We start from the raw sequence: 72,089 nt of genomic DNA on the forward strand, positions 1-72,089 counted from the left end.
AACTATACCCTTCACTAAACGTTAACATGGCATGAGTAATGAACATGCAATGGAATGTAAGAGATAGTCAAAAAAGTTTTGAAGAATCTGAAAATAGTCTTGCCTATCAAAACTGGTCAATAAAAAATTGGTGTGAACATGACCTTGATTTGATTCTTGAGTTTCTCCCGGCATATTTGATAATCAAAATATCCACGGGTGTGCTGCCGGGCACAATATTTCGGCGATCATACACGTCGCCATCATCAGGTGAACTGACATACTGAGCTCCTGTGAACGTGCCGGCACGGAGATCTGTACGCTATGGCTGCACAGAGGGAAATGGGTTCGGTCGCGGACGATTTAAATACCCTCCGCCCATGGCGCGCTCCCTCCGCCGTCCGCGCCCCGCGCCACCGTCGCGCGGTGGAACAGATTGCGATGGCGTCTGAGATGACGTCGGTGTGATGGCTCTGTCCGCCGTGGTCGTCACAACTATACGTTTGCTCGATTTACGTTTGATTAACCCAATCGCTGGTTCCCAAGCCTTGCTAAGATTATAGCCACAGTCACGGTTTATGAGGTCGTCATTGGTGCGAATTTCGATGGCCTCTCTAACAACGCTGTCCCAGTATCTCGACGTCTGTACCAGAATCCTCGTGCGGTCATACTCCATGGCATGATTTTCCGACAAACAATGTTCAGCGACCGCCGACTTGCTCGGATACATCAGTCGAGTGTGCCTCTGGTGTTCACGGCATCGATCCTCGACGGTACACATCGCCTGACCAATATACGACTTGCCACATTGACACGGAATCTGGTACACGCCAGCCATCCTCAAACCGAGGTCATCTTTGGCGCTCCCCACCAGTGCACGAGTTTTATTTGGAGGACAAAACACAGTTCCGACCCGGTGTTTCTTCAGAATGCGGGCGATTTTCCCCGAGAGTGCGCCTGTGTATGGAATAAATGCAGTGCCTACCTCCTCATTCGTGACTTCATCCATCTCAACAGGTTGTGCTGCAGTGGTTGGGCGGAGAGCACATTGAATCTGCCACTCTGAGTACCCATTTTTTCGAAATACAGTTCTCAGATGTTCCAATTTTTGGGGTAGACTCTCTGCGTCCGAGATAGTGCGCGCCCTATGTACTAGAGTTTTAAGTACCCCATTCCTCTGTGAAGGCTGGTGGCAGCTTGATTAAAAAAAAACTCTTTTAAAGTTCATAAGGTAAAGACACCTGTTTTCAAATAGCAAATGGTACTTATGTTCAAATTTCTCAAAGCTGACAGCAAAGTGGACTATCTGTGGAAAGCAGTTTTCAATGTAAACGTGCAGGTAGCAATTTACAGTGTGTATGGTATGTTCAAAGGAATTATAGTTCTTGGAAGTGGTATGCTCAGAGACTTTGGTGGGTGGATTGCTGTGTTTATTATTGATTTGAATAACAAGAGCAGAAATCCACATAGTGCTGCAAAAGTAGATGAAGGAGCAGAGGCTCAAAATAATTGTGAAGTTATCTGTAGGTAGGTGTTCACCTAATTTTAGTATCACACTACACTTAGGATACTGCCTTATGCAGCCGGATGATCTCATTCTTCCTTTATTGAATCACTCTTTTCTCCTACTATCATATCCACAGATTGGAAGAAAGAAGAATATAATCATCTTCTACTATGTTCAGTTCTGGGATACATAAAATGTTTATTCAGTAAATGAGATATATTAATATCCATACCTATATACTGATCAACTAGAACATTATGACCATCTACCTAATAGATGGTACCTGTACCTTTGGCATGGATAACAGCAGCAGTGTATTGTGGCATGGAAGGAATGAGGCCTTGGTAGATCGCTGGGAGCAGCTGGCACCAGGACTGCACACACAAGTCACCCAATTTGTGTAAATTCTGGGGGGCGGGGGCAACGAGCTCTGATGCGATGTGCAATCACATGCCGGCTGTGTTCAGTCGGGTTCAATCTGGCAAGCTGGGGGCCAGCACATCAATTGCAACTAATCACTGTGCTGCTGAAACTACTCCAGGTTTTTTGTTATGGTGCATTATCTTGCTGAAAAATGTCACCTATGTTGGGAAACATGATCCTCATGAGGAGGTGTATGTGCTCTGCAACCAGTGTACGATACTCCGTGGCTGTCATGGCGCCTTGCATGAGCTCCACTGGACCCATGGATGCCTGTGTGAATGTTCAACAGAGTATAATGGAGTCGCCACCAACCTGTCTCTGTCCTGCTATACAGGTATCAAGAAGCTATTCCTCTGGAAGACGACCAATTTGTGTCCTCTCATCGACATGATGGAGAAGTTATCGACATTCAATAGACCATGGGATGCTCTGTCACCCCACCAAAGTCCAATGCCAAAGGTCACATGCCCCTTTCATTCATAGTTGCTGATATCGTGGTGTTAACACTGGCACATGCATGGGTCATCAGCTGTGGAGGCCCTCGGTTAGGACAGTTTGGGCCACTGTGTTTCGAGACACACTTGAACTTTGCCCAGCATTGAAGTCTGTTGTTTGTTCTGCAATAGTTTGCTGCCTGTCCTGTTTTACCAGTCTGCCCAGCCTACAAAGACGATCATTTGTGATGAGTGGTGGCAGCCAACCCTACAACATCTGGGAGTGGTTTCATCTTCGTTTTGCCACAAGTTGAAGACACTCACCACAGCACTCATCAAACACGCCACAAGGTGAACAGTTTCTGAAATGCTTGTGCTGAGTCTCTGGGCCATCACCATCTGCTCTCATGCAATCTCAGATAGATTGCATGCCTTCCCCATTCTACTCATGGACCGTATGCTCACTGATGCTACATGCACCATGCATCTGTATGAGTAGAGGTCAGCCCTTTCCAGGTGACAGTGCTATCACCTGGATGCGTTTGTGTCAGTAGTAGGTTGGTAATCATAGTGTTCTGGCTGATCAGTGTAAGAAGTTGGAATAAAAGACATTTCATGCTATGACAGTTAAAAGCATTATGAAGAAAATGTTGTATTATGTTAGGATTTAATAATGTTGAAAAAATTGTGTGAATAATGTGAAGAGTTTTCACTTTAATTATGTTTTAAATGAGAATGCAATAAGTAAATTATTTAGCAGCACTATAATTAATTTACGTCACTTTGTTCAATTTAAAGTAAAAGTAAAATCAGTTTGCTGTGGTAATTTGCCAGTGTTCGTAAAAATATGTCATCATATGAGTCCTCAGGCTATTGTAAGTAATTTAAGACCAAGTAAGTAATGTTGCCTAGGGTAAGGATTACAAAAAAAAATGTTGGTTTTCAGAAAGTCTTTCAGGCATGGTGAGAGCAATGTAAGTATTTTAGCCTGTAACTACAGACAAGAGTCAGACTGAACATTGTCAGATATTTCGCAGTTTCGTGTCATTGTACTTCTGCTAACTGTGCCATATTATCAGTCTTCAAATTTATCTTTCCTTAGTCTGCATGTGCAGTGTCAAGATCCAAGATCTGTTTCTTACTGTGTTATTTGTTGCTGAAATTATTGGTGCACTTTAAAGAGTCAGATTTACTCAATGTATGCAAGTATGTAGGAAAGAATTGGTAGGCCTCATGCCTTAATTTATGTATTTGGAAAATGCTTTGAATTATTTAAATGGAATAAAAGGTTTTAAAAATCTTTGAATTTTACTATTAACACCTGTTTTTTCAGTATATAATGGAGTCACTACTCCTGGCCAAGCAGGAAAAAAACTTTTGCAGGTGATACATACACTGAAGAGGTTTGATAAAAGTGAGACACCAAATGATGGTAACAGTGATATTATTGATGCAGAAACGATTATAAATTATCATGAGAGTAACAGTAACCAAGAAAGTGCAAGTTTAGAGGAAAAATCACGGAATTTCAGAGGATAGCTCAGGTACAAATTATAGAGATTTTCGATTTGGAAAAAATAGTTTCTAGCAGTTCAAGCTCTCGTTTTGCAATGCCACAACACAATTACAAAGCCATAATGCAATATAGTGATGCAATTACCTAGACTCAGAAAACAGTTTAGAGAGCTTTCAGTGACTGAAAAGAAAGCTTAGTCCAGCTAATTATGCAAAATGTTCAAATGTGTGTGAAATCTTATCGGACTTAACTGCTAAGGTCATCAGTCCCTAAGCTTACACACTACTTAACACTAATTTATCATAAGGACAAACACACGCACCCCTGCCCGAGGGAGGACTCGAACCTCCACCGGGACCAGCCGTACAGTCCATGACTGCAGCGCCTTAGACCGCTCGGCTAATCCCGCGCGGCTGCTAATTATGCATTGAGATTTTGGAATATGGATGTGAAATATACAAACCAGAAACTGGCCGGAATGAAAAGAAAGTACAAAGAGAATACAAAATTTTTTAGATGAGAATGGCAAAAAATTTTCTGAATGAGAATGGGAAAAAATACCAGATTCTAAAGAAATAATGAATTTTTGAATGCACATTTCATAAATAACATAAGCAACCTTTCTTCAGGAACGACCAAACCACAAAAAACTTTTGAAACAGTGTGAAAAAAATCAGACAGGTCACTCTTCTTAACATCAACACCAGCTGCAGAAGTTATAACAATTATCAGAGGAACAAAAAAGTTGTACTCTTGTGGTACTGATGGTTTCTCTGACCATTTAATAACAAATATTGCCATGAAAATTGCTGGGCCACCCTGTGATGTAATAAACAGTTCATTAAGCAGTGGCTGCTTTCTGGAACCCTTCAAAATATCAACAGTCATACGAGTTTCCAAAAAGAGTGAACCACATGATGTAAATAATTATCAGTCAAAATCCCTCCTACCAGCAGTATCAAAGGTCCCTGAAAATATCATCCGCAGTCATGTGTTAGAATTCCTGAATAAAGGAAACTTATTTTCTGAAGGTCAATATGGGTTTCAGAAGCACAGATCCGTTAATGATGCCGTTTTTCCTCTCTGTGACCAAATTTTCTCTTCTTTCAATCACAGAGAATTCTCTTCTGGATGGTTCATTGACCTAACCAAAGCATTTGATCTGGTTAATCGCCAGATATTACTTAGATACATATGATATCCGAGGCGTATGTAATCAGTGGTTTGAGTAGTACTTAATAAACAGGATGCAAGTAGTTTAAATCTCTAGCACTACCAAAGAAAGAACTTGCTCAAAAAAAAAAAAAACCTGATCACTTGTGGTGTCAGGCTCTGCCCTGGGTCCCGTTCTCTTTCTGCTTTTTATTAGTGATCTTTCCCTGAATCTTCCTACAAATTCTCCTGTTCTATTTGCTGATGACAGAAATCTGTTGTTCAGTAGCACATCAGTGCAACAAATGAGTGACCAGATATCAGATACAATGAGTAGACTGCCGTTCTGGCTTCACAGAAATATACTTTTGCTGAATGCAAATAATACAGCCCATATGTTCTTCTATCGATGAAAAAATCACCCTACTCAAATGACTCCAATAATTATAGAAGGCCATGAAATTGATCAAGTAGAAGTAATGAAATTTTTGGGAATATGTGTAGATAACACTTTGAAGCAGGATGTGCACAGGGATAAACTACTCAATAAGCTGAGCAGCTCATTTTATGCATTTAGAATCCTCAGTCAAACATGCAACATAGATACATTAAAAACAGTGTGCTTTGGCCTGGTTCATTTCATTGTAACTATATGGTTTCCCCTTCTGGGGGTGATCACACGAAAAATTCCTTATAAAGCAGAAAAGGCTATTAAAGACAATGAAGCAAGAACATGCTTGATCATCAGCAAAGCCGATTTTCAAAGGCTATGCACCTCTTCACAATGTATAGGGATATACATGATCACAATATGAGGTGTCAGGAATATAGGCACTCAGCTATACAATATTCTTCCTATGATCATAAGAAACAGTTAAGAGATGTGATTCAGGATAAAAGTAAGAGAACTACTTGTCACGTGCTCCTTTTACTTTAGTGATGAGTACTTAATGGCAAATTTACACTAGCTGTCCCAAATTCCTTCCAGAAAAATAAGTACACAAGCACACTAATCGTCAAATAACACATTAAATTAATTTTTACCTTACCTTTATCTTGTTATACTGAAATAAATTGCATCGTAAGTCAATAGTGTTTGGACTGTACAGAAATAAGCCTATACATTTGTAATTTGTAGTTTCTTAATTACCATCATGCATTTTAAGCCTATATACACTACTGGCCATTAAAATTGCTACACCAAGAAGAAATGCAGATGATAAATGGATATTCATTGGACAAATATATTGTACTAGAACTGACATGTGATTACATTTTCACACAATTTAGGTGCATAGATCCTAAGAAATCAGTACCCAGAACAGCCACCTCTGGCCGTAATAACAGCCTCGATATGCCTGGGCATTGAGTCAAAGACAGCTTAGATGGCGTGTACAGGTACATCTGCCCATGCAGCTTCAACATGATACCACAGTTCATCAAGAGTAGTGACTGGCATATTGTGATGAGCCAGTTGCTCGGCCACCATTGACCAGACATTTTCAGTTGGTGAGAGATCTGGAGAATGTGCTGGCCAGGGCAGCAGTCGAACATTTTCCGTATCCTTAAAGGCCCATACAGGACCTGCAACATGTCGTCGTGCATTATCCTGATGAAATGTAGGGTTTCGCAGGGATCAAATGAAGGGTAGAGCCACGGGTCATAACACATCTGAAATGTAATGTCCACTGTTCAAAGTGCCGTCAATACAAACAAGAGGTGACCGAGATGTGTAACCAATGGCACCCCATACCATCACGCCGGGTGATACGCCAGTATGGCAATGATGAATACACGCTTCCAATGTGTATTCACCGCGATGTTGCCAAACATGGACACAACCATCATGATGCTGTAAACAGAACCTGGATTCATTCGAAAAAATGACGGTCTGTGATGCAGCGTCAAGGGTAACCGCAGCCATGTCTCCGAGCTGATAGTCCATGCTGCTGCAAACGTCGTCGAACTGTTCGTACAGATGGTTGTTGTCTTGCAAATGTCCCCATCTGTTGACTCAGGGATCGAGACGTGGCTGCACGATCTGTTACAGCCATGCAGATAAAATGCCTGTCATCTCGACTGCTAGTGATACGAGGCCGTTGGGATACAGCACAGCATTCCGTATTACCCTCCTGAACCCACCGATTCCATATTCTGCTAACAGTCATTGGATCTCAAACAACGCGAACAGCAATGTCGCGATACGATAAACCGCAATCACGATAGGCTACAATCCGACCTTTATCAGAGTCGGAAATGTGATGGTATGCATTTCTCATATTTACATGAGGCATCACAACGTTTCACCAGGCAACGCCGGTTAACTGCTGTTTGTGTTTGAGAAATCAGTTGGAAACTTTCCTCATGTCAGCACGTTTTAGGTGTCGCCACCAGCGCCAACCTTGTGTCAATGCTCTGAAAAGCTATTCATTTGCATATCGCAGCATCTTCTTCCTGTCGGTTAAATTTCACGTGTGTAGCACATCATCTTCATGGTGTAGCAATTTTAATGGCCAGTAGTGTATATTACTGTTACTTGATGTTCTATGCATCCCCATGTAAAAGTAAACTGTCCCCTATGTGCATTTAGCTTTATGTCAGTTTTTAGTTCAGTCATATATGTAAATTAATCCCATATGTGTGCTTAGATTTTTGTAAGTTTTCAATGCCATCAATCATGTTTGCTTACACATTTGAAAATATTTAACTTCAATATTATATTATTAAAAATTTAATTGAATCATTCATGAAAACTGTCCCCTATGTGTGTTTAGCTTTTTGACAGTTTTTTATGCCATCATACATGTAAGCTTATGCATTTGAAAATATTTAATTTTAATACTGTTTGTATTACAATTTATAAAAAATGAAACAATCACTACACAGTTACTGTAAACCATACCCTATATCTTTGTACACTATGCACCACAAGATGCCAGGGACAATAAATAGATAAAATCAGATCTGCATTGTTTTGGATGTGAAAGAATTGCTTGGTTTCCTTGGATTATTGTTTCATACTGCTGTTTTTCAGTCAAACAATGAAAATATTCCTTATTATTAGTAGTAGATGGAGCTGGTAGTGTTGCATTCCAAGGCACTGTAAATGTGAATCGCTTTGCCATTCTACTTCAGAACTTAAATCTAAATACATAAGATAAAAGGAATGAAGATGAAGCTGCAACACCAATATCAGAAATTTTCAATAAATTTGTAGCTAAATGCCAGTCAACCAACAGTATTGGTTCTCTGGCTTGTGTAGATGAGATGCTTGTAGGTTTTAGGGGAGGGTGTAACTTTATGTTACATTTAGCCAATAAGCAATATAAGTATGGACTACAAGTTATGGTTTTAACTGATGCTAGAAATAATTATTCTTAAATGGATACATATAATGTGGAGGGGATTCCGAAGGCATAACACTTTCAAAAGAGGAAAGGAAGCTACAGAAACCAATTCAAGTGGAGGCAAGGTTGTCTTCTGCTATTCATTGGTCAAATAGAAATATCAATGGAGATAATTGGTTTTGTTCTGTTAAGCTGGTGAGCATCCTGATGCAAAAGGAAGTAACATATGCTAGGATACTAAAAAAGAATAAATGGGTAATACCATCAGAATTTTTACCCCTCAAGAGAACAGAACTTTATTAATGTTTCCTCAAAGGAAGTAATATTGACATTATTATGTGCAAAAGAGGGGCAAAGCTGCACTGCTTATGTCATATAACAATTTATCCCCTGCTGAAGATGAAGTTCACAAGCCAGAGATTTTTAGTTTCTACAACAATACAAAACGTGGAGTTGCTACTCTAGGTAAAAAAGGTAAGACTTACAGCAATGGTTGTAGGACCAGAAGAATGGTCAATGGCAATCATGTTTCACAATCTGAACATCAGTGCATCCAATGTGTTTATTCTTCACTTTAAATTTCTCTCTGAGAACTTTATAATTTTATAACTCAACCAACAGTTTCTATTTTGTATAAATACATTAGTGTTAAACATGATTTTGATTCTACTACAAGTTGTAATTTCCTTCCATAATTCTTATAAACTCCGCTAATTATATATAAAATTAAGAAAAGGTGATAATAAAGAGTAATAAGACAACAGGAATAGCTATACATAATAAATTTCACTCTTTGTGTGTGGCAACGGCCTTGCCGCAGTGGATACACCGGTTCCCGTGAGATCACCAAAGTTAAGCAGTGTCGGGCATGCTCGGCACTTGGATGGCTGACCATCCATGCCGCCATGCGCTGTTGCCATTTTTCGGGGTGCATTCAGCCTCGTGATGCCAATTGAGGGGCTATTCGACCGATTAGTAGCGGCTTCAGTCAAGAATACCATCATAATGACTGGGAGAGTGGTGTGCTGACCCCACGCCCCTCCTATCCGCATCCTCCACTGAGGATGACATGGCGGTCGGATGGTCCTGGTAGGCCACTAGTGGCCTGAAGATGGAGTGCTACTCTTTGTGTGTAATTCTAACATGGCCTAACATCTGTATTTAGGGGTTTTAAAACAGAATAATATCTGTATCTAGTGCACTGAAATACGGTAAATAAGCTTTTGCCTGTCATGTAACACAGAGTGAAGTTTTACTAAATAATGGCATAGGTTTGTTGCTATGGGATGTCATTTTTGCAGAGTAATTTTTTGTATGAGACACAAGGCAGGAATGGAACGCATAATAATGCTATAATGAAGAAAAGTGAGGTAAATTGTGCAATGTGATAATGAGATGACAAAATGAGATAAAACACTAATGATTAGGCAGAATGTGATGATGTGAAAGGCAGTGACAATATAAGTAAAAATGAGTAACAAAATAATAATGAGGTAATGAAGTGGTATTATATGTAGTAGTTTCTGTGTAGTATTTTACATTTGAGGAAATCGTTGGGGACCATGTCTTTGTAGCAGTTTAATTTGGCAAATGCACTTATATAGTCTCTAGGTTTATAAGGAGAGAATCTAATTAAAAAGAAGACATAAAGAGATAATGAAGGGTAACTGTGTGTAATCAAACATAGTTTGATTATGATAAAACATCTAAGTCAGCTAAGGCACATAGGAGAAGTATACAGAATTCATAGCATTATAAAGAAGAAACTGAATGAAGTATTTTGACAGGTTGTCAACTATATACTGATACATATTTTATTTTATTTGACTTTGAAATTTGCTGTTTATGTCTTTGCTACCAATGGTTTCAACTAACAACCTGCAAAAGAAAAATATATTGACAATAAACCAGCATCAGCGAGCAAGGTGGCGCAGTGGTTAGCACACTGGACTCGCATTCGGAAGGAAGATGGTTCAGTACCATGTCTGGCCATCCTGATTTACATTTTCCATGATTTTTAGGCAAATGCTGGGATGTTTCATTTGAAAGGGCATGGCTGACTTCTTTCCCCATCCTCCCCTAACCTGATGACACCGATGATCTCATTGTTTGGTCTCTTCCACCAAATCAACCCAAAACAGCATCAACAAATGAAATGAATGAGTGGTATTCTGACAGCAACAAAAAAATAATTTCACAGACTTTGCATATTGTTTGGTAAATCGAGTAACTTTGAGCTTTGTTTCAATAGAAATCTAAGACTGCAAATAACTTCCATCCTTTTTGAATGAATTTATGCATAATTATGAAGAAGTTGTTATACCATGTTTATATTTATGCACTGTATTTCATCCATAGCAGTATATGAATAACTCTTTTCAAGTTTAGGAGTAACATGTATTGCTTTGCTGACATTGGATATTGTCTGAACATTGACATGTATCTGAGTGTTGAAACCAAGTGGACCATGGACACTGACATGAGTGCCTGGGAAATGGACGCACAGCTTTGACCTTCGAAAAGAGAGGACATGACTCACAACAAATTCTATGTTAAGTGTTCTCATCCAGACTGTGAGTTATAAAAACAACAAAATTCCTGAAAATACAGTAAAAATCATTGCAGAAAGAGATGAATTTGCTAAAGAAATATTCAGTATGAGCTTCTGACGAATTGTCTATAAAACTGTCCCACAATTGTATATCACCTATATAATGACAGTACCTAGGGACAGCTCTGATAGCATACATATTTGTGATGTTCTTATTGTTAGATAAACCAAATTGTCCTTATTTATTATGATTTTATTTAAAAACTGACCACCTGCCATTGATTTGTCCAGTCAGGTTCTGTCAATATCTCTCTTTATAACTCAATACATGTGGATGGGGGAGGGGAGACTGATGAAACAGAGCATACTGGACTCTCCCATCTGCTGTTGTTATACCCTTATTAATAATAATTACCATTTGACTCTGTTTCTCTGTAACATGTATATTTTGTGTAAAAAACAATCTGTTAGTTTATTATGTGGTACAGATTCCTTTCAGATTCATTAATCCAGTTATAGTGTCAGTTCAGCTGATAGAAAATCACTAATTAGTTTTGTTTAAAACTATGTTTATTATTAGTGATGCCAACCTGAAAATTCCACTAGAGTATATTATGGGGAATATATTTAGAGCTAATAGACAAATTCAATAATGATGCACCGCACACTAGAAAGACTTATTTCCAGACTTTATAGTAGCATATTTTAATTTTGCTGAAACTAGTTATCGTAAATATGTAGTGTCTTTTCTTCCAGACATGTCCAGAGTAACTGACACCATTTTGACCCTGGGGCAACTATGAATCAAGACAAATTGCAATTAACACCATTATCTGCCAGTGGGTGGTGGTGTAAATCCATGGGGAAAGTTAAAAATTTGTGCCAGACCGGAATTCAAATCCTGGTCTTCTGCTAACTAGACAGATGTGTCAACCACTGAACCATCTTGACAAAGTGGCCTCTGCAAACTGCATGAACTACTCTAGCATGTCTCCTGTCACACCAAAATTCTCATATTAACCACACACTTACGATGTAGGGCTCCTTTCCCATTATATTCATTATTTGCAGCATTTTGTCAGTTCCCGTAAGAGTTCAAGCATTCTATGCATCTGCACTGAAGTTATCAATTGGTCGTCCACACCTTAATTATAAATATGGTGTCTGCTCTTTCAGACACATCTAAAAGAACAGAAAGGCATTACCTATAACTAAGTTGAGGAGTGCCAAAGGAACAAACACCATTGTTCTTTTGGACATGTCCAAAAGAACAGACACCACACATCTAATTAAGGTGAGCATGACCAGCATTCAGTTCAGTGCAGATGCGCACCATGCTTGAGCTCTTAGAGAATCAACAAAAAGCTGTTCGTAGTGAGGATAATGGGTAAGGGGCACTACATCAGTAGTGTGTGGGTGAACTGAGAATTAGGGTCTGATGGAAGGCATGCTGTGACCTGATGGTGCACTTGTCAGTGCATTTGCCTAGTAAGCTGAAGACTCAATTTCAAATCCAAGTCTGGCACAAATTTCCAACTTCTTCCATTGATTTACATAAGTGCCCACTGGCAGCTAATGTCTTTAATTCATTTTAGTCTTGATTCATAGTGGCTGCACATTGAAAGCGGTGTCTGTTCTTTCAGACATTTATTAAATAACAGACACTATGTACATAATGAAGGTGAGGATGGCCAATGATAACTTCACTGTGGAAGCACATCATGTTCAATTGCTTACAGGAACTGGGAAAACTCTGTGAGTAGTGTGGACAATGGGCAATGGTCTGATGGGAGACATGCTAGAGTAGTCCACACAGTTACATTGATGAGTATGTCTTAATGGCACAACAGTCAGCACATCTGTCTAATAAGTAGAAGACCCGCATTCAGATCCAGCTCCAGCACAAATTATCAACTTTTGTCATTGATTTACGCCAATGCTGACTGGCAGATAATGTCATTAATCCCCTTGGGTGTCGATTCATAGTGGCTGCAGGGTCAAAATGGTGTCTGTTCATTTGGACATGTCACTGAGTAGTGTGTGGTATGTTGAGAATTCAGTTCTGATGGGAGATGTGTTATGGTGCCCATGCAATTGTGATAACCACTCTGCGCAGATGGTGCAGTGGTCAACACTTCTGCCTAGTCAGCAGGAGACTGAGGTTCAAATCCTTCTTCAGCACAAATTTTCGACTTTCTCCATTGGTTTACATGAAGGCCCACTAGCAGCTAATGTCATTAATTCCTTTGCACTTCAGTTAACTTAACACATTCTTAAAGTTAAAATTCAAATGTACCTATATTTTCCATGGTAAATTTAGTATTCTTAGAGTCCAACTTTTACCATCATGCTTATGTCACCCTGCATTTCCTGGACAAAATGACACTCATTGCTAGATAATTAATACATTATTTGAGATTTAGTAGGTTTTGGCAGAAATGATTATAAACTTAAATGTGTCACCTGTACTTCTAAGTGGGTTATTCTCAAAACAGTAACATTTTTCCATGATCTTTTGCATTTTCCTAAACCAACTCATACTTTGTAAACAGGACTACTATCATAACATATAGTCCATCTGAATTAACTAAGTCTAACCAACCCTTTTCTCAAACCAAAATGTAGTATCTGGCATCACAATATATTCATACACCAGTGTTTATATCCATGAAACACCATGACTGGCAAGCAAACGAGTAACACCTATGTAAAATATTCTTGAGTGTCCCAGTTTGTAACAGTATTCACTTAAAACATAAATGTGACTCAATATATTAACCCTGATAAAGCATATGATTCTGTACAAATTTCTTTCCAAAATATGCATTGTTTCATTATTACACAGCCACTGTGGCCTATTGTGAATGTGTTAAAAAAGGGCTGTGACTTCAATAGCTGTGCTTACTTCATTAATACCACTTTTCTGTCCAGTAAAGTGATGGTACAAACCTGCATACTACATCTGATGTGAAACAGGATCTGTTTATTATAATGTTTGTGGTGAGAAGGAGTGTGGAAAAGACAGATTACTTGAATATTTGTGTAATGTACATGGTTAGTGTAATTCCTGGAAATCAGTTACAGCTGTTCTGCAACACTTTAATTATCAAGACTCAGAAGGCTGAATGGTCAGTGGAGGGAGGCATGGTTGTGATGTGTCTGTCAGCCTCTCATTTCAGATGTATCCAGTATGGCAGGTATTACTGGAAGCTGTACATTGCTACTACTTGCATGGAGCACATGAACTATGTAATATGCCACCAAATCTGGCTTTGATAAGGTGTTGTCCCTTGTATGACTACAACAATGATAAAAGAACATTTAGATTAATATTTCAGAACATTAGTTCTCTTACTTGTATATCTTACACAACTGTTTTCTTTTGTCTAATTTTATTGCTACAGGAAACTACTTCATTTTCCAGCAGCAATAATAATTAAATGGATGAACTTCCTCATCATTTGTTAAGGTTTTCATATTATGCATGTATATTCTGGGAAAAGAGGAATTAGAAAAATCAATCAAGATTAAGAGACATAGTCAGACTGAACCATTCACTGAGGCAAACCCGCAGTTGAAGAAAGCAACTCATAAATTACAACCCATAAAAGACAACAGCCCAGATTAGAATTCCAGTCCTGCTTATTGGCTTTTTCCCAGAAATGTAAGTTGCTTACATATTTGCCGCATTAATTTACAGTGATAATTCTTTAAAAGTAAATAAAGTCAAGTATGGCACTGAAAAAAAGCTGTTTCCATCTTTAAAAATAATTGGATTTAAGTAGTGTACCAAAATCAAGCTTCCAATTTACCTGCTGCTACATTGTGAGCTACATGAAGGTCTGTGCATCAACAATAGCTGTAATGCTAGATGCCATTTTAAAGCTATATATTTATCAACACGCCACATGTTTAACATTTTTATTATCATCAAAGTGTCAATAACAAGTTTCCATTTATTCATTCATAAACATTGAATCACATATTCACGAAAATTTATCAACAGTTTCACACATCTTAAGAATCTTTAAAGATTACTTTAAAAAAACACATAGGAAACATACAATTCATCTGTTGGAAGCTACTAAAGGAACAGATAAATGTTTTCATACATTACTCTAGAGACACAGAGCTGAAAAATAGATGAATTTTCAAATAACATTCATAGACAGATGCACATTTAATAATGATCTGTAACTTATGTGAACACAAAAAATGAAAGATACCACCATTATTTGTTGTTTGAGAAACTGTATAGTATAATTTATCATATACTGATATGTCTACATCCTACAGTGATAAATAATTTAGATGTGTGATATGGTGGGAAAGCAACATCACCTGCACACAAATTGCTTTTTTTTAAAATCCTACAAATGGACATTCCTTAAAATGATGAAGCAGATCACACAAACTTTCTAAAAGAAACTCTTGCTTGTCTTCAGTCTCTGCCATAAATCTCCATCCATATGGTTTATTATCTTCCAAAACTTCCACAACAAAAGCTTCTCCATATTCTGTAGGTACACAATTAACCTAGAGAAGTAAATATGTATTTGTTACTTCAAATTCTGAAAAGTGGCTATGAAACATCTGACAGTTACATCACAGATTTTCACAAATAGATTTAGGAAATCAAATGATGTATGAAGCAGACATACAATGAATGCATTACAATATTGCCATTCAGGTAACTAGATTTACATCTTAAAATATGTCACATAAATGCCAGGAACTTCATGCTGTCAGTAAGATAAAAAAAAAAAAAAAATACACTGTTACTACAACTGTCTCTTAGTGAGTGATAGTGGATTACTTAACTCCTCCATCAGAGGCTATTTACATCTACATAGATCCTCTGCAAGCCAACATAAGGTGTGTGACAGAGGGTATCTTGTAAGAATTCTTGTCATTTCACTTCCTGTTATATTCGCAAACAGAGGGAGAGAGAAATGACTGTCTGTGCACCTCCGTATGAGCTCTAATTTCTTGTATCTCATCTTCGTGGTCCTTAAGTGTGATGTATGTTGGCAGCAGCAGAATCCTTTTGCAGTCAGCTTCAAATACTGTTTCTCCTAACTTTCTCAATAGTGCTTTCCACAGAGAATGTCATCTTCCATCCAGAGATTCCCATTTCAGTTCCCAAAGCATCTCCATAACACTTATGTTTTTATTTATTTATTTTTTTGTTTAACGTACTGGTAATGAATCTAGCAGCTCTCCTCTGAATTGATTCAATGTCTTCCTTAAATCCAATTTGGTATGGATCCCAAAAGACTTGAGCAGTACTCAAGAAGAGATGGCACCAGTGTCCTATATGTGGTCTCCTTTACAGGTGAACCACTCTTTCCTAAAATTCTCCCAATACACTGAAGTCAACCATTTGCCTTCCCTACCACAGTTTTACATGCTTGTTGCACATTATATCACTTTTCAATGTTATGCCTTGATATTTAAATGACTTGACTGTGTCAGGCAGGAAACTATTAATACTGTATCTGATCATTACAGGTTTTTTCTTCCAACTCATCTGCATTAACTTACATTGTACCACATTTAGGGCTAGCTGCCATTCATCACACCAACTGAAAATTTTGTCTAAGTCATCGTTGTATCTTCCTACAGTCGCTCAACTTCGACACCTTACTGTACACCACGGCATCATCAGCAAAGAACCACAGACTGCTGTCCACCCAGTCCACCAAATCATTTGTGTTCATAGAGAACAACAGTGGCCCTATAACACTACCCTGGGGCACTCCTGACGATACCCTTGTCTCTTATGAATACATGCTGTCAAGGACATCATTCTGGGTTCCATTATTTAAGGGGTCTAGGAGCCACTCACCTATCTGTGAACTTATTCCATATGTTCGTATCTTTGTTAACAGCCTGCAATGGGGCACGATGTCAAATGCTTTCCAGAAATCTAGATATGTGGAATCTGCCTGTTGCCCTTCATCCATAATTATCAGTATAACATGTGAGAAAAGGGCAAGTTGAGTTTTGCACAAAAGATGATGCTGATTCATGGACATAAGCGTCTTACCCTCAAGAATGTTTATTGTATTCAAACTGAGAATGTGTTTGAGGATTCTGCAGGAAATAGAAGTTAGGGATACTGGTCTGTAGTTTTGTGAGTCCATTTTCTTACCTTTCTTGTATACTGGAGTCAGCTGCACTTCTTTCCAGTCACTTGGGACTGTGTGCTGTGTGAGAGGTTCACAATAAATGCAGATAGGTAAGGGGCCAATTCCATAGAATACTCTTTGTAAAATTGAACTGGGATATTTGTTTTCCAATCTTTAAGTTTCTTCTCTATGCCAGATATGCTTATTTCTATGTCATCCTTTTAGAAATCTGTCTGATGGTCAAATGACAGTATGTTTGTATGGTTCTCTTGAGCGAACAATTTCTTAATACATGTTCAATCCATCAAACTATAATATTTTTGACTGTCAACTTAATTTTCTTAATGGGCATTATTCTCTTTAAGTGATAATATTCTCACTGTTATTCAGATCATATTATAGTCATTAAAACACACACATACACACACACACACACACACACACACACACACACACACACACACACACACACACAAATCCTGTCAAATTCAGTTTGTATCTACACCATTGACATTAGTTTGGAAGGATAATGTATATTCTTCAACTGCCGCAAACCTCATTATTTCATTCAGATTCACCTTTCTGTAAAAAAATGCCAGTTCTGGAAAACAGTTTGAGAATGACATTAAATTATAAATTAAGATACCCTGTATATTCAGAGAGATACTGGCACTAGATGCATTGGTTTACTATGGCATATAAGTTTCAGTAACAGAATAAAATGAAAGGCTCTATTTAATTTATTGAGAAAACCCTTGAACAAAATTAGAGAAAGGTATCATCATAAAGGTTTTAGTCATAAATTTGAAGCCTGAGATTTATCTAACACAGATCCTTCTTTTCTGTAGCAACTACACTCTAAATCAAATGTGAATTATAGTGCCCACTTTTCTGTACAAGCATTAATGACCAATTCTTCAAGAGAAAATCAGTTATTAAATCAGTTTCTACTGACTGATTGCTGGAGTTCTTATGACTCAAATCTACATGATGAACCAAGAATCTCATGATGGAATTTACATACAGGGAAGCAAGAGATACAGTGCTATTGCAGTTTAAGAATATTTTAAATATACATCACAAAATGACATCATATACTGTTCTAATCCCTTACTACTGTGTGAATGATATTCTCTCTGAATATGAGGATTAACCATGAAGTACAGTTGCACATTATTCAGCAGAAGGAAAACAAGCAATAAATGGTATTTTATGTTTCTGTGTGGATGATGGCTGAAGACAATTCTATGGAAAATCTCAGATTTAGCAGAACTCTTTAAAGCCAAACTTCCAAAAAAACCAGATCATCAGTTTTCAATAATAAAAAATTGAAACATAAGGCCCTTCTGATTATTTGGTCTCTAGTCAGATGGTTGGCGCCACTGTCTTTGGTGCAGTAGGACAGAAGTTTGATTGCTGGTCCTCCCTCAGATTTTTTCCTAATGTAGAGGGGTCTGTAACAGGTTCCACTCAGTCTTGTGGTGCCAGATGAGGAGCTGTTTGAATAAAGATGGATACAATAGCATCACCAGGATTCATCCACAGGCAAAAATGGCTGGAGGAGTTGATGAGTTGCTGATCACATGTCACGTGCTCATAGATTGTTCCTAGTACTTCCTTTTAGGCAGCAGTGAGCCCAAGACCTAATCAATCAGGTGTTTAAGTATTTTGTTTTGTTAAGATGTTCTCACTGTAAGATTTATTTGACTCAAAGAGTAAGAGTTTTGCTGTAAATGAAAAGTGAAATTAATGAGGAAGTCTGTGTAGACAGCATGGTGTTATCAATGGCATTGCCAACTCAAAATGTTAACACTGACAAAAACATATAAACCATATCTTACAATAACTAGATTGATGTGAAGCTATTAATGTACTATCATACATAGTGTCATTGTTAAAGACAATACTTGAAGGAGGCTGTAAAGGACAGGAAGCACTGCTGCAATCTTACAAAATTTTCTGTGTTCAATTAAAGTGTAGAATTATATAAATGAAAATTGGGTGAAATTAGAGTTTTCATAAATGTTTTTACTTAGTTGGTACTCTGCAACTTGCATTAAACTCAGGAACTTAATTTTTGATGACCAGTATGCTGACATCAGATGCATAGGCTTTATTTTGCTTTTATTATGTTGGGTCAGTATTAGCCCACATATTCATCATCAGCAGTACACTTTCAATATTGATGTATCTCATTAACATTCTTTAAGACTTGTACTAGAAATGATCGTACGTACATGTCTGGCAATGCATGGTTTACACTGATAGAAGCAAAGTGTGCCCAATTACACACAGCTCCACAGAATAACTTATTATGTGTTACCAGAACAAGATTTTCACTCTGCAGTGGAGTGTGCGCTGATATGACACTTCCTGGCAGATTAAAACTGTGTGCCAGACTGAGACTCGAACTCGGGATATTTGCCTTTCACGGGCAAGTGCTCTACCATCCGAGCCACCCAAGCATGACTCACACAGTCCTCACAGCTTTATTTCCGCCAGTACCTTGTCTCCAACTTTCCAAACTTCACAGAAGCTCTCCTGTGAACCTTGCAGAACTAGCACTCCTGGAAGAAAGGATATTGCAGAGACATGGCTTAGCCACAGCCTGGGGGATGTTTCCAGAATGAGAAATGCAGAATATCTTTGTCTTTCTACTAATGAGTTCTTTGGAGTATTCTGTTTCTTTCTTTTCCTGCTATTGCCCTCTCACTTTATTCTGTAATGTGTATCTACCATTGCTTGTTGCATGTATTCTTTTAGCAAATTAGTGAAGTGTGTGTCGCTCATATTCTTCACACTTAATCGTCGATCATCATTTCGTCAAGTAGTGAACGCCATGGCAGATGACAAACACATCAAAAGTGAGGATACTCTGCCAGTTACTGGAGACACTGCTTCATCAGGTCAGTTGTTGGGTGCCTCAAAGGAAGCAACTACTATTTAACCAGTGACGATAAGTTTTGGACAAGTGGCAGGCAATTTGCATGACTTGAAGCTCATGGTCACTATGCCAATAAACTGCATCACATATTTCATGCTGTTAGGAAAATTCATCACCCTGGCATACATGCTGCAACAACCAGATGGTCCCAGCTTCTAGAACTTTCGTTTGCTGCCTATGGCGTCACTGATGACAACCATCAACTCCTTCTGTTAGTTGGAGCATTACACTCTCAATCCTTGTTATTGTCTGTTACTATACATGGCACACGGCAGCTGGGCAGATAGGCACACCTTAAGGAAAATGTGCTTTGGTGAGCGTGTAAACCAACAAACCTTTGAATACAACAAGTCTTGACAAGTGAAGTTATATTCTGGCATCATCACCAGTCACCAGTGCCCAGCAACACTACGGCAAGTTTAATTTAATCAGTGACTTCCTGTGGTAACCATTTCAAATTTGGACTCACAGTTACCCACATCTAACAAAATATATAATGCATTGTTATGTGATAATGCAAGTGGGTCGCAAGTAAATGAAAATGGTGTTTCTAGTGCAGATACAATGGACACTGGTAGAAAGGAGCAACTTCCACTTTCAGAAGTAGTTAGCTCATTACAGCACTCTTGAAAAGCAATTCTGGCTAGTGTCAGTGATCCCAGCAGCTCTCAGTCTGCCAGACTATGCAGCACTTGCCATGATATCAGCCCTTTAAGCAGTGTTGGTATCATTCCTGCTTTGGATGGCTAGCTGGATGATACACTCCTCTGTGAAACTAGCCAAATGAGGACAACGATCAAGTATAGGCATGAATGACCACTCTGATGTAAAGTGTCGACACCACACCATTACAAGAATTTCCATTTAATATGGGCTGACATCAACTGTGAACACTCAGTCACAAGAAGGTGGATTTCTTAATAGCATCAGAAATGTGATTCTACCAGGCATAGCTAGCTGACAGTCTGCTGTTAACAGTTTTATTGCACCAAATTACTAGTAAATTCAGGACAACTGCAGTGCACAAAAAAAGTAATCAGCTCTGGATTGGATTTCAGTGCACTGCTAGCAAAACTTGAAGATGATTTTCCATTGCCTCCTGGCTTGCTGCTGCAAATAACTCAAAGATACCTACTTTCAGAAAATGTAGTGAGGCTGTGACCTCAGTTTTCACAAAGAGCTTGCACTGGACTTTGCCAATTGCTGATGTTACTGAATCTATTCTTCATATGGATTTTCCACACCATTTTCTCATTGAGATGTCCTTAAAGAAGGCTCAACTCTGTATGAATGGTGAGACAGTTTATGGACACACTAGTAGTTAACACTTTGTTCACAAACTGAAAAGCACAGCTGTTTTGCATACACCACTGACTGAGAAAATGTCTGCATGTTTACCTGTCAGCATAGATGTGTCATTGGTAATGTTTTTACCATTGTGAATGCTGTTAGTGAATTACTTGGGAGAGTAGCAACCTTGAAGGAAGAAAACACACGTTATTGTGGACAATGATGTGTTACATAGCCAAGTTAACATATGTGCCACAACCCTCCGGGTGGCTTAACCTTAATTTCAGATGTTGCAATGTGACGTCAGTAACTGGGTAACCATGGAAATAATGAAACAGCTGCCTCTGCCCCTCCCTGGGACAATGCATAACACCAGCAACCACATTTGTACTATTGCCAATTTCCTCGTGTAGTGTGATAATTCTCAAAAGCGTTCACACCCTTCAGTTCTGATGTATTTTAGGAAATGAGTCTCAATGCCATCCACAGACTTGCTCATCCTGGAGCCAAAGGCACTAAATACATGAGTACTGACAGATTTGAGTGGCCAGATGTGAGGTGTGACTAGGTTGTTGCTAAAGACTTGTTTGGCTTGCCTATCTACTAAAGTGGGACGCGGTATACATCAAACAATTGTTTCCTTTGGCAAGCCTATACAATGTTTTCCTCATGTTCAGATCAATCTCATCAGATCTCTCACCCCTGTACAAGACTAAAGCATATTTTTTTCATTAAGTGATAGGTCAACCTGCTGAGTGGAAGCAGTATCCATCATGGACATTTCAACAGAAATAGCCTTGGAAACCTTTCTCACCATGTGGATCTCACAGTTTGGCTGCCTGAGAAATATTACAATGGCCCAGAGGCCCCCCAGTCTGAATGCACCTTGTTTTGTAAGCTGGTGGATTTATCTGGTTTCCTATATCATCGTACTATGAGTTGCCACATGCAGAGTAATAGTATAGTGGGCTACATCATGGTTCTTCTTGGTTGTTGGCCTTACCCTTCATATTGCTTGGCTTACATGCAGTGTTCAAACATGGTATTGGTACATAGGCAGCAATGCCAAACCTACCTGCCAAAGCCCCCTCTCTCCCCCCACCCCCTGAGTCCAGCATGTGTCCCTTGAGAAAACTATCTTTCTGCAGTTTTTTCTATGAGAAGTCAGTGAATTTGTTAATCTTTATACAGGTTTAATAAAAAAGCATTATTATAAAACATGACTTAAACAAACTGTCATTGTATCACTATTTTAATAGGTACAGGTACATTTAAAAAAAATGAAAGTAAGACAAAGTCTATATCAGATTGTTTATGGCACTGATTTTTGTATGGTGTATAATAACGAAGAGTTATTGTTTGCACATCATAAATTATTTATAATACATAAATTATTAATTCCAAACAAAAAAGGCTAATAAATAATACTCTATAGAAACTATTTTATTATTATTTTACTTTGCATTTCCTTTGTTTGAGCAAAGCAACGTTATTGATTACGACACAGAAGTCAAATTTAGCAAATGTGTAATAAATTTGACAGTCTCATTTCAGCCATATTCAACCTTAAGTTGTTTGTTATCTTTTATTTGTTGAAACTGTGTTCACAAGATGTTGCAGTCACTGATACTGTCATAATTATCCTCATAGCAATTTCCATGTTTGTCTAAGTGTATCATAACAATTCCTCCAAATGCAAACCTTCAAATATCCAAATCCTCTTCATCAACTCATTCACCTGGATCTTGAAAGCAGCTATTTCGATTAACTTATTTCACAACATTAATATCTACATCGTAATATGATGATGAGGTCCCATAATCCGAGGAGCATAGGGGACGATGCGGGAGACATGCACCGCTATACTAGGAAAGATCCTAGTGGAGGTGGTTTGCCATTTCCTTCCTCTGACCATAATGGGGATGAATGATGATGATGAAGATGACACAACATCACCCAGTCATCTCGAGGCAGGAAAAATGCCTGACACCGCTGGGAATTGAACCCAGGACCCCGTGTGCGGGAAGCAAGAACGTTACCGCAAGACCATGAGCTGCGGATGTATATAGTGTTTTTATTTAATGCAATAACTGATGGAAAATTACAGTCAGATGAAATGGTGTGATGTTTATGGGATCTATTTTCAATTTCAGTTGTTCCATCAAATACTTTACATCACTCAAGCTTGAACAGTCTTACTGCAATGGCAACAGAAAGCAGCAAAAATCAGAAGGCTCAGGTAAATAGCATACTTGCCTGAGCACCAATAACCAACCTTTATGATCTTACAATACCACAGTGAAGTAGCAGTAAGAACTCCATTGTTGAACATGCAGGGCCTCTATAACAAAAATATGCAAACCTCATCGTAAACTGTATACCACTGAGATTACAGGCTGAAATACTCTGTAGTCAATATATATACATCTATATATGTACATCTATGCCACAATTGTACTATTCTTGCTTGGATGGGTACACCATTGACTCAACAAACTACTGTTCCCATACTTCCACATAAGATTACAGGCTGAAATACTCTGTAGTCAATATATACACATCTATATATGTACATCTATACCACAATTGTCCTACTCTTGCTTGGATGGGTACACCACTGACTCAACAAACTACTGTTCCCATACTTCCACATAGGATTTCTTCTAAAATTCCCACATGGACACTCCCAGCAGTTTGAATAGTCCATTTTGTAGCAATAACATCTTCTTAATCACTTTAATTGAATCAGCTGTTGGCTCTTTATGATACAATGTAATTTAAAAGACAGATTTGTACATCCACATACCTATTATTAAACAAGAAAACCCAATTTAATTATTCACCACTTTTAGGTGAGACAATAACTCCAGGAGAGAAGAAAACCTTCGGGCCTCAGTCCTTCAGTAGATAAAAAGTTCTTGTGTGATGCATAACTTTAGTCCCATCTCATTAGTGTAATTGCTGAATTGTGTAATTCCATATTTAATGTGTTACAAATGGTCATTGAAGTAATTTAACATTAAGCTATGGATCGATAACTTAAGAAGTTGACACAACTATGTTTGCCTTGTCATCATGTTTATCTGTGCATTATCACCTTTGGGAATCAGTAATGTACTTGAAAATGGGTTTATAGACCAAAATCTAGGTGGTTCAGTGACATTAATAATACAATTTGTGAAACAATGCAGAAAACAGTGTTTGTTTAATTAATAACATCTTTCCTACAAAATGATCACAGTACAGTGCTTCAGAGCTACTCTGCAAAAGGGGTACAGATAGAAACAAAAAGAGCCAGTACACCCAATGCGCTAAACTTTGGGAAATTCCTCAATAATAGGAGACTGTAAAAACACATTGCTTCATAATGGAAATAATCTGTGTTGATATAAAGGAACTTACAAAAGTTTCACAGGAAGACAGGAACACTGAAAAGAACATTGTAATGCAGAGTGTAAATGGCTTATTGGAGGCAAGATCATGTAGAAAGTAATGGAAATCTACCACATTACATTCCCAAGCAGTACATGGTATGTCTTTCCATGTGAAAGATTCCGGAGTTAAAACTTCTCCTCATTCGGATCTCTGGGAGGGCAACACATTGAGAGTAAAGGAAGAAAAGGACAGTGAAGGAAGGAAAGATAAGGACTGGTCCATGGAATGTGAGGACACTACTGCAAGCAGGAAAGCTAGAGAACGCAAAGCAGGAGATGAGAAGGAACAAATTAGATGCCCTTGGTTTCTGTGAAATGAGATGGGGAGAGAATGGGGAGATAGAAAGTAGAGATTATAGGCTCTTTTACTCAGGGGAAATCAAGAGTGGTGAAAACAGGGTAGGAATATTGATAGGGCAAAAGTTGAAAAATAAGGGAAAGAAGGTACAATATATTGATGGAAGACTGATGCTGATACGACTGAAGGGTAGATAAAAAGATTTTATTAATACAGTTACATATGCCAACAAGCCAGCATAGAGATAAGGAAGTTGAAGAATATTACGAGAAAATACAAGAACTCATCAAAAAAGAAAATAGAAATTAGGTTAGATCAGATTAGATTAATACTTGTTCCCTAGATCATGAATACGACACTTCGTAACAATGTGGAACGTGTCAGGTTAATAAAAGATGTCTGTACAAGATAGTACATAACACAAAATATTGCATGACACTAATGTTTAAGTTTTTTTTTCTCTTAATTTATATCTAAAAATTCAGCCAATGAGTAGCAGTTGTCATCTAGAAATTCTTTTAATTTATTTTTAAATGTTAGTTGGCTATCTGTCAGGCTTTTGATGCTGTTTGGTAGGTGACCAAAGACTTTTGTGGCAGCATAATTTACCCCTTTCTGTGCCAAAGACAGATTTAACCCTGCATAGTGAAGATCATCCTTTCTCCTGGTGTTATAGCTATGCACACTGCTATTACTTTTGAACTGGGTTGGATTATTAACAATAAATTTCATAAGTGAATATATATACTGTGATGTTACTGTGAGGATCCCTAGATCCTTAAACAGATGTCTACAGGATGACCGTGGGTGGGCTCCAGCAACTATTATGATTACACGTTTTTGAGCAATGAATACTTTTCTACTCAACGATGAATTACCCCAGAATATGATGCCATACGAAAGCAGTGAATGAAAGAAGGCATAGTAAGCTAATTTACTGAGATTCTTATCACCAAAATTTGCAATAACCCTAATAGCATACGTAGCTGAATTCAGATGTTTCAGCAGACCATCAATGTGTTGCTTCCAGTTTAACCTCTCATCAATGGACACACCTAAAAATTTTGAAAATTCTACCGTATGCCGGCATTTTCATCATGGGGGACTGGAATACAGTGGTAGGTGAAGGAAGAGATGAAGATACAGTAGGAAAATTAGGATTAGGAATAAGAAATGAGAGAGGTGAACGACTATTTAGTTTCTGTAAAGAAAATTCATTAGCAGTGGGTAACACATTACTTGAAGAACATAAAAGGAGACATTTCACATGTATATCAAATTTCAATAGGGAAAGATATCAGTTGGACTACATCCTGATACAAAAAAGTTTAGGAACTGTTTGAAGAACGCCAAAGCTTATTCAGGAATGGATATAAATTCAGACCAGAACCTAGTAGTGAGAGAAATACAAGTGAAGTTGAAAAAAGTCTGGAGAGGTAAAGCAAAAGAAAGACTAAACATAGAAAGACTCAAAGAGGTAGATAGGGCATCAGATTTGGAAAACAGATTTATGGAAAAATGGGACAGAGGTAGTGTTAATGAAAGTGTTAATGACAAATGGATAAAAATCAGGGAAGGAGTCATGGACTCTGCCAAAGAAGCACTAGGAATTAGAGCATCCCAAAGTACCAGGAAAGCATGGATATCAGAAAACATGTTGGAAAAGATGGAAGAGCGAAGAAAGTGGAAAAATGTAGAAACTGAAGAAGCAAGGGAAACATGAATGAAACAGAAATGCGATGAAATAAGAGTAAAGGGAGAAAGAGGGAAAGTATGAAATGATGTATAGACTGGATAGTGAGATAGTTTTTGAATGTAAAATAAAGAGGAAAAACATGGAAATAGAAAGATCTGATGGTACTCAAGCAGAAGAACTACAGGAGGTTTTGAACAGATGGCTAGAATATATTGAATGTCTGTATAAGGGGGACGAAGTACAAAGCAAAATTAAGGTTGAAGAGGAGCAATATGTGCCGGAAGATGGAAAGGGATTTACCATCTTTGAAACAGAAGTAGAAAAGGTGCTGTAGGAGATCAAGAACAGGAAGTCATGTGGAATTGATGATTTTCCAGCAGAACTGTTGAAGAGTCTGGGAAACAAGGTAAGAAAAGAAATAGTCTTCCTCTGTAATGAGATATATGACAAAGGGGAATGGCCTGAGGACTTCCTTGCAACAGTTAAGATACCAATAGAGAAGAAGAGAAACAATAAAAAATGTGAAGAGCATAGGACCATCAGTGTTATGTTTCATGCAGCTAAAGTCTTTCTGAGAGTGTTGGTTAGAAGGCTATATGGCAAGCTGCATAGAGGGATTGCAGAGGAGTAGTTTGGATTTACAAGAGGAAAAGGAACAAGAGATGCTATTGGCCTGGGGGAAATTGGCAGAGTTCAGTGGAACAAGCTGATGGATATTTTGAAGAGGAGAGGAGTAGATTGGAAAGAGAGACAACTGATACAGAATCTATATTTACACCAGAAAGTAATGATAAGAGTTGGAAAAGAAATGTCAGAAGGGAGCAGCATTGGAAGGGGTGTTAGACAAGGTTTTTGACTAGGCGTAGATGGGAAAAGAGGAATATGTATTGCTGGAAAGAGAATAGAATATATAAGATTTGCTGATGACATGTTATTAGTGGCAGAAAGTGAGCGGACAGTGAATAACATACTGAAAGATCTGAATGAAGCTTGTGTTGAATATGGGATGCAAATAAACACATCAAAAACAAAGAGTATGGTCGTCAGTACAAGACGCAGACTGTCCAATATTAAAATAGGACAATCTGCCATTAGCCAAGTAAGTGCGTTTAAATATCTTGGAAGCACAATAACTGAAGATTTGAGATGTCACCAGGAGGTGAAAACTCAAATTGCCATAGCGAAGTAGGAATTCAACAGAAAGAGGAGACTCTTATGTGGCAAATTAGATAAAGGTCTAAGGAAAAGGCTTGGCAAATGTTTTGTCGGGAGTGTGGCACTAAATGGGGCAGAAACATGGACACTGAGAAAAGAGGATGAAAAAAGATTAGAAGCATTTGAGATGTGGAGGAGAATGGAGAGAATAAGCTGGATGGAAAGAGTGATTAATGAAGTAGTATTGGAAAGGGTTCGTGAGAAAAGATGTCTGCTGAAGGTTGTAAGAGAAAGGAAAAAGAACTGGTTGGGACATTCATTGAGAAGGGAGTGCTTGCTAGCAGATGCTTTGGAAGGATTGGTTTGTGGGAGATGACTGAGAGGAAGGAAGAGATACAAGATGATAGATGACATAAAGGGAAGAGGAAATTATGCAGACCTGAAGATGATGACAGAAGACATGACAGCCTGGAGAACTACCATGTGAAAACCAGCCTTTTGGCAGAACACTGATGATGATGATGGGGACAAGAGCTTCAGCTATAGTAAGCTATGATATAACAGTGTTGACAGAACATGTAACTTATGGTTCATTCTGCTTAAACTCAATTCCTATGTTTAAAGGCTGGTGAGCTAGTTCAGGTGACACTACTAGCGCATAGTACCACAAGACACAAAAGTCAGGTAAAATCTAAAATAAAAATCAAGTATGGAGGAGGAGTATTTGTGTTTCTCACTAATATCAAATACTAGCTACATCTTTTTTTTTCTTTTTCTACACATCAGTTACACACTTTGAATGTTCGATAGTTTCCCGTTAGCAAGAAGGCTTTTCCTTCTAAAATCTCTTAACAGCATGCACTTCAACACTTTAATGGGGTCATTTTTTAGCAATGAACTTTGAATTGGTTAAGGCCATGATCCATCAGTTAAGCCGTGATCTATTGTTATGATTTGGGACATGTCAGTTAGTTTACACATATGATACACTTTCTCAGTGAAAAGCATAAAAGGCCTCAAAAAACATGTGGAGCGCCCAAAATGGAAAGAGGAAACAAAATGTGACTTCATGGGTTGAGAGATTATGTGATGTTATTACACTGATCAAAGAACTGAGTCAAATTCATAAAGAACTTGGCATTATGAACACACTTATCAGTATAAAATTGCACCTACTCTGGCCTGGATGTATACCTCGATTCTGTTGGGAAGGGTGCAATAACGCTGTTGTATCCTCTCCCCAAGCATGATGGCCCACAGCTTTTGTAACTGATCATTGGTATCCTGGATACTGGAACTGGGACAAAGCTGAACACATATTTGACTGGGGAAAGATCTTCAATTATCACTGGCCATGCAGTACCTCAACATCGTGCAGATAGTTTATGAAGATGCATACAATGTGTGGATGAGCACTGCCCTCTTGAAAAATAGCACCACAATTCTGTCACATCAAAAGTAACATATGATGCAGGATGTCCATGATGCACTGTTGTGGCACTAAGATTTCCCTCAATCTCTGTCATCTATGACCTGAAGCCATACCACATAGCTCCCCACGCTATGAGATGAAGAGTAACGCTCCTCTACCCCTCCAAGAAATTGGAAAAATGGAGCTTCTCACATTGTAACTGTAATACTCACATCATTCACAGTAGTGCATAAATGCAATTAATCATTGAACATAATGTGACACCATTAATTAACAGTCCATGCTTTCCAGTCACCAGAGCACTTGTAATGCACATTTTTTTGTGGTATGAACAGCTATCTACGCTAGGAATGGTAATTCCCTTGTACATGTACAGACAGACTCCAGTCATAGGTACAGGATGTCACAGAATGTTGTCCTTGTATGGCAGGGCAGATAATGTCCTCAAGTGAGTAGGACTTCAGTTTGTGTTTGAAACACTTTTATTGTTTGTTATCTTCATGATATTATTGGGTCAGTGAACAGAGATATTTATGGCTGAAATTTCACTCTTTTCTGTGCCATAGTAAGGCTCAATGAAGGACAGTGTGAGTAATCTGTTCTTGTAGTACTGTATTATAATTGTTAGAGTTATTTTCAAATAGTTAGTCTTGTACGTAATAAACGTCTTCATAGGTGAATAAATATATTGGAAAGCTGTTGTCAGTATGACAAAGTGGTTGCCTAACATCATCCTCATTCTAGGTAGTACTGAAAATTCTGTCTTTTTTCCACCATCAACAACTTATCCCTCTCCTTCATAAGGAAGGAACTAACAGTGGATAGTGTTGTGTACTTCTACTTTTATAAAAGAGTGAATATTAATAAAATTGACAAACTGCAGGGATGGATTCCTGACTGGAAATGGAGGAAGAAAAGTTCTATGAAAATATGTCTGGAATTTTTTTCCTGCATTTCCAGTTAGGAGTCGATCTCTGCAGTATATTACTAGTTTATAAACAATCATCCTGTTTGTGTCCTTCTGCAGTACTCAATATGTGACCTGTACAAAATATATACTTGCCAGCAATTCTACCTAGAAAAATTTCATAGTTTTCTTTAGAGAATTTACCTCTTGATACATTCAAACCTGAAGAGCCATCTGTAAGACGTTCTAGAGCTGACTCCTACCTTAAGATGTGTGTCTTTGCAGTGAATACCTACTTCTTTAGTGAAGAGTGATCCCAAACTAACTGCTTACTTAATTTCCATGGGAATTAAACAAACCATGTGTGAGCACTGTGGAAATGGACACTATGAGATATGGAAGTTTGGATGGGTCCAGGAGGTATGCACAGATAGTGACAGGAAAATAGGAATTACAAAACAACACTATAACATTTTCACTCCTAGTTCTGGTATCATCCAAAATGAAAAGTATTAGGTCTTGAAATTTATACTTGTGATAGATTTGTAGAGTTTACTCCTCATGCACAAAAAGCAGTTTCATTGTGAACAATTGCTGTGGTTATCAATTAGACACCCTACCTTCTTCAGGTATGGTGAAAACCAATCTCAAACAATGTGCCTCATCCCCTCATCCCATATTATTTCCATTTCTCTATTAGGAGCGTATGAAACAAATGCCATTGTCATGTCACATAAATGAACAGTATAATATAATTCACAAATTGTAAAATTCTGTGGAAGCCTCTATCAAAATCCTAATTGAGGCTTAGTATCTTATTTTGTGAAAGGTGCATTATAGTTCTTGTATACATAATTTTCTAGTACCTTTAATAAAATGTAACAAGTGACAATGGCTGTTGTTTGTTGGTATCTGACTTACTAACTTTTTCTATCAACTGCCCCGCAAATAGTATGTTATGGCTTGTATCCTTGTATGTCTTGAGGATATTTCTATCTCCCCCCAGCTTCACCAAGATGTCTTCATGTGACATTAATGTTGACTTACTCCACAAGCAACTACTCTCCAGTGTACATGATCCAGATAGTTACTGTAATCACTCTCTAAAAGGATGTCACCAAGATTTATGTTGATAAGAGCAATCTTAATGTCTAGTTACTGACTCAACGGGATCTTATGGGGGAGGGAGGGGGGAGGGGGGGAGGGGGTGGAGGGGGGGGAAATTATGTTTGCTACACCACATGGTAATTACTATGAGATTCATTTCCCCGTAAATGATTGATTTAGCTTCATGTCTGGTATGTATGGACTCAAAGAATGTAGACAGAAGCTACTATATAATTTTTCTTCCTCTCAAAAATAAATACGTGCAGTCACAGAAATAAAAAGGTATATGCTGATCACTACAGTAGTATTGTGTGGCATGACCTTTTAATTTTCTTCTATATTTAAGGGATTTCAAATGTTTATTTATATATGTGAGCAAGTCATTAAAGGCTGTTTTGAGTGAGTGCAGGACTCGGCACTGAAACTTGGGTAAGACTAAGGTGATTATGTGGAAAATATTTGTATAACTTACAAAGTGAATGAATATATTAGAATTAATTTAGCACTTTCTCTTCCTCTTAGTCCAAAAATTTATTATATATTAACTACAGTACACTGTCCAAATGTATAATAACAAACTATGTTTACTTATTGACAGAACTAAGAATCCTTACTGGTCACTTAATTTCCATGGGAATTTAACAAACTGTGTGTGAGCACTGCGGAATTAGACACTATGAGATATGGAAGTTTGGATGAGTCCAGGAGGCATGTGCAGATAGCCAAAATGGTTAAGGTGACCATTCATGATAAGCAGGATATGCATGTTGAAGTACCTGTCTGGCACAAATTTCATGTGTCTGTAGTAAACCATATAGCTGATGTAATATAATATTCAAAATCTTTGCATCAAACTATACAGACATGATCGAAAACAGACACTGCACTAACTGCAAGAGATAAGTGTTTCTCATTAGCTCATTTATAAATACCAAATGATACCATGCAGTGGTAAGATACTGCACTTGTATTTGGGGGGTGGCGTGTGTGTGTGTGTGTGTGGGCAGGGGGGGGGGAAGGGGGGGGGGTGGAGCATCAGTTTAATTCAACATCTCACCATTCAGTTGTGGGTTTCCCTTGGTTCCCCAAACTGCTTAAGGCAAATGACAAGCTGATGCCTTTGAAAAAGACACATCTGTATTCATGGAATACATCAAATGTATCGGCACTTCATAACTTGGAATAACACAGGCACTTCAATACAATACATATGTATTCTTCCCCAATGATTTCCCAGTTTGAACTAGTACTTCATCCCTAACAGAACTCCAGAACTGTCAGCAACAGAAAATTCAAATTTAATCTTACTTCCTCTAATTTATATATCATTTTCACCATCATCTTGGCTATATCTGGAATTATGACTTATAGCTCTTCATCTAAAACCTCATATTAGGAGCAAACAGTACAGTTTACATCAAGTCTTTTAATGTCATTGATGAGTCATTTGTGTAGTCCAACATCATTAGTGACCTAAGTACTAAACCCTAAGGGAAGCATCACAATATCCTCCTTGATACTGTATCTTCTTCCTTCTGAGCAACATTTATTATTATGAAAATTTAAATGTCTAAATTAGTATTTGCTGTAAGGTTTATACAACCACAAAATGAGTATACATATGTACAGTACCCTTGAGCCAATAACAACTGCCTGATTATTAACAAATCATTTACTGGAAAGACTTACAGTTAAAAGTAACTTTTTTATTATGCTGTTATAAAAACTGTACATGACATACTTACCTTCTCAACGCATAGAAATGGCACAGATAAATTGTTTGTTTCATTTTCATAAGCAAACCAAACAGCTCGAATATTTGTCAGCATAAATGTACCAAGTGGTCTCTGAAAAAGGGATTATAGCTGATTAAATTATTGTTATAATGTTCCTGAAATGGATAGTAGTCATCAGATTCTATACATGTAGTACCTCAACATAATTCAAGTTCCACACCCCATCAACACAAGCTAAAATTTCCTCAGATGGCAAAACTTTTAGTTGTCTGTCTTCAATGAGGTCACAGTTATTCTGAACTTCATGGTAGGACCTTGTAGAAGTGTATGCCCTGCAATTTTGAGTTATTCTGGAGCATGGGTACAAAAATTTATCATACATTTACTAGTATAACTGTAGAATATTATGTTAATAATTACAATAACTAGACCTTTACAGTACTACATAATCATAAATGCACACACTTGATAAAGGTAGGCTACTTTCCCCACAGTGTCCACATAAATAATAGGAAACACAGGTACATACAGTGTCTGTATAAATATGAGGAAATCAAGTGAATATTTTTCTACCACTATAGATACACACTTAGCAAACATAATTTATTTTGCTTAAGAAATATTTACTAATATAGCATACCAATATAGCACAGAAAGATGGCTGATTGCTCAACTAAACACATGATGACCCAGTAACTCAGCAAACACACTACAAACTTATCATAAAAGGTCAGACAGGAATCCACACAAAACACAAGGTCACACAATGCTTTCCCCATTATCAGCTAAAATAAATTGTTTCAGGGGAGTTCTGCTCTCATATCAAAACAAAGAAAAATGTTAAAAATTGGGATACAGTACTTCATAAAGAATGCAAACTTTATGATGGGGCTCCTCTTGGCAGTGTATGAAACCAGGCATTGACACATAGTCTCATATACTGAGATGCATCAGGGTTACATGACCTAGTTACGTGAGGTGTACTAGATACTGAGAGCCATTCATAATCTAAGAGGTAACAACTCAGTGACCATAACTGGTACTTTCATTCATGAGACGAGTGCATGCAGAATTTTAGTGTACTGTTTGTGAGCTTGGTGATGAAGAGAGGAAAGTAAGAGAGGATAACAGCTACCAACGATACTGTCTAGTAGCACCAGATCAGTTTCCCCATGCAACAGAATCTTCACCATCAACAATGTCATATACCCTCACCCATCAGACACAATTGACTCTTTCCCTAAACACCATGGTGAGAGGCTCAAAGGAAACTAAAAGTTGCATTACTTTCTGATTCCTTGTCTGCTTTGTTTATTTCCCCAAATTTCTATGAACATATTTCTTAACAAACATATTTCTACTTCCATTATTGACAGATGATGAATTTCACTTACATCTTATTTGCTATGGAGCCATCAAGCTCAGCAGTCAAAGCAGTAAATGTGTTGAAAAGTGGAAACCTGAAGATGGAGTCAGAGGAATAATGTGGAACAGACACTGGTATTCCAGACATGTTCATCTATATAAAACTATAACATTGATTGCTTGATAATGCTTACAGTTTGAAAAAAAAGTTAAAATGTCTCAAAACTGCTACAACGGTAATATCACAAGCATTAGTCTTTCTTTTTGTTAGTAACATCTTACTGAATCCTGTATTTACATTGTGTACATTTATAAAGCACAATAAGGAATATTACACCTAATATGTGTTATGGATCTCAATGTTCCACCATTCTTAATTGGGGAAGGGGGGCAGTGGTGAGGTGGGGAAAAGTCAACCATTTGGATAGACAAATGGGAAAGCAGGAAGGGCATAATGAAAGGCCGCAGTATCTTAGTGGTCTTGATATAAACAGAAATGAAATATTATATGTGCATTGATTGTTACTGATACATGACTGTATAATGTAACATTACTTTTTGTCTGAGCAGTTAAATTTGCTGGAAATATTAAAACAGCACTCTACAGCAAATCCTTGTCAACATGTGCCTCTAATTATTCCTGAAGTCTTTTAAAGCAGCAATGTACTCTTTGCTTTTGTCCTGGGTCTAAAATTTTCCCCACTTGCCTGTATAGTGCTCACTCCTGCTCTTACTTGAAATTATTATGTGATGATACATTTTCAGCCTCATCTTTTACAAATGAAGCCCAAAAAGTTGTTATGTGGTACAAAATTCTTACCTTTTCCAAGAATAGGTGCTAGCCCTTATATAGCCATTGTAACCCCACTGCTAAATTATCTGGCTCAATTGTTGCATGTCACATGTGGTTAGCACAGCTGTGCATATTGTTAAAGCAGAGAATAGTAGTGCGTAGGAAAATATACATTTTTATTAAAATTAATTCACATTACCACAGGAAGTATCCATTTAAGCCAGAGACAGAGACTGAAGCAGTAGCGTGTTGGTATGTCACAAGTGGATCAGGCCTTTGATACATTACAACACCATCTGCCAAGTAAGAATACACATTCAGCAGAAAGAAGACTGTGACAGAAAACCAAGGGAAGTGAGACAAGCAAATTTCTTAGCTCATTAGACATGGTGCAAGGACATGCAGTGAGGACCTGATACAGCAGTTAACAATCTGTTATGTGAATGTGGCAGAATAAGAATTGCATATGTACTCATGTCACAGCCTCAAGTTAGCTCCCTTTAAATACTCCAGTTTTCCAGTTCTCATCAGCTGATCATTTGGATCAATGGCATCCACAGTAATAGTAGTTAAATCTATGATTACACTGCTGTATTGAATGAATGTCCTAGATGCCCAGGCAGTCTATGATCTAGCCCACAATGTACTCAAAGTGATGGTTTTCACATGATGAATTTCACACAGCTCTCTGTGTACCATCTACTGACGGACAAAACTGATTGTCTTTCAACAAAACCTCAAGACAGAGTGCTGCAGCACTGAACTTTAGTGTAGATGCCAACAGCATGGACCCCTGCGGTCCACGCTCCTGCTCAACACTCAACCATCTTCAGGTGCTGAAATCTACCAGACCAAAAGGAAGAAGATTGACTGACTACAGGATTACCAACACCAGGATCCTCTCTAATGATTCATGAAGGGTCATCATAGAATCTGAGTGTCACCAAGGATGCTCCTGCAGCCAGTGCAAGACCACTTTGTGCAGGGTAATGTTTGCGCCTGCTCACCGACCACCCACTGCAGTGCCAAGTACACTGACATCTTCTTCTCAACATACAGAGAAGAGTTGAATGTATAGATGTCAGCTAGAATCTACCACACAGCTGAATGAGCAACAGCTGAGGCTAGTGTGGGAGAGCAACACAGTAAAAAAATGAGTGAACTCAAATAACGTTTTATTGGCATTGAAGATGCTTCACAGGTTCCCAGTCGCTATCCTGACTTCATGCAGAGGTGTCTCCACTCTGCCCCTCTGTAAACTGCTGCAGGAGTGTGCACAGCATGAAGCTGTCATCAGAAGTTTGGCACTGGAAGTGTTCGACTCCAATACCTGGAATTTTGAGGCAGAGGTCTGCACCTCACAACAGTAACCGCAATACAGTAAGCACAAACAACATTTTTTTTTTACTTTGGTGGTGATATGGCTGAGTTTAGTCATGGTGACTAGCATGCTTGTCTGAAGTATCTTTTATGAAACCTATGGAACCTGCTGATTTATCAGAATTCAAAGGAAAACATAAACAAACATATTTGGAACCAGTGGGATGTACTATTTATAATTTTAAAGGCCATGGTGAACCATGCACTAAGTTTATAACTATACCTTGTTTTGCTTGTAGACAGTATGGTCACACAGCACACAAGTGTACTGAGAGTTGCTGGGTGATGATCAGGCAAAAGCAGTAGCTACATCTAATTTCATATACTGTAAGCTATTTTTTCTTGTTTGGAATATGTTGCTATGTTTTATTTTAATATTTTCAGTATAAAATGCACAAAAATGACAGGCACAAGGTCACCTACTGTTAGTGATAGTATAACCACTCTCATGGAGCAAGTGCCACAGTTATCTAACATACTGTTGTTCCTGAACTAATGTGTTAAATAAGACAGAGTAGACAGGAGAGGGTGATTATGAGAAGTCATCTTAGATATATGTGCTATTGTGTTTAGAATAGTTTTCTTCAGGACAGCATGATGAAAACTATTTACAGGCAAAACCCAAATCAATCTGTACCTTCAGACAAACAGTTCTGATCATCCTGTTTGCCAGAGAACTATCTGAAACAACTGTCTCACAGAGATGTTGAAAGCTTGGGAAATGATAATGTAACAGAAATGGCTAGAAAACCAGAAGGATTTTCATAGACCTTTAATCAGTTATAGGCCTTTCCATATGGAATAATTTACAATTATTCATGAATTATCTAAGCATTAACCTGACTCACACACAACATCAAAGTAGAAATGATGTGATTTTAAGGAACCTATGTCTCCTATATTCTTTATTAAAAGATATTTTAAATTATCTACCATCACAAGAAAATGGAAGACTATAAAGCTTTGCTCATAAGTCAAGTGATTTAAACTGTAGTTCAAGTTTATTATATTTCACTAGTGTTATATCATCTTAATGATATTCAACCCACAATACTACTCTCTGGCATGATGGTATGCAGCAGTGGCTAGGGGTCAGAAAAAAATTTGTTGTACATAGTATCGCTCATACCATACCATGGTAAGTTTAGATGCAAAAAATATATTTTCAATTTCCAACAACAACTAAAACTGTAGTTGCAGATGTGAATGTGTGAAATCTATAAGAAACTTGTGCATAACTGAGTAGAAATGAATGCCTCAGTGTGTGTCATGACACATTATTAATTTTTATATGTATGATGGTTGACCTGCAGTGAATACATCTTGTGTTTTCCATCACTTGTTGTAATGCTTAAATCTGGAATAGTTACATTATTTTTAACTTTATGTTCTACTGTAAACAGTAAGCGTTTTTTTCATTCTACAGGGCACTTGCTCCAACTCAGATTTTCCCATTTGTGGGTTAAATACACTCTGTTCGATACTGTATAACTAAATATTCTCTGATTTTGTTAGAATTAAAAAGGAATTGTTAAAATAAGTGCTCACCCTAAAATCCATAGTTTAGTCTGAGAAACTACTGTAACAGACTATCTAATTTATCTTGCAATTCTTGGGTAAGCAGGATTAATAAAACTGACATATAAATAAGGTGTCTATATTTCATGTATGAAAGTATTATATTTATGATCTCTGGTTTACCATTAAATAACAAAAATAACTTCTGAAACCAATAGCAAAATGCAAACTAACAGTTACAGATATATCACAATCTTATTTGGAAAACCCATCCTCAAAATAATGAGACATATTATTCAAGAAAAACCTGTAGCAGGTATTTAAAAAGGGGAAACTAGATTGTTTCACATATTTCCATTATCTTGAAAAATGTTGCATGCTTTTATAGAGCCCTTGCAAAACTGTCATAGTTCTTTACTCACTCAAATTTGTAGGAGCTTTATGTTCAGTCTTTAAATTACATGAAGAGATATGCAGTAATAAGAAGATGTATGTTCTAAAAATATGAAGTTATTGTAATGGAACATATCTGAGTGTACATTAAAAGCAGTAGACTGTTTTATAACCATTAACCACTCTGCGTGAACCCCCCCCCCCTCCCGCCCCCCCCCCCTAAATACTGCAGTAACTTCAATTAACTGAAATAATACACTCAATGTGTGATCGTGACATTTCCCCCCCTCCCACCAAAACAAGATTTTACTAAAAGCATTTATATTCCTACCTACATATATCTATTTCTAACTTTTGAAGAATAAAGTAGCAACAAAATTTCATATCTCTAAAATGGCAAAGATTCTAGAAAATTACAAAAAAGCAATCTTGAACACTGGTTACTTTTCAGTTCTTACTTCATGTGGATGATCTTATGGCCTGTTCAGTTACACAAAACATTTCAGAACATAAGGGTGCACATTCTGAAGTTGATCACATCTGCTGTCAACAAGAAGCCCTACACAGCTACATCTATCGTAGATACACACAGTAGATCCAGCAAGCTGTAGTAAGCTGACTGAGGCAAGAAAAAAAAGGAAAGAGAATGAAAGAAAAGAGAAAGAAAAAACCGACAAACTGTGTTCACAACCATTGTAGAAAGTGAACAGTGATTAGTGATAAATGAGCACTCTGATTTTTGTTTTGTGTTAGTTATGACACTGCAAAAGGTGTGAGCAATTTTATCTATTGTAATTTTTGAATGAACTGCATGACACTCATATATCTCAAATTTTCAGATGAATGCAGTTCATATTACGTATTTTCTGAATTGTAATTTCTAGGAGATTTTATTACATTAATGTGCTGAGAGGTGAGATGAGCTAATTATTTGATTGTTATTGTTACTAAAATTCTAGGTGTCTGTGGTGTGTTAGAAGTAATGATGGGAACAAGTTGTACTTATGGGAGAAAGTGGGATGGGAGTCAGTAAAAAAACAATGACACCTCCATCCTCACCACAACCAAACTGTAAATCTGTGTGATGCTACCTACCAGTTCTGTAGTTGTGATACATACTGTGTGAGTACAATAGAAGGGCCAAAGAAGACAGCTACAAAAACTTAAAGTGATTAACACAGGAACAGATACTGTAACATTTTTGCCATGTTTCAGATACTTAAATACAGAATCAGGTTGTGTATCGACTACAACTAAACTTTTAGCTGTGTATTGAGTCTTCACTAGAAATTAGCATGCTCTGTCACTGGCCTATAACACCTTTAGATGAAGAAATAAATATCAATAAATTATCTTTGACGTTTATTCTCATATAACTTTATAATGTTTAGTTTATTTTCTCGTGAGTTAATAATGGAAATAAAGTTTTCTGATGAAATGTTGTTACAACTATGTTTGTGACATGCAAATATCTGACAATAACATTTTGAGAAGCAATTTAACAGTGGATAACACCTGGTTTACTTTTATAATGACTGAATCTTGTGTCAGAAACTGGAAAGCTATGAAAATTATTACAAAACACAAAATGAAACATAATTTGACAAAATATCTAACATCAAAAATTACATAATTGTGAAAAGTCATTACCTTTTGAAAAGCTACTAGCTAATGAGTCTTGCCAGTCCACATGTGCCAACTAACACCCTTAGAAAAAAGAATATCACAAAGAAGATCTTAGAAGGGGACATCATGGCAATTGGATTTTTGTAATTTTTTGTATTTATCATACATAAAGTTCAGAACTCAAAAATACCTTTCTCAAAGTGGTTCAACACAACACTCAAAACTGCTTAAGAAAATGACTTTATAGTTCTCTGACCTTTTTTAATATGCTAAACTAAAGTGCTGTTCTTTTGACAAATGGTGTGGCTATATGGTAGAGTGCTGATGTGGTACAGGAGGCTGTATTTGAATCCCCCCAGAATCACTGTTTTAAACAAAGGTGTGTGTTGTATGCAAATTTGCATGAAGTATAAAATACAAAAAGCTAAAAAGCAATTTTTTTATTATTTCATAAATTTTAAGATATTGATTAATATTATCTTATAAGAGATTGGTAATTAAAAAATTTTGTTTGCAATGAAAACTGGATTTTTGGGTGCACTGTATAATTAAAAATAAGAAGATGTCTAATTGTCATAAAATGACAATTAGGTGTGGAATGAGCATACATTTGATACACTTCACATTTAAATGACATAGTTATTCAAACTGATTGGAGTAAAATGAAAAAAAGGGCAAAATGAGAGTCAATCTAATGGTTGCAGTTGTTTCACTTTTTGTATTCTATTCTTAAAGGAACTCTCACAGAACTTGTACATTTGTTTAAAAATTTGATTCCATCTGGAATCAAACCCATGCTCCCCACATAGTTAGCAAGCACTCGACCACAAAGCTACACAGCTCATCAAGAACATATGACTAATTTTAGCATATTAAACATGGTTGGAAAACTTCAAAGTCAGTTTGCTTAAGACTTTTTGAGAGTACAAACTAACTGCTTTGGGGGAGCTATATTAGAGTTCTGAACTTCATGTACCACATATATAAAAAATTACAAAAATTCAGTCACCATGTGGTCCCCTTGTTAGACAAAATGAATGGGCAGTTTACAGAATAAATCTTTCCTTCTATAATAGAATGCTATTATTTTCCCATTAAATACTTAAATACGCACATGCCACTCATCTGTAAAACTGCAGGCAACCAAATAATATCTAATTGTAGATCTATCTAACTTCTTTCAGTAGTCAGTGGGAGCTGTGAAGACTGGCCCAATTTCTCAATGACTGTCTGTCAATACGGTTCCTGTTTCACATTTATTGTAGAAGAAGATGAACATGGTCTCACAAATTAAGCCTTGCCAATTTTAAATGAGGGTAATTATTCTGATGTCATTTTCTGTAATCTTGCCAGTGAAATAGGAATTCTTCACATAAATCTGATTAATAAACTGAAACTTTATGCTATTAATGGAATAACATCTCCTCAATTTCAGTAAGGATGTAGTTTCACCTCAATAAGAGTATCTCTCAGAAAGTAACATTACAAGACTGTACCACAATAATAGAAGAAAACTCACAATATAGCAATATACAATTTATGTATCAGATGATATTCTATTGTATGAAACTGTTACTGAGGGAAAATTTCACACACTCTAAGTGAAATCCTAAGAATAAAATTTCTTATTCTGTAGATGCCTTATAAGCTAAAATGGCATCAGTAGATTAATTATCTAAGAACATAACTTTTTACTATTCGAAAGTAGACTGCAAAGTGAAAATGCATTTTTTTTTGGGAACATAGCTATGTAGCCTAGTATTCATTGTGGTGTTCTGTGTATTGATTAGAAACATACGTGGACAAATCTGCTGTATTATGATTGGTATGCCTACTGACATGATTAGGCTGTTAACCTGTTGGTTGAGTACAGTAGTGACAGGGTTTTCCATTAGCACATTTGAGTGCAGCGTAACTGAAGGTTGCTGAGAAGTGGGATATTCCACTTCTATGGTCATGCAGGTTCTGTCCTTTTCATACAAGACTATGCCAAAGGTGTTTGCTGTGTTCATAAATGTAAATGTCGTGTGACTAGGATCTCCCTTTGGGTAGACCATTCTCTGGGTGCAAGTCTTTCGACTTGATGCCAGTTCGGCAACTTGCGTGTCGATGGGGATGAAATGATGATGATTAGGACAACACAACACCCAGTCCCTGAGCAGAGAAAAATCTCCAATTCAGCCGCGAATTGAACCCGGGCCCTTAGGATTGACATTCTGTCGCACTGACCACTCAGCTACTGGGGGTCGGATGCTGTGTTCATCAATTTAGAGAGTACTGCAAGTGACAAAGTCACGTTTGATGATCAATATTTTTGCTGCAGAGGTGTCCATCAGCAAATGATGAATATAATGAAGTATTATCAAACCACTGTGCAAAAGAAAAGAATTCTCACTGGGCTGGTGCATGCAAGTGGCAGTATATGATTACACTGGAAACCACATTAGGTGATATATATTTTCAGCAATTGGTTCACCACTGAAGAAGGTGGTTGGGATAATATGATTTGGAAGCTATTTTACATCAAATGGTTCCCTTCATATGTATACCATTATCACCTACTGGTGAACATTATACTATTACAAAATCATATTATGTGCAAACCTGTGTTTACCTGCACAACTCAGAATGTGACCTTTACATTTCAGAAGATAATGCAGCACCTGACTGCTCCAAAATAATGTCAGAATGGATTGACAAATACTTCATAACTGTGAAAGAAGTAGTGAAGCCACAACACTCAACTCATACCAGTTGTATTGAACCATCTGAGTTTACGTCAGGTTAACTGTGTGTGTGTGTGTGTGTGTGCGCGTGCGTTTGTGTGTGTGTGTGTTTGTGTTTGTGTTTTTGTGTTTGTTTGGCTCCTTAATCACATGGTGAAGGAGTACTCCTCTCCCTTCCATTGTTGACACTCGAAATAATGTATATAAAATAACATATAAAAATAAATCAAGAATTTTAGATCAGTGTGTTTTGTATTTGGAAGTATCACTCATGATATGGTGAGTAATTGTGTGTGTCAGAGTTTTGTAAAACAATGGAGTTAAAGTAGATTTCTATCCACGTGGAGCATTTTTTGTAGTCAGAAATTTAAAACATCAATTTCAATCAATCAGCTGGAGACCTTTAATGCTAGTATTTCATGCATTTCATATGATGCCAAGTTCTGTTCCAATAACTATATTATCAGTTTCAACAGCAAAGCACATACATTACCAACAGTTAAGTCATGAAAGTATTACTGCCACTGTTATTTTCAACTGAAGAGCACCCAGTGTTATATGCCATCCCTCAAAAGAGAATACAGAAATTCACTTTTCCTTCTCATTAGATTAGATTAGATTAGATTTACGTTCATTCCAATTGATCCGTAGTGAGGAGGTCCTCCAGGATGTGGAACATGTCAGAAAAACAACAATACATGACAAATATTTACAACTAAAACAAATAAGCTAATGTACCATTCCACAGGTCATTTTACAAATACTAATGCACTGAATTTAAAATAAAAAAGTTTTTTATTTATTTATAAGGTAATAAACATGTAATACAACTACTGTAATACTTATTTACAATGAACACATTACTGCACTGAAATGGTGCAGAAGTTAGATTATACTTACACACACACACACACACACACACACACACACACACACACACACACATTTTCAATGAACACATTACTGCACTGAAATTGTGCAGAAGTTATGTTGTACTTATATACAAATCAGTTGGTTTTACTAAGAAATTCATCAATGGAGTAGAAGGAGTTGGCCACCAATAAATCCTTTAGGCTTCTCTTAAACTGAATTTCATTGGTTGTTAAGCTTTTTATGGCTGCTGGCAAGTTATTGAAAATGTGTGTTCCTGAAAAATGCACACCTTTTTGTACAAGACTAAGTGACTTTAAATCCTTGTGAAGACTATTATTACTTCTAGTATTGATTCCATGAATTGAGCTGTTGGTTTGAAAAAGTGATATATTTTTAATGACAAATTTCATTAAGGAATAAATATATTGGGAAGCAGTAGTTAGTATCCCTAGTTCCCTAAACAGGCTTCTGCAGGATGTTCTTGAGTTCACACCACATATAACTCTTACTGCACGTTTTTGTGCCCGGAAAATTTTAGCTTGGCTTGATGAATTACCCCAAAAAATAATCCCATATGACATTATGGAATGAAAGTAAGCATAGTATGCCAGCTTTTTCATTTTTATATCCCCTATGTCTGACAAAATTCGCATTGTAAACAGAAATTTGTTAAGACGATTCAGCAGTTCTGTGGTGTGCTCCTCCCAGTTGAATTTATTATCAAGCTGTAATCCCAAGAATTTAACACTGTCCACTTATTCTATCTTCTTGTCATCGTATGTTAGACATATACTCTTGGGACACCCCTTACAAGTTCTGAACTGCATGTAATGTGTTTTTTCAAAGTTTAGTGACACAGAATTGGCTGGGAACCAGTGATTAATGTCCACAAATATTTTATTGGCTGATCTTTCTAAGACTACACTTGATTTGCTATTTATTGCAATGTTCGTATCATCGGCAAAAAAAAACAAACTTGGCATCTGGTAATGTTACTGATGAAAGGTCATTGACATACACAAGAAAAAAACAGTATGGAAAATTCGTGAGGAACTAAATTGTGCAGCTTTTTTATATTTTTTAATTGTGATACTATTTGGCAAATTTTGTAACATGTATATCGCAATCATCATTCAGTCCCACACATTTCCACAAGCTTCAATTTTTGAAAACCAAGAGTGTAGACAACATGGTGCACTTATAGCAGTCATTGTTGTATACATGAAACATGGTGTCTTGATTCATGATATTTTTAAGACAAAGTACAGATTATCTTTTAGATTTTCAGTGTTCCTCTACAGACAATTAAACGGTTAATAAATAAATTTGTACATTATACCCTAATTAAATGTTTCTGTAGGAACATAGGCAATAGTGTGGGGTAACAGAATAATAAAAAAATGTTTTACATATTCAAAGATTCCTTAATTTGAATGTTTTCCAATTAGACTAAATGCTAAATATCAAGAAATAGGTTATATATGGTTGTTGGTATATCATCAAAACATGATGGAACTCCTGTATACAATACATGATACTACTTACCTAAAAATATCCAATAGTACTTTAATATGATCTAGATCATACAAATTATTACAGTTTTTGAACACATATTCTCTGTGGAATGGACTATCATATGTGAGTAAACACAGCACTTGTGTTTCATCTGGTTCCCCCTGTTGAATGATATTTACAATTACAAGACATGCTTAAAAATCCACAAAAGTAAGAAAGTAATCATGTGCAATGTTACTTATTATTGTTCATTACTGAATAATATTAACTTTAAAACTGGAGAGATCAAAAGTGCTGTATATTAGATGATGGATATGACACTATTTTGCTAGTACACAACAAATGAAGTGGGGAACAATAAAATTGAGAAAATGGAGGTACAATATTAGCTATGAGACAGAATTGATGAAGCATGAGACAAGAGGACAACTGGAAAAATATACAAAATTAAAATGATAGACAAAAATTTATACATTTTATTCTATGCATACACAAAATCTGATATAATGGTAATGTCAACAGTGATGATGTGGGGTACTGTAAAGTGAAGAGCAGAAATTACATAATTTGTCATTATATATGCTCATAACAAATTCACCATATCCATGTGTAAGACAAAAAGAAATTTCTACTAGTTTATGAGTTTCTTTACTTGGTTGAACCACAACAAATGAATCTATACATTCCTTCCTATCATTACTTGGGCAAATTTAACTCACCTGCATACTGGTTTTAACACTTGATCTTTCCTGAATATAATACCTAAACAATAATTTAACATAACTGACACAAAAGCTACAAACATAACAGAGTTCAATAAAGTTCTTTAATTTTACTTACATATTAGTAATGTTCATCTTACACTTTTCAGAAACTGATGAAATTCTGTATCAAACTGCAGACTCTCTATCTTACATTTTAACTAAGTCATCCAGCTAGTATTGTACACACAAAGTTTAAAATGTACTTTGAACAATCTGCTGTCAGTTCATGTTGCTTACACAAAGAGTGGGAACAATTGGTGGAATAAAAGTCAGGAGAACTTCTATTACCGCACAAGAACTGAGTGCTGAACTATCAGATCTGTATTCTGTTACTCACTCATAGAGGTATTGAGACACTTATCACAGAACTGTAGTTTTTTTAGGATTTTAACACTTTGGCAACCAAGCTAAAGCACAGCTCAAGCAACAACACTATGTTCAGGAGACTGCACCTCAGTACAGCATTGGCCATAATTTTCTTGATTCACAGGCTACCTATCTCTCAATAACTGGATTCATTTTGTATGATAACAATTTACAGACTTCTTACATCACAGGTGCTGTCTTACATTGTCAACTTCTAGAATAAACTCGAAAGGAACATTAGCGAACATAAGGGGTGTTATTATGACTGACTGAGTCAATGTCGGCTTCTGTTGTCATTTGTTTTATGTGTGTACTCATTGAGCTTTGCTGTATGCTGTAATTTTGCTATGAATGTGTCATATTTGTTTAGTTATCAAGATAATTTGGAAGTTCAGGGGGAAGAATTAAATGATTCTGGAGTGGAGAGAGAGATATCTGAGTGGGAGCAGTATAAAGAAGATTCATATTAAGGCAAGCTGCAGTCTGCTACAATTTTTTATTATTAATATTGTTGCTATATACACTACTGTTGTAATTACAATTTAATTCTATTTTACAGGTAACTCTCATGATCAATCAGTATACAACACAGACAGGATTTCCAGATTTGTTTGGAGGAGAGCGCACAATTTAGTGGCACAACAAGAATTAAGGAAACTAACTAGTATTATCGTGATACAAACACACCTCTCTGCATGACAGAATACTTCAGATTTTTCCATACAAAGGCCAGTTAGGTGTGAAATTGCTCAAGAACCCACTTTGTTCTTTATTTTGTAAGGATACTATACTTTCTGCCATCTTTAGTGTAAAATATTTACTATATCAAAGAACTAAAATAAATATGAGAAATAAAATATACCTTCGAGCTTCATACGTTTTTAATGTGTATTACATTTTAAGATACATCTAACACAAATGTGCCAGTAACATTTCCAATAATGACATAAACAGTTAGTTTTCTCAGCAGAAATTATTTCTAAGTGGTTGTACATCAAAGTGTTAAGAGAACAGAAAAAACATGAATAGCTCATACTGTCAGCAAGATGCAGATATCAACAGACCTGCGATTAGTCAGTATGTATGTAACTTCTGTTGTGAGGTCATAAAAATACATTAGCTTGTGTGTAATTACAACTGCTTACACAAAGTTAGTTACTAAAATATTTCAGTTTTAGAAATAGGTTGTTGTAATTTAAGAACAGTTTGAATGTTTCATTGACTCAAAATTGGTTGTGGCTATGAACGGTATAGTTTTATCTGTAGGAGGTGAGGGCTGAGTGGTTGGCATTCCTTGTGCCAATAAACAGATGGCATATTTTAGTTAGCTATGACTGTGAGTAAAGTTGATAGGTGAGTGATTTGCTTTTCTGTTTCAACATTCAGATATATTTTTTACAATTTCCAATTGTGCCACATGCATAAACATTAGGTAAATTGATGGTAGATGGGGAAGAAATGAATGAAAAGTGAAGGAACTAATGATATCAGCTGCATCAGAACTTTATGCAGAATAACCACAACATGTGAGAATGTTTGCTGGACTGGGAGTTGAACCCGGGATCTCTTAATTGCTAAGCAGGACATTGACAGGGACTGAAGGTAGATGACCCTGGATGAGGTTGTGAGTTGCTCAGGGAAAATGCTGAGATAGTACACACATTTGTGGTATTTACTGTGTCCAGATGGCTCAGAGGTTAACACATGTGGCTAGTGGGCTGGAGATCCTGTATTCAAGTCCCGGTGCGAAACACATTTTCATACATCCTCACTAATTCTGCATTAAGTTCCAGTGCAGCTGATATCATTTGATCCTTCATTTTCCTTTGCTTTCTTCCCTTCCACCTTTAATTTACACAATAAGTAACACAGCCATTGACTCCGTGTGGTGCCTGTCCTTTCAGACATGTTCTATAGAAGAGACACCATGCATTCATACAAAAGATGAATAAATCATGCCTGAGTGTGGACTGAAGAAAAATAAGTTTATTACACCATTTATGGTTATAAAGGTCCTGCTTATCAGAGCATAATGTGACACAGTTGGAGTGGAGTAGCAACTTACATTATTAGCTAGGTGCAGAATGGGATTCCTTTGACATGTGGAAGCATTACAGAAATATAGTATGAAGTGTCAGCTATAGAGATGATGCAGTAAGGAAGGATGTGTTCACCAATAGAACCATGTAGATTCTGAAACACAGAAGTGGGTTGTTTCCAAAGCAATTGGAGATGGTACTGAGAAAGGCTCTGAAGAAATTCTCATAACTTAATAGTCATAAAGAACATTAATATTAATACAATGAAAGATTGTTCCAGTGACAGATACTTAAATGATCTAATTAGTAACAAGTATTTAAAGCTGCAAGTTAAAAATCCTGTATGATTCAGTAATACTGCAGTGGTATTGATATGAAGTATGTGCGAAAAGTAAGGTTCATTCAGAACTGACTGAAACCAAGCCACTAAAGAGAATTACTAAAATATTAATAAACTGTACAACATATCAATAAGAGTGGCTGAATTATATTACTTTAGTAATGGTATTGAAACAGGTGATACTGTGGCAAGTACTTGACTTACAAAAATGTAAAATTAAAAGGAAGATCTGGCACACTCAGGGAAATAAAACACTGAGAAAGGAAAGCTAAGAAATGTTGGACCCAAATGGAGACATTACAGTTTTCAGTGAATACTACATAAAACCTTTAGCCAATCTCACAACACAGACTTTCTCAAATGAAATAAACTAAAGGAAAATTGTTAATGTAACACGATGCAAATTTACGATCCACAGGTAATTGTTTGTGGGTTAATTATAAACAATGTAGAAATTGAGAAAAGTATTATTCTGAGCAGTGGTGCTGTTAACATATATTTCAATGGCAATCATCTCTCACTGACTGAAAGCAAAATGTAAGTTATGCATATACAGTGAAGTGCCAAATAAACTGATATAGGCATGCGTATTCAGACACAGAGATATGTAAGCTGGCATAATACAGCACTGCTGTGAGCAAGACCTATATAAGACAACAGGTGCATGGCGAAGTTGTTAGATTAGTTACTGCTGCTACAATGGCAGATTAACAAGATTTAAGTGAGTGTGAACGTGGTGTTACAGTCGGTGCACTAGTGGTGGGACACTGAATCTCCGAAATAATGATGAAATGGGGATTTTCCTAAATGACCATTTCATGAGTGTACCGAGTATATGAGGAATCTGGTAAAACATCAAATCTCCGGCATCACTGTGGCTGGAAAAAGATCCTACATCAATGGGACCAATGATGACTGAAGAGATTCGTTCAACATGACAGAAGTGCAACCCTTCCACAAATTGCTGTTAATTTCAATGCTGGGCCATCAACAAGTGTCAGCGTGTGAACCATTCAATGGAACATCACTGATATGGGCTTTCGGAGCCGAAGGCCCATTCATGTACCCTTGATGACTGCACAACACAAAGCTTTACGCCTTGCCTGGACCTGTCAACACTAACATTGGACTGTTGATGACTGGAAATATGGTGGCTGGTCAGACAAGTCTTTTTTTTCAAATTGTAACAGACAGATGGACGTGTACCGGTACTGAGACAACCTCATGAATCTACGAACACTGCATGTCAGCTGGGGAATGTTGACATGCAGTAAGCATGTACATAAGCATCCCATCTGATCACCTGCATCTACTAACATCCATTGGGCATTCCAACAGACTTGGACAGTTCCAGCAGGACAATGCGACAGTCTACACACCCATAATTGCTACAGAGTGGCTCCAGAAACACTCTCCTGAGTTTAAACATTTCTGCTGACCACCAAAATCCCCAGACATGAACATTATTGAGCATATCGGGGATGCCTTGCAACTTGCTGTTCAGATCTCCAACCCCTCATACACTTATGGATTTATGGACAGCCCTGCAGGATTCATGGTGTCAGTTCCCTCCAGCACTACTTCAGACATTAGTTGAGTCCATGCTGTGTTGTGTTGTGGCACTTCTGCATGCTTGCAGGGGTCCTATGTGATATCAGGCAGATGAACCAGTTTTTTTGGCTCTCCAGTTTAAATGCTACTAGACAGTCTAAAATAAAATGCATTAAAATGTTTTGCTCCATCAGACAAAAGAGAAAATATTTCTAGAAAAGGATGTTGAAAGACGCTGTACACATGAAAAACAAACAAACAAAAGTGATTTCAAACATTTCATTAATGAGGGCAATATTTATTACAGTAGATAGGTGCATGATGCGCTTTCTATAGTGCTCACCCTAACAATGTAAAAATAAAAATCTGTCTCCAGCTTCCAAGTTCATTATAGCTAGCCCATTTCACAGTAAAGAAGAGTAGTATTTGAATTAAGAGAGATTAATTGCTTCTAAATGCTTTTGACAGATGACACATCATCTAGAAATGTTTGCACAGATCATATGCTCTGCTTGGTGTTTATATCTTTTCAGATGTTCTATTTTGCGCTCATGTAAATGTTTGTGTGCTTCCCACTTCAGAATAAGGTCTTTTGGCTGAAAGCTTTGGTGTATAGCAGTCTCTTTGTTGTGCCTCTCTGCAATTCATTGTTTCCTGTATACAGGGAGCAGAAATTTATTGTATTCATAATACTGTCGTTAGGCAAAACAATAGGTTACGTATGATCAAAAGAATCAACACATCCTTTCGCCAAAACAGTACTTCCCACATTGGATTTAAACTTTAAAACAAGTTTACAGAAAACATTAAAGTAATTATTGAGGTCAAAACCTTTGGAAAATCATTCACATCATATTTACAGCACTAAAACAGATTTCCAGAAAACATTAAAGTAATTACTGAGGTCAAAACCTTTGGAAAATAATTCACATCATATTTACAGCATTCCTGATTTTCCTCCACAGAAGAATACTTGAATTAATGGAGTGTATTATATAAATACTTAATGTATGAAGTGTGTAATTTGTAATTTTAAATAAGTATGCACTGCAATCACTGCATTGTCCAATGTCTTATGCATAAGCTGCTTTTGTACACTAAAGGAGCAATAACAAACAATGCAGTAAAATGTAGTCATAATGTACTGTTTATCATTATAGGCTTTAAAACCATTTATGTTTTATATACAGTGTTTTCTATTACAAGATAAGTGAATTCGCAACCTACTCACAATCCGACATAATAAATGCGAGTTTGGATATCAGGAAACAATCTCCACAGAACTCATTTGCATTAAGCTAAGCAAACAAGAAGACAGTTTAGACAAATTTTTTGTTGCTGTAGCTTGGCTAAACCATTCAATATTACAACTCAAATTGTAGTGAACTTATGACACCCACTACTGACATAGTAGGAGAGCAAATGGTAAATGAAATTATTAAACGAAATTATAGAGCGAATGAGAAGGCATGTAAACCTCTATCTATATGTCAATATAGGTAATAATAGGTCCACTACAGCTCTAATTTACAAATATTGCTGTTGACTTCAAGCATATGCATACATGTGCTTCTTCAGGCCATATAAAACCTTTCAGAATGACCGTTAAGGAGTTACATACAAATCTTTAAGCGACACAGATTTTACATATGGTAGTCTGAATTACTGTGAACAAATCATAAGGCTTAAGGACATCACTCCTTAGATTTTAATTAATGTGTCATTTATATACTACCATAATGTTGGATGTGTGTGTGTGTGTATTATTTAAAACATTTTACTATATTAGGTAAGGTGGAATGGATTTACTTCCACTTACATTGCATTACAAATCATTAGACTCAGGAGATGTCATAATCACACATAAACTACTGTATTGTTATAAAATAAAGCAGAAATGTATACTACTTGAAGACTTTGCTTATAAAGCTTGTGTACATTATTATAGTCAAATTACTGATATGAATGTGTAATGCACAAAAAAAAGAACACAACTTACACTATATATTTTCCGTCTTCCAACTGCAATCACTTTCTCAAACCCAATAGCTGAAAGGCAAAAGGATTTCAGAAATTTATATCAAAACTGTATTAAGTGTCCTAAAGGTAACAGGGCAATAAATGTCAGTCTTGGAAAAGGTGAAATACTCTAGATATAAAGACAAGAGTGTGCAATTGCATTTGTTTATTTACTACTGCATATAATAACAAATCAGCTGTATATATTTCCAATAATGGATGGCACACATTGGTAAGAACTCAGTTAAACTGTTCATGTAGGCTTGAACTCTGATAGTGCTGGAAATAATTCACATACAGGGTGATCAAAAAGTCAGTATAAATTTGAAAACTGAATAAATCACGGAATAATGTAGATAGAGAGGTACAAATTGACACACATGCTTGGAATGACATGGGGTTTTATTAGAACCAAAATAATACAAATGTTCAAAAAATGTCCGACAGATGGCGCTTCATATGATCAGAATAGCAATAATTAGCATAACAAAGTAAGACAAAGCAAAGATAAAGGAAATGCTCAATATGTCCACCATCATTCCTCAACAATAGCTGTAGTCGAGGAATAATGTTGTGAACAGCACTATAAAGCATGTCCGGAGCTATGGTGAGGCATTGGTGTCGGATGCTGTCTTTCAGCATCCCTAGAGATGTCGATCGATCACGATACACTTGCGACTTCAGGTAACCCCAAAGCCAATAATCGCACGGACTGAGGTCTGGGGACCTGGGAGGCCAAGCATGACGAAAGTGGCGGCTGAGCACACGATCATCACCAAACAACGCTTGCAATACATCTTTCACATGTCTAGCAATATGGGGTGTTTTTTTTGGTTCTAATAAAACCCTATGCCATTCCAACCATGTGTGTCAATTTTTACCTCTCTGTCTACATTATTCCGTGGTTTATTAAGTTTTCAAATTTATACTGACTTTTTGATCACTCGGTATATAGAAGTAGGTGAAAAAGTAACGTAATAACATAGTTTCTGTAAGGAAAGCTAAAGTCTTTTTTCAGTTAGTTAGTTACATGCTCCACAGATTACTTTAATGTTCAATAAAGTAGACCTTGTTCTGTACAGGAACTGTTCAGTATAGTGCCCTTCTGCTAAGATATGAATGTTGAGTACTTTATATGAGGCTCCACTTACTTGTTTGGACAAGTACAGTTTCTGATCATATTTATGAGAAAATAAGCCACAACATATCTTTTAGCTTTCCTGCTAAGATGTGAATTTGGGTACTTTATATGAGGCTCCACTTACTTGTTTGGACAAGTATAGTTTCTGATCATATTTACGATAATACTTGTCAATATGTTCAGAGTAAATTGGTGCTGATAAGCTATCAGTGTTTGTGTTTTCATAATCCCAAATGTATCTACTGTTACTGTTAGAGATGCTGTACCATAACACCATATAAAACAAGAGGAATGACCTTTACTGGGTAAAATACCCACATAGAAAAATGCACACTATTAAAAACATTTACTGCTCCATTTTGTTTGTGAAGCCCACTGTGTGTCATACCAAATCTCTTATGGATAATGGGATGCTATTGCTCTTTATGTAAGATCCATCAGAAGAGTTTTTTGCCTGATGTTATGGTTCTGTGCTCTCCAGAAGGGCAGGAATGTTACAAACCACGCTAATATGTCCTCATCCCATTCTGGTGTTTTGATAGGCCTTAAATAAGCAGCATTGTTTATCTAAACATTAAAGGAAACAATATCTCATAGGTATGTATGAAACACATACAAGTGTAGTCTGTTCAATAGGCAATGGTGCATGAACAACTATGGAGGTACACTAGTGAACTAAAAATATTAATTGTTAAGGAAGGTTATAGGCTATGGGGGCATTTGAGAAACAATGTGAACATGTAGTTAATGGTGTTTGTGTTAGCACACTCTTCACATGGAGCACAAACTATAATACAACTTACCAGTGAACAGGTATACATATATTGTGCTGGCTGCTGTGGCTGAGCCGTTACAGACACTTCAGTCCGTAACCGTGCTGCTTGTACAGTCACAGGTTCGAATCCTGCCTCGGGCATGGATGTGTGTCATGTCCTTAGGTTAGTTAGGTTTAAGTAGCTCGAAGTCTAGTGGCTGATGACCTCAGATGTTAAGTCCCATAGTGCTTAGAGCCATTTGATTTGAACCATATATTGTATGAAAAATTACATATGGAGTTGCTATAATCTTGCACAGTTGAGCAGACTTTTCCACTGATACCACTGATTCTACATTGTAAGTAGCTCACAGCATCTCTAGATCACTTTTTTGCCAAATTCATTTAAGAAAATTACACTGAACTGTCTTCTTTTTGCCTGAGTCAAAAATCACATTACTATTAAAATATAAATTCTGATGAAACAAGCTGATTTCTCCTTTCCCTCAGCTGGAGAGTGATGAAATAAAAGTCCCAGTAAACTTAAATTCCTTCAATAATAACTTCCTGAATTCAGGATTTGTTACCAAAACATACCACACCTGAACCCCCGATCTTTTTGTAAGCTTTCCCAACACTTATTTAATCTTTGTAGGTAGTTCTAACAGTTTGTCTTAAATCATAATACTCAGTTTTCATTTATGATCAGTGCATTAGTATCTGCATATGATTTCTTAGGGATAATTATGGTGGCACAGTACCCCTCTCTACCCCTGCTGCCCCTCTCTCCACCCTCCACCCCCACCCCCAACCCACAAATTAGCCATTTTTGGTATAAAAGATACAGTGCTAAAGTAAAAATGTATTGTGCAGAAAAAATTATCTTTAAATTAAAAAATTCATGAGGACTATGAACTTCAGTCTTAACATAAATGAAAACTGGCAGGCTGTTTCTTTTACGTTTTCAATCTTGAGTGGATCTGCTCTCCTGGGACTGGAATACATTGTCTCATATGCAGATGTGCAGAGTTAGATTTCAGGCTGTGTGTATTGGTGACATCTGTTGTCAAGTGTGTGGCATGTGTATATATCAAGAACTTGAAACCTTTTGGCATGGGTAAGTATTCATAAACCATTTTCAGCATCTCAATAATTATTTGTATCCTGCCTGTCCTGAGTAATGGTGCTATTTTCACTATATTTGTGCTGGTTCCCTTCAAGACAAAAACTCAGCTAGACATGAAGCACATACACTTCAGAATTGTTTTAAAGACTGTCACCTTCAATAATGATGACCATACTCGTCACATATCAATCCATTCTAACACATATCTGAATCCAGTCACAAACTCATCAACAGACATTACATCGAATGTCGTAGCGCACAAAGTACATTTTTTAAAGTTAAGATGAGATAGCTATCATATAATTACTGTGCTAACATGTCAGATCCCTGCTGCATGCAAAATAAGAAGTGCAATATCTGATATGTGCTCAATTTGCTGTGATCATATAGTATAATGTTCCTACATTGGCAAACCCTCAAGCACCACTTAGTTATCATCATTTGACATGATTCCATATACATACATATAAATGAAGTACAATCTAACAGATGGACAGCAGCTACACTCAGCAGAAATTTTTCGCTTTCCTCGAACATAATGGTAACTTTCATATTGATATGAGATAATATTTGGTGTTATACTAGATTCTAATCAACATAACATATGAATGAATAGGGAAATGTGATCCTCGGACATCCACTTTAGAGAGCAAGATACTCACATATGTTACGACCAGCTTGGGTGTCAGAATACCAGAACACTCGGAAGTTTGTTGTAAGTAAAGTTCCAAGATCTCCAGGAAATTTATCCATAACTTCAATTCCCTTATGACTATGCCGGATTGATTCACCAAAACTCAGCTCAAATCCACTAAAAATAACAAAAACGTACATAGAAATTCGAATAACATCAGCACAGAATATTAGCTTTTAGCTCATAAGAGCAGTGTATGATAACATTTCGAAAAGTTATTTTAATGTGGGATACTTCACATGTCAATTTTATTAAATGGCACTGCAATGACTGATTGTTCTATGTTCAACATATAAACAAATAGCAAGTATTTATCATTTTTTGTCCGATTACTTAAGTTATCCCCTAATCACAGGAACAAAAGGAAGTGATGAAAGTGGTCAGAAATGATGAATTAACTTATTTATTCTAAGACTTGCTACACATTCAGTTATATACAAACTTTTCAGTCTCAGGAACAAAGGGAAATAATACAAGTCATTTTATATAGTAACTTCAGTTATGTACTGCAATAATTGCTACAATTCCAGTTACATATAAATACTTAATAAGATATGTGGGAGCAGGCTTTTTGATTATACTATATATTAAGGTGGCATCTTATTTCCTTGTAAGTGCTTTTTTTTCATTCACATATTTAGTCACAAAACAGCTCATGTATAAAGAATATTGATTTCATGTTCAGTAAATGTACCCACAGTATGACAGAAATATTTTCAGTATTACATGTTGTTTGTGCTACCAGACACAGGAGTAGACAAGGGTGGCACAACAGTGCACAGAAATGGAAAAATCAAAAGAAGGAAGCCTTTTGCAATGTGTAATCATGGGCAATGTAAGTATATTCCACGGAAGTTCTTTTTAAAATAGCATAGTTAGCACTGAATACTCTATGTGTCTCAGTATAGGGCAAAAGATGTTGCATTTCATCACATTTATAACAGTTACTGTACTGTATTACATCTGTATCTCTGAGCACCAGTTATGTAGTTCTACATATGAAACGTACAGAAATTGAAAATGCGAAACTTTTTCATTAAAGGAGAAAAAAGTTATTCAGTTTCCAATTACTACCGTACATAGTCCTTCCAATTACAAGTAATAGCAGTACCAGTATTATCTCCTGCTTCATATTTTTAATACAGTTGAGCTATAAAAGAAGCTGATGGCACGCACATCGTTTTCTTTATGAGTGAGATTCTGGAGATCAAAATGTGTAGCAGAAGCAAGGTTTGTAAGTGGTCAAGGTCGTACTTAAATGTTTTGAAAATATGTATGACATTTGTAGTCATTCATAGAGAGCAATATGCTGCAACTATTTTCCTACCTACAAAGCTCTTTCACTACTGTGCAGTGGTTTTGGAAGTCTAGCAGTGGTAAAGTTGAGCAAACGTAGCCCACAGTGATTCTTAAGTAAACAACGTACATCGGTTTATAATTAAATTGATTGCTTTTGCACGAAGTGCCACTACACCTGTAACGGGAGGAATCAGCAGTTCTCATTGGGACTCTTCCCGTCCAGACACTAGAAATCACAGAGTGAAGAAACGCAGCTTACTAAAATTAACTTTTAAAGAAAACTTAATATTGTAAGCAACTTTTCTCAGACGGAGCTTCCTTGAAGTTCAGAAGGTGGGATGCAGGAAACCACTCAATGTATGAAGTATGGCAATACTCTATGGTATATTTGCAGAATCATTACTGTTTGAAAGACATCAAACGATTCTGATACCTTTATTATGTTACAGTAGGAAAATTTTGCTAAACGTTTGATGAAGAAATAAAGGATAAAAAAAATGAAATGAAAATGTCTGTGTGGTTTGCAGCAATAGTTATTGTCCCCTTTAGTAAAATTAAGATTGAACACTATATATTAGCTACTATTTTCGTTTACGATTACATTTGTGAAGTAAATAGTTAAATACAATCAAAATTTCAGAAAACTAACATACCTTGTCAAGTTATGACGTACGTATTTGTCAGGGCGAATCTCCACCTCCATTATTCTTACACATTAGCGGCACTACAAATTAGTCTACGGTTTGTTTTATCGCTGTTGGTTTGCTATGAAAGCATCAGCACACGAAATTTCCCGCTTTGTATGAAAATGTTTCCTCTGTTACGCGAATGTCGTTTATTTCTGAATTGTTAACACGTTAGGCTGAAAACATAATACAAAATTTGGCGCTCTTAGCAGTGAACACTACGTGGGTCAAGTAACAACCGAAGGAAAGCGGAAACTAACGGAAACAAGTAAGTTTAAAAAAATAATATTGAAAAACATTTGCCAAGCATTATTTTCGTTGTCAGTTACGTCTAGAAGGATATTACGCTGTTGCATGTCTCGTTACCTCACTGGTTTTCGTCAGAGATGTTAGTCTTGCTGAGTAGCGAATTTAACTTTTTTCGAGCAGTGAACGCAAAACAAGGCAAAGCAGTCACAATAATAATCATAAACACCGGTTTGAAATAAAATGAGACCATAAACGCCATACCTCACACCGTGAACCAATCTCTAGCCACCACTTTCATACCACAGTGAACTGTGGCACTCCTTACGAAAGCCACCATAGTAATTACAGCATAGGAGTCGAGGAGCTCGTGAGTGCCAAACAACGTCGCAGTGCCCAAAAGTATTAAAAAGTTCCTGAAATTAACCATTCAGCCACCTCCAAGCCCTGAAATCCAGTCAGTTGCGCAAATAATCTTCAATAGTGCCCTCGTTAGACATGTATCAAATTTTTTAACCAGTAAAAAGTTCGAGAGCATAAACTACTGTGTCAGCACGCCAACGACATTTCTTTCGTGCTTCAGCACACTGCTTTACCATATTGGATTTATACCTACTGCTTCCTGTCAGAGTCCCAAGTAAATATCGTCAACACGCCTTTAGAGGTATTCGTTATCTGTTATACTTTAATGTTCATTATAATAGTGCTACAATCATGTTTACACAGCCCAACCAGTCACCACAGCCAACAGATATGAAGTGATCTTTTAATAACTGTGAAATTCTTTCTATAACACACTAAATAGCCTGATTGGTGTCGGACAACAAAATGGATTTCGGCTTGGCACTACCAGGCATCCCTTCTTACACCTCTGTCGCCGACTTCAACAGACTTGCATCAGGAAGCAGAAATGCCTATCTTCCCTTACGTGATTCATCTGATTTGTACTGTTAGGAATCTTTTTGTCTCTGTTCTAAGACTGCAAGTGAAGAAACAAGGACTAGGACAGACAAGAATGGAGGAAAGTATCTTATCCTTGTAAAGTATAATAAAGTAAACGAAGACAATGATCAGGCTATGGCAAAATATAGGCCTATGCATAACACTGGATTAGACTCGAAGGAGGAGACGAAGTGTAGGATTTAACATCCCATCAACGACCAGATCTTTGAAGGCATACAGTCTTGAATAATACAAGGATGAGGTAGGAACTGGAACTGTCCGTTTCAAAATAACCATCCTGGTACTTACACTGTGGTGACAAAAGCCATGAGATACCTCCTAATATCGTGTTCAACCTCCTTTTTCTGACGTAGTGCCGCAGCTAGATGTGGCATGGACTTAACAAGTCGTTGGAAGTCGCCTGCAAAAATACTGAGCCATGCTGCCTCTATAGCTGTCCATAATCGCGAAAATGTTGCCGGTGCAAGATTTTGTGCATGAACTTACCTCTCTATTACGCCCCATAAATGTGTAATGGGACTAATGTTGGCCATTTGCGTGGTCAAATCATTCGATCGAATTGTACAGAATGTTGTGGCCCAGTGACATGGTGCACTGTCGCCCATAAAAGTTCGGTCATTGTTTGGGAGCATGAAGTCCCTGAATGGTTCCAAATAACGTCCAAGTAGTGGAATATAGCCATTTCCAATCAATGGCCGGTTCAGCTGGAACAAAGAACCCAGACCATTATGGAGCCACTGCCAGAGTGCACAGTGCCTTGTTGACAACTTGGATCCGTGCCTTTCTGAGGTCTGCGCCACACAGGAACCCTACCATCAACGCTTACCAACTGAAATCTGAGCTCATCTGACCAGGCCATTGTTTTACATTCGTCTAGGGTCCAACCGATAGAGGAACGAGCCCTGTAGAGGTACTGCACGTTGTGTTGTGCTGTTGGCAGAGACACACATGTCGGTCATCCGTTGCCATGCTCCATTAAATTAAATTCCGTCGCACTGTCCTAACGGATACGTTAGTCATACGTCCTCATTGGTTTCTGTGGTTATCTCACGTAGTGTTGCTTGTATGTTAGCATGGACAACTCTACGTGAACACCACTGCTCTCGGTCGTCAAGCGAAGATCGTCAACCACTGCATTGTCTATGGTGAGAGGTAATGCCTGAACTTTGGTATTCTCAGCACCCCCTTGACACCGCGGATCTCAGAATATTGAAATCCTTAATGATTTCCGAAATGGAATGTGCCATGTTCTAGCTCCAAGTACCATTCTGTGTTCAAAGTCTGTTAATTCTCGCCGTCTGGCCATAATAGCGTCGGATACCTTTTCACATGTATTACCTGAGTATAAATGCCAGCTCCGTCAATGAGCACCTCGTTTATGCCTTGTGTAGGTTATACTCATGTCATCTGTATAAGTGTATATCGTTATCCCACCTCAGTATATCATAAACAGATTTAGGAAACTCACCGTAACCTGAATCTGGGTGGTCATACAGGGAGTAGAAGCCCTGTTCTCCCAAATCAACATGGAATTCTGTAACCGCGGCACAACCTTGGCCTTTTATTTGTACTCGAAATTTGGATGAAACGAAGTGGGCAAGAAATTGAGAACATGTTCACTTTTGACAAGAGATCCTTTAATAGGTCAGCAAACATGTTTGGCTCAAAAGATCTACTCTTCTCTTAGAGGACACAATTCTTTTTCTTCTACTCCTGACATGTTTCGCTATAGAACATTTCAGATCTTAGTGGTTACATAGTATGAAGTTAACAATACTGTTGTTAACGTACTGTAAGTTGCAGTGCACTGCTGTGCCACTAGAAGTGCGTTGGGCATATAATAGAAGGTCGTAGAGAGACCTGTGAGACTGTTTCTATACATGACAAAGATTTTTCAGAAGGCGTGGAAATTGGAATCAGGACTCAGTAGCAAGTGAGATAAAGCACAGGCATTCATTTGGTTGTTTACAGGTGCAAAAAATGCTATACCGGTAATTAACAGTTACTTAATTACCTGGACAACACTGTAGTTTCCATATAATGGTAACAGACATGTGGCAAACAGGTCCATGAATTGACAATAATGTGCTAATCTGTGAATAATGGTTCTCTTTATCATTATGTTCACTGATTCTACTGATTCTTCAGAGACATAAAGATCAAGGCTGGGTCTTTCTCCAGTCCTTCCTCTGTCAGAATATAAAACAAAAGAATGGAGAAGAGAATAAATAAAATCTTTATTGACAGGTATAAGCCTTTCGTGACTTTTGCCCCACCCTGTATATGCCGTATCTGTACAAGCTGTAGATAACTGCTGTGAATGTTATGTGCTAGAGTTCGGCAGTGGAAAGTGCTATTTGCCTGCCACATTTACTTTCTTACTACACAAAAGATACACAGTCTGGTGTAAGTCTTATGTTGCCTTAACCCAGCAAATTTCTAATCACATTACTTGAAAATGTTCTGTGATCTCAAGACTGCACTGAATGGAAATCACAGTAGTTCTTATTAGTCTTTTGTCATACAAATTAATTATATTTCCTACTACATGTATACTGTTCCGTGTAGGAGCCTCTGCTTTACAATGGAAGACCATCACAGTAAGAGCCATGCTGAAGAAACTGATCGTATTTGGTACTCGGCCGCAACCTGACGCCTCTCTCTCTCTCTCGATGTGCCCTCTCAGCCAGGCGCCACTGCACCGACTCCGACTCTCTTACGTTCCTCTCTTTTCCCAAAAAAGAGGTAGAAGACGATGAGTGACGACCAAGAATTCCTCTAAACACTCTGAAACTCAGGGGGAGTCTGCCAAAACTTCTCCACTATCGCTTACACTAAGCCCACTAACTGGCCAGGGGTTGGTAAACTCTATACGCTGTGTCACCCGTTAGTGCCTATGCTGATGACCCTTCTGATTTGCTTACACCTTCTGTGCAGTTAGATTCTGGAACTTTCCCACATGGAACATGGCATAATGTTGTTCACAAATTTGTATCAGCAGGCAGGAAATGCAGATTCGTCACACTAGAAATGCTCAGGGGACCTGTGGTCGCCCTGCTGTAACTTCCAAGACCATGCCACCTCGTGATCGTTGGAAACTAGTGAGCGTGTAGCCATAACATTTCTCTAAACCAGCAGCCAAGAATGGTGAGACGGGGAGTTTCTTGAGCCATCACGTATGCAGTGGAACAAAGGTCATATGAGGCCATGCTGCATTTTTGCCAAATTTATTCAAGATAGCGACTGCTGCACAGTGTGGCAACACCACTTGTGATCTCATAAGATGACCTCATCCCTCTGGGAAAACCCCATTCCTCCCTCCCCACTCCCACCTAGGAATTGGCAGAAAAATCACAGTCTGTGCTGAGCTATTGTTGTGGAAGGATCTCTTTACTTCATCAGTTTTGGTATGTGCAGGTGTTATCCTGTTGGAAGGGTTTTCTTGTGTGGTCTAGTTCACAAATACCGTCACCAGAGGGTGCTGGAAAAAGCAACCTCTCTTCTTCCACCTGGAAATTTGCGGGAAAAGCTAAGCTGTTGGTGCGGAAGATATCCAACAATTAAATGCCCCAGTTGTGTAATTAAGATGCTACGGATCATCAATCTAGATCAGTTACAAAAATCATAAACGTATCTATGCACAGTTACCGATCCAAACATAATGTGAAGATCATGAAATACAGTGTGCCAACACATCTAAATGTCTTGGCTAAACTTCACCTACAGATCATATAAAGATCCAAAAATATATTGCAAGAACAGTACCCCAACATACTTGTCAACAACCTTCGCCAAACATGTACTGCAATTAGAGTCTAAAGATCATGCATAAAAGTAGTTGCAACTTCTGTGGGTGTCGAACGCGTGTCAAGCATGCATCGAGTGCTGGGGATGCATAGCCCCCTACAACCACTGGCCACCACATCTCACAGCCAAGAGGGCCTGTGCACCTAGCACAGAAGCTGCCATGTGACAGTGCCTAACTACAAGCACAGATCATCTAGCAGCTTCCACATTAATTACTAAGGCCTCCTACAGTCAACGTGAACCCACTGCAGGCATGCAGTCGATTGTGGTAGGTCATCTTTGTTCTTGTGGCCTGAGTGGATTTATGCAGCTTTCTCTTCTCACGTAGGCCATACTGAGCGCCCACCGCTGGGGAAGGGGGGTCGGCACTTTTGATACCATCAGCGTCTCTGTCGGCAGCTTGCAGCAGGTCATAATGCCGCGGTGCTGGCTTACTTTGTCATTGACTGTCAGCTCCAGGACACTCGTTGATAGCCTCAGCTTGTCTAATCCTGCATGTTTAAGTGCTGCTGACTGCTGAAACATATACAAAGAATGAAGTGTTTTCTGTGAATCCATCTGCAAATCTTTAACTGTTGAAACATTCAGTCTGTTGGTAGCCTCTGCCCTGTAGAAACCTGTCATCACAGAAAGACTAGCGGAAGGGTTTGAATTCAGAAGAGTGTTCCTGGAGACACTCTGTTGCAATTCTGGTCATGTCGGCAGTTGCATTGTCCTGCTGGAATTGCCCAAGTTCGTAGTAATGCACAATGGACATGAATGGATGCAGGTGATCAGACAGGATGGCTACGTACATATCACCTGTCAGAACCATATTTAGATATATCAGGGATCCCATGTCTCTCTAACTGCACATGCCTCACACCATCGCAGAGCCTCCACCAGCTTGAACGGTCTGCTGCTGACATGCAAGGTCCATGGATCCATGAGGCTGTCGCCATACCCATACAAGTGCATCTGCTCGAAACAATCTGAAATGAGACTCGTCTGACCTGGCAACGTATTTCCTGTCATCAACAGTCCAATGTCGGTGTTGACGGGTCCAGGTAAGGCATAAAGCTTTGTGTCGTGCAGTCATCAATGTTGTGCGAGTGTGTCTTTGGTTCTGAAAGTCCATACCGATTATGTTTTGTTGAATGGTTCGCACACTGACACATGTTGATTGCCCAGTGCTGAAACCTGCAGCAATTTGTGGAGGGGTTGTACTTCTGTCAAGCTGAATGATTCTCTTCAGTCAACATATTTCCAGTCATCAACAGTCCAATGTCGGTGTTGACGGGTCCAGGTAAGGCATAAAGCTTTGTGTCGTGCAGTCATCAATGTTATGCGAGTGGGTCTTTGGTTCTGAAAGTCCATACCGATTATGTTTTGTTGAATGGTTCGCACACTGACACATGTTGATTGCCCAGTACTGAAACCTGCAGCAATTTGTGGAGGGGTTGTACTTCTGTCAAGCTGAATGATTCTCTTTAGTCGTTATTGGTCCCGTTCTTGCAGGATATGTTTCTGGCCCCACTGATGTCAGAGATTTGGTGTTTTACCAGGTTCCTGATATTCTCGGTACACTCATGAAATTTTCATAGGGGAAATCCGCACTTCATCGCTACATCAGGAATGCTGTGACGCATCACTCATGCGCTGACCGCAACACCACGTTCAAACTCACTTAAATCTTGATGACCGTAAGTTGGTGCAGCAGCAACCAATTAAAACTGCGTCAGACACCTATTGTCTTATATAGGCGTTGCTGACCGCAGAGCCGTATTCTGCCTGTTTACTTATCTCTGTATTTGAATACGTACGCCTCTACTAGTTTCTTTGGCACTTCAGTGTATAATTTAACTATTAGTGGGTCAAAGCATCTGAATACAGGTACTGAAGCAGACGGTGGCTCTCATGTGGTGATGGAGACTGAAAATGTGAAGTAGCCTGTTAAAGTGTGGTTTACTCAGTCACAATCTGACGAGGTATTATGTCAATGCTGTACACCAATGCTCAGATGACTACAGATTATAACCCACATCTTTCTCCCCCAGACAGCTACTATGCTGGTCTGATGCTACGTGTCTCATCAGTGTATGATGAGACAACACTCATGGTGAACCCAGGAGTTCTATCCATTTATTTACTGCACTCTACTGTTACAAATGTATTAGGACTAAGAATGGAGTTACCTCTTGTGGCAGAGAAACGGAACTGCTGGCTACCATGTATTCAAGCCGTGTACAATTACATTGTGATCTACCTTTGTGTATATGGAATACATGTGAATGATTCACAACAGTGTTTCATTTCATGTATCCACACAATGCCAAAGTCAGTTATTATCCGCGCTAAATTTATGGAAGGAGTACCTGAATTTTGTGATGCTCCTATCAGTTTGAGAGAAATATGAGCATCATTTATTGAATACAAGAAACAGTTATTTGGGAAATATTTGAAAGAACCAAATTGTATCACAAAGAACTGAAATGTATTTATATTTATATACCTCTGTGTCTAAGAGAATTGAATAAATAAATGCGTTACCTGCGTCTTTGTTGTTGTTATTTGCAGAAAACCTATAAACCTATCCCCATTGTGTATGTCTACACACACACACACACAAACACACACACACACATACACACACACAAACACAGGGCTGCAAGAAACAGATGACATCAGCTTTGAACATGAGAGCTACTAAGGGGGTGAAGTTTAAGACAGAGAACAACAAGATATATGGAATGGTTGTATGAGATTTTGCCTATTGTGCTGCACTTATAGATTTATGACTGATTTATGGAAGCAGTGGCACATGGCAGTGCTTGCTTCCAAAGACATATAGAAAATATGTCTAGAATTATATCAACTGTGCTTCAAGAAACCAGGGATGTAATATCCAGACAAAGCGGCCTGCTATTTAGCTATACAGCTATACATGTAACAGAGTGGCAGCAGCGTAAAATCACTATCAGTAGACACACTATGAGAAAAATTTATTTATTTTTCATCCAACTTAAAAGTAATTTTACACTTGGAGGACCATACACTATATTATTTAGTTTATATGCATACATCCTTTTCAGCCAATGGAGGGCAGGGCGTCTGTAGAATTCCAGATATTGAACATCTGCATACTTGTACATGCCACGCATCTCCTCCTTGCCTTTGACGTAGATAATAGTATCTATGGGGTCAAATAATCGAAGCGACGTCAATATATCTTTATAGGGAATACCAGGATCATCCCAGTGAATTCCATAGAAGAAACGTGTTAATCATATTGCACTCCTCTGTGTTTTACCAAACAACCCATCCTTGAAAGGCTTTGGCGATGCACTGCTTGCTGTGAACTACACTGGCATATTCAGTGAATATTATGACTGCAATATCTTTAAATACGAACTGTCTGCAATCATCATCTAGAGCATATGCTGGAGTGCATTCTGGAAAATTTTCTGAAGATTCAAATTAAATTCATACATCAGTCCTGATATAGTTATCTCGATCTGTTTTGAGCAATCTATCATGATGATTGGTTCCACCTCCTTGAACTTCTGTTGCCCGAGCAGACATCCTTCCTCTTCAGCACCTTCACAGTGAGAGGTGAGGAAAATTGCGTACATGTCAAATGGTTGGCTGTATACGTTTTCTTCCCACTGTAGCAGTAAATTGTGATATAGATAGAAGACCGAATTCAAGTAGACTTGAGCATTAGTTGACTTGCAGTTATCAAATGTGGTGGAACCATTTTCTATATTTCCCCTTCTGTATGTCTGTCTGAAATGCAACAGTGACGAATCTGTGTGTCTCCAATTGAACAAAGGTTTTAATAGCCAATGTTTGTCTCGTTGCCACTAGTACCACTCGATAGTCAAAAATGTCCAAGGAACGGAAAGTTAATGCACCAGCATTAAGAACGTTTAAAAGCTTCAAATGCTCTTCATCTGCTACACTGATGTGAGAGGAGGAGGAGGATATTAGTGTTTAACGTCCCGTCGACAACGAGGTCATTAGAGACGGAGCGCAAGCTCGGGTGAGGGAAGGATGGGGAAGGAAATCGGCCGTGCCCTTTCAAAGGAACCATCCCGGCATTTGCCTGAAGCGATTTAGGGAAATCACGGAAAACCTAAATCAGGATGGCCGGAGACGGGATTGAACCGTCGTCCTCCCGAATGCGAGTCCAGTGTGCTAACCACTGCGCCACCTCGCTCGGTGTTACACTGATGTGAAGCATTTTCCATATTATTTAGGTGATGAGGATCTCGTTCTCCTATTCCGATCCTTGAATGTATGTATTGTTATCCATTGTACTTTGTACCAGAATAATTTCCTCTTTAGCACTCATAATAATCTGTTGTATGTCTTCAAAGTACCTCACAAGCATTTTTAGAAGTGTACATGCAGTAAATCACGTGTACTCTTCCACTTTTCTACCCACTGACTCATCTATGAACAATCTTGCATTTTCTAAACCTTTAAAATCAGAGGGCGATCCTGAGACAAATGTTTTAAGGATTTATGCTATATCTACATTACGTGTATGGTCACTCTCAACCTGTCAACCCCATTATGTTCATATCATATCTCCTGAAACATGAATTCTAAAGCATGAGATGTAAGCTCCGAGCTCACCATAGCCATACCATTCTTTTTTCCTAAATGCTTTATCCAGATATATGAAACCCTTGTGTGGGAGGATTGAAGTATGTTGGGGATGGATAACTATCCTAATTTCATTGTTCTTGTTAAATGTGGCTTAGGCATAAGGTTTATGTGAAAAGTATTCCTGGTGTACAATTCGCTCATTATATTCTACTGGGACCGTTATGTCGAGCGATTTCATTGCACGCTTAAAATCTATTCATTTAAGGAACCCATAGTTTGTGCACGTTATCACCTTGTGATGGTTTTGCATTGGTTTTATACCATACACCCACCCCATTTCCGATGTAGTGGTACAATGATTTTCTCACCATAAAAGTCAAAAAGTTGATTTTGCGGTCCACAATACGCAGATCCAGATAGTCCAGTGTCTGAACTGTCACTAGAAAGTATGTAGTGCTGGTGGGAGTCTCAAAATCTTATACCTTGATCCAACCGAGGGGAAGGATCTGTGATTTGTATCAGAGAATCTGTCGTCGAGATAGAAGTTTGTTGCAATGTTACACTCAACACAGATTGTACTGAAAGGGAGTATATCCACTGTCTGAACATCTTGCAAAATTTATTAGACTCCTTCTTCAAAACTTGTCCTTTTGCGAAACCTAGCAGTCGTCCTTTTGTATCTTTCTGATTAAAGTCAATCGTTGCATTTGTTGTACATATTATCACGTAGAAGAAGATGTAATTAGATGAATGACGAACACTAACTCCACTTAACGAAGGGTCATTCAGAACTTGCACATACAAGAGCGCAGAGTGAACTGCCTCTAGCCAGAGAATTTAATCGAACCGAATACAGAAATTAAAATTAACGACCTTCGGGAACCGTGTTTTAATACAATGTCTTCCACAATGGATTTGGCTACCTCGAATGCCTCGGCTGTTTTCACTGCTTTTGTAATGGCATAGCGTGTCAGATAATCAGTCCAAACAATAATCCATCTATTGCCACTAACAGACGTTGGAAATCGTCCGAGGAGGTCAATCCCGACACGCTGGAAAAGCGTTTCGGCTGGTGGACTTAGTATGAGTCGGCCAGGTGGTTTCTGAGGAACTGCCTTTCTCCTCTGGCACTGTCGACAGTGCGACACATAGTGACAGACACTCCTAAATAAACCTGGCCAGAAAAATCTCTTACGGATCCTATCATATATCTTAATAAATCCTAAATGCCCGGCCTCAGATTGTAATGGAATTTCTGTAGAACATCTAGGCGCATGTGTTTAGGAATCACTAGTAGAGATCTCTTTCCAAACGGATCAAGGTCTTTATTGCAAAATAATCCATTAGCTACCTTAATTTGTTCTTTCACATTCTCTTACCGATTTAAGGCAAGCATAACTTGAGATATCTTGGCGTCCTACTTCTGCTTAGCAGAGAGATTCTGGAGTGCAGCGAGACAGTCACCATCTTCACCAAAGTCTTGATGGCCTTGCACAGAGGTTCTTTAGAGACAGTCGGCATCTTGGTGTTTTCTTCCACTTTTGTACACTATGGTAATGTCATGCTCTTGAAGACTTAGTGCCCACCTGGCGAGTCGTCCTACTGGGTCCTTAAGCTCTGTCAACCAACAAAGTGAATGATGGTCTGTAACAACTGTGAATGGCCTTCCATAGAGATACTGTCGAAATCTGCACATGGCACGTATCACAGAAAGACATTCTCTTTCTGTAGATGAGTAGTTTCTCTCGACTTTTTTAAGTGTCCTAGAAGCATAGGCTATAGCCTTCTCTTTCCTATCCGAAATTTACACCAGAACAGCACCGATTCCATACCCACTCGCACCTGTGTGTAGTTCTGTAGGTGCTCTCTCATCATACAGACCAAGTACAGGGTCAGTCGTCAGAGCTTTTCACAGCACATTGAACGAATCTTGTTGAGCACCACCCCAGATAAATTTAGCATCGGCTTTTAGCAACTCTTGGAGCGGCCTGGCTTTTATACAAAAGTTTTTGATAAAACGACGATAATAAGAACATAATTCAAGGAAGCTACTCACATCTCTAATAATTTTAGGAATAGGAAATGCCGTTATAGATCTCACCTTTTCTGGGTCTGACCGCACACCTTCGTTTGACACAAGGTGTCCAAGTATTTGGATTTCTTTTGCTCCTAAGAGACACTTTCTTGGATTAAGTTTCAGTCCGCCTTGTTGGAGACACTTAAGAACGGCCCTCGGTCATTTTACGTTTTCTTCAGATGCCTCTGAGAACACTATAACGTCATCTAAATAAGAAAGACACATCGTCCACTTCAGATGACTTAGAAGACTATGGAGCACCCCTTCAAAAGTTACAGGTGCATTACACAAACCAAACGGCATTACCTTAAACTCATACAGGCCCTCTAGGGTGATGAATACAGTTTTCTCACGATCAGCCTCATCTACTTCGATTTGCCAGTATCCTGAGTACATGTCCCTGGTGGAGAAATCTTAGCCCCTTCAGACAATCGAGTGTATCTACAATTCGTGGAAGGGGGTAAACGTCCATTTTATTTATCTTATTAAGCTCCCTGTAATCAATACAAAAGCCCCAACTGTCATCCTTCTTCCTGACGAGAACCACTGGTGACGACAATGGGCGCTGCGAAGTATCTTCTCTGGCTTATTGGTTGATGGTCTCCAGTGCTATTCCGGCGCTACACCGTCGATTTGTCTAATTTTCTCTTCACCTGTGGATTGAAGCACTCAGAGAACTCTTGAGGAATGGCAAGTAGCTTCTTCTGTTGTCCCTTAGTGAGATGTGGTGATAGTCGAGCTAGAAGATCTTGTCTCTTAGTGGTAGCGCCAATTTCGCCCACAGACTCGGCATGGGAGGTTTCTATGACGCTCAGCTGTTCGGCAACTAACGGATCAGTGTTTGCTACGCACATGTGACCTGGAAGAATCTGCGGTTCTCGGCGACAGTTAACTATCCACAATTCATCGAATCCGTTCTTAAACGAGACGACAGAGGCTGGGATAACCACGCTATTCTTCAGTGGTATGCTTCTCTTACATTCTGCTACAAGATCCATGAGTTGATTCATGGCATGACACATGACAGTTACCTTTCTAGTGCTGACTGCAGGAATGATCACTTCATCCAGCACACGTAGTCTCCACACACTCGGATGCACATCTTCCTGTCCACAGTATCTCATCTCGTCTAGCATAATCTTCGAGCGACCATTATCTATAATTGCCTGAGAAGCTTTCAAAATGCGCCATCCAAGAATGACGTCATGACTACACTCTTGTAAGACGATGAATTCTAAGGGCTGTGTATGGCCACTTATACCCACACGAATGACACATTTTCCTGTAGGTTTTACATATTTCCCATTTGCCACCTTTAGCAGAGATGCTTTGTTGTCGTCGAATACGGTTTTCTGCAACTGGCGACGGTACTTCTCCCAAATGACTGAATATGATGCTCCAGAGTCTACAAGACCTTGGGCTGGCTGGCCATCCATGAGGATATCGACGTAGTTTCCTATCATTTTTGTAGTTATCGACGGCGGAGGATTATTCTCTTCGGCGGCCTCACCTCTAAGGAAGGTTGCGGCGGCTAGGTAATCGGCTGGAGCTTGTAAATGGCGATGGAGACCCTGATCGGCGCGTTGCGGAGAGTCCTCTCCAGCGGCTAGCTTGCGGCGATAGTGACCTACGTCGTCCTGCACCCACTTCTTGTTAATCTTCGTCGTCCCGGAGTTGGCGTCGGCTAAGATCGGTCTTCTGTCTTCTGGCGCGAACGTTATCAAATATCCGCCGCTTTCTCGACAATATAGCACCATATGTTCCGGTCGTCCGCAGTGGAAACATACTGGTTGGTTATCCTGAGTCCTCCAGACGTCAGTCTTCCTTGGTGCCCAAACAGATTCCTCATGCGGCATTGTAGGAACGTAACTCCGCCTGGGTCTCGACTTTTTCACCCTTTTAAAGTGAAATGAAGGACAACAGATTGGGTTCAATGTCTGTTCCACTTCCTCCCTTGTGACCTGTTGAAACGTCTCGGCTTTTTGCTCGTCGTGGAATCCAAGTGCCTCCTGAACTTCCTCTCTCCCTATCTGACGAAGAACACTTGTGAAATCAGTTCCTTCCTCCATCACACACATCGATACTACGTTTGGAAGCCGTTCAAACTTCTTGCGTGTAAATCTTTTTTCATGCATTGTCTCGATATACCGGCACCATTTTATGAAGTCGTCTGCTGTCGAAACCTCCTTCAGGAGTAGGGCTTCATACATGTCCTCAGCCACGCCCTTCATGAGATGTGCAACCTTATCTTCCTCCTTCATTCTAGGATTCACTATTTTACACAGCTCCAAGACGTCTTGAATGTAGGATGCTGTAGTTTCTCCTGGACGCTGTGCCCTGCACTTTAATTTATCTCCAGCCTTGCACTTCCGACGTTGTGTGTCGCCGAAATACCT

At 38.0% G+C, this 72,089-nt stretch overlaps 1 protein-coding gene across 1 annotated transcript; it reads right to left on the reverse strand.

Annotated features, from left to right (window-relative positions):
• Positions 1 to 15,271: 15,271 nt before the first annotated feature.
• On the reverse strand, positions 15,272 to 58,024 carry LOC126249278 (Bardet-Biedl syndrome 5 protein homolog). The gene is made up of 7 exons (XM_049950931.1): positions 57,975 to 58,024; positions 55,991 to 56,139; positions 52,288 to 52,337; positions 45,259 to 45,389; positions 33,236 to 33,371; positions 33,049 to 33,150; positions 15,272 to 15,445 (listed from the first exon to the last, which is right to left on the reverse strand). The coding sequence occupies exons 1-7, from the start codon at positions 58,022 to 58,024 to the stop codon at positions 15,272 to 15,274; spliced, it is 792 nt and encodes a 263-aa protein (XP_049806888.1).
• Between the last annotated feature and the right edge of the window lie 14,065 nt (positions 58,025 to 72,089).

The sequence above is a fragment of the Schistocerca nitens genome, chromosome 3 (assembly GCF_023898315.1).
Source record: "Schistocerca nitens isolate TAMUIC-IGC-003100 chromosome 3, iqSchNite1.1, whole genome shotgun sequence".
Classification (NCBI taxonomy): Eukaryota; Metazoa; Arthropoda; class Insecta; order Orthoptera; family Acrididae; genus Schistocerca; species Schistocerca nitens.

Excerpts from the sequence above, each read along its gene's own strand:
- LOC126249278 (XM_049950931.1), bottom strand. The coding sequence starts at position 58,024 with ATGGAGGTGGAGATTCGCCCTGACAAATACGTACGTCATAACTTGACA. Across the intron at positions 56,140-57,974 it reads GTACGTCATAACTTGACAAG|TGGATTTGAGCTGAGTTTTG; the intron begins GTATGTTAGTTT and ends TGTTATTTTTAG. Across the intron at positions 15,446-33,048 it reads CATTTCTATGCGTTGAGAAG|GTTAATTGTGTACCTACAGA; the intron begins GTAAGTATGTCA and ends TTACTTCTCTAG.